This window comes from Gymnoscopelus microlampas (genome assembly GCF_963454915.1).
Source record: "Gymnoscopelus microlampas genome assembly, chromosome: 22".
NCBI lineage: Eukaryota > Metazoa > Chordata > Actinopteri > Myctophiformes > Myctophidae > Gymnoscopelus > Gymnoscopelus microlampas.
The window spans coordinates 11,496,984-11,569,072 of record NC_139959.1 but is presented as its reverse complement, the minus strand read 5'-3'; the positions used below and the strand labels follow the sequence as shown (position 1 = coordinate 11,569,072).

At 40.7% G+C, this 72,089-nt stretch overlaps 2 protein-coding genes across 2 annotated transcripts; one reads left to right on the top strand and one right to left on the bottom strand.

The window, feature by feature from the left end:
- Positions 1 to 29,314: 29,314 nt before the first annotated feature.
- On the bottom strand, positions 29,315 to 31,752 carry zic1 (zic family member 1 (odd-paired homolog, Drosophila); the record flags this gene model as incomplete). Its single annotated transcript, XM_084048488.1, has 3 exons — positions 29,315 to 29,515; positions 30,131 to 30,294; positions 30,783 to 31,752. 3 exons carry the CDS (start codon positions 31,750 to 31,752, stop codon positions 29,315 to 29,317), a joined length of 1,335 nt encoding a protein of 444 aa, XP_083904614.1.
- Positions 31,753 to 35,772: 4,020 nt separating this feature from the next.
- zic4 (zic family member 4) lies at positions 35,773 to 40,214 on the top strand (the record flags this gene model as incomplete). Its single annotated transcript, XM_084048906.1, has 2 exons — positions 35,773 to 37,251; positions 39,751 to 40,214. The coding sequence occupies exons 1-2, from the start codon at positions 36,084 to 36,086 to the stop codon at positions 40,212 to 40,214; spliced, it is 1,632 nt and encodes a 543-aa protein (XP_083905032.1). The 5' UTR covers positions 35,773 to 36,083.
- Between the last annotated feature and the right edge of the window lie 31,875 nt (positions 40,215 to 72,089).

Below are 72,089 nucleotides of genomic sequence, written 5' to 3'. Positions count from 1 at the left end.
CGTGAAATTAATTGCAATAGCAAACTCCAGTACAACAGTTAAATGAGAGAGTTCAGAAAAGTTGGTGAGTTGGTGAAAACCTGGGAGTTCTGCACCAATAGTATATAATCATCATAATTTGGCAACCAGAAACACTGAATAAGAGCATGTCAGGTTAAGGCCATCCGATCAGGACATGCATTAGGTGTCACTTCAGAGCTTGGAAAGTTAAAGCCACGCTCCTCCTCTCTTAAGCAAGATGAAAGGATGTGAACATATCCCACTGCAGCTTTCTAACCACGGCTTCATGATGGATGTGATCGAACAACCCCCCCCATTTAAGACGTGCGGTGACAACAGATGATGTACTCAGGTAAAGCATCGTCTTGCTTTTCAAGGTGCTTTGCATCACAACTCTTCGTTAAGAGGTTGATTTCAAAGTCACTAGTCTGGAGTTAGACAGATTTCCTGCCCATGTGGATATGCGGCGAAGTCACGGATGTCTCAGAGGCACAGGTGATAATGGAGCCTTAATCACTCTACTGGTTCTGCTTGTCCCTCTCAATGTCACATATCCGGATGAACGCGGTAAATATCAGCCTATTTATTGGTTGCAGCTTTATCTGGTGTTGTCAGACCAAGGTCTTGGTCAAATAAGAGTGGGTTAAAGATGAAAGGTGCACGAAACATTAGTGATTTTCAAAGCCAGTGTATAATCACTGCGTTAATACTATTTGGATGGTGCAAGTTTGAAAGAAACTCTTGGATTAAAAAATAAATCCAAGATGAGAAATGCATATTTTTTTCTCCTGCACGTAAGGTGTTAAGACTGTCTAACGAGTGGCGTTTGCATTGAAGATAATCATTTTATACACACATACTTGGGCCATGGTCAGTGGGGGATGGGCTGACAGACATATTGTACCTCGACATCCCTGTATCATTCACTGGTAGTGTAACCTCCTGGATTCAAACCCAGGTCATGGGAAATTAAACATCTATACCGCACATACACAGGGAATCATTCCTTGGCCATGCAAGCTTGTGGGCTTCAGGGCTACTTTACTAAACTCAAACTCCTGTTGACCCCCCTCCCACTACCAGGAAACCAGATCCCGCACAAGCACCCAATGTAACCACCTGAATTCAAACCAAGCATCTACCGCCCCCTTTGACCCCCCCCCCCCCCCCCCCCCCCCCCCCGCTTTTAAAGTATATAATATTGTTACTATCTCTGGTCTGAACCTGTTTCGTTTAATGACTATAGAGATACTGTGTACCGATTTGCGTGATGTTTGGACAAAAATCTGTAGTAGTACTGTCAAAAACTGCAAAAATCGGCCTCCTGGTGGCGCTATAACAGGCCCATGTGAAAGATTTGGGGCAGAGGTCTGCTCTGGCATCCACACGTGTGCACAGTTTCGCTGTGATCAAGCCAACGGTGCCGGAGATTAGCTGTTCATAGACCAGAAGCATAAAGGCATATTCGAGTGAGACAAGGGGATCTCATTCTCCGGGTAAACAGAGGACTAAATTTAACAGTTTTGCATTAGGGCCCAGAAGCATTCCTTTACTTTCTGTAAATCTCAGGATTACTTTCTCCGGGAATAATCTTTTATGACACCATATAACACAGTGTAGTGGCTTGATGAGATAGACCTTGGCAGAGACGTTGAGCCCTCTTCCATCATCTTAACCTCTTCTGTGGCCACCATAGCACTTCCACCCCTCTGTCTCTCCATACACCCTGCTGTTTAACGTCGTCTCATTTGTCATGTATCAAATGCAAACTTCTAAGCATTGGACTCACATTGGAACTGCTGTGGAAAAGGGCCTCAGCTACAGCCATTCTCTTGGCTGCTGTCCAGTCCTCAGCTGAATAAACACAAGGGGCCGTTTGCATGGGCAGGTTGGCAGACACTGAGATGTTTGTCTTTGAAGGCAACCCACTCCCTCCCGTCACTCCAGTTCACCCTTCCCTCGCAACCCTTCACTGCAAGACCACGGGCGAAGATGCGTTAGCTTTTAGCAACTACAGGAGTCAGTCACATTAGCCCCCATTTAAGGACAGCTAGCACTGACCCAGCCTTGTGGAAACATGTTGAATGCAACAGGAGTGCACGGCAACAACAGGTGTTTAGGTGACAGAGCAGAATTTATAACAGAAAAATAAATGAAAAAAAAGTTTCAGATTCGGTCAGAAAAAAACAACAGCCTTTTAGAGGACATAATATTTACGAGCAAATTCTGACGGCATATATTGGATCGTATATGGGGTAATAAATAACACACTGTATTACATCTCAACATTCAGATACAGAACTGGTGAGAAAATGCACATTGGTAGTCAAGTAATCAAGCTTTGTCATAAATTATCATCAGAGTCAATTACGTAAGCCCTCTCACACGTCTATGCACACAAAGTGTGAGTGTTATTTCCTTTTCTGTAAGCTCTGGCACATTTCAAACCACTCAGGGTAAGCCTATGAAAAATATGAGCATGGTAGATGCAGCTCAGCCAAAGCTCCTGTAAAAACAGCTATGAAAAGAAAACAACAACACAAAGTAACACAAAGCCTAAATGCTATCCTGAACAGAGCTCTCCTCAGAATGACTGGGGTGGTGTCTGGACTCTGGAGACCGACTTTCACGGATACAAAGACGAGCACAAACTGCTGTTTCCATCGGTTTAAATAAACAACAATGACGCAACAGTAGTGCTTCCAGGGAATCTAAAACCCCTCAGTTGAATCCTCAATGGAGTTCAACAATAGTTTACTACGCATCACAACAGCCATAGAAAAACAGGACCGGGCTCAATATTAACATTTCCTTTTGACAACTGGCGAGAGGTTTTCCTTTACCATAGAGGCTGAATGAGAATCGAGTGGATAATAAGAAATTAAGAGGTACAAGGGGACACAGGGGAAGGAACGAGATAGAAAGCCAAATCCTGGCCCCAGGGCTTAATGTTAAAACACAATGGCTGCCAAGGCAGTAAAGGAGTGGACGTTTCTTTTTCAAGCCTAACCCTCCCCTAGTGCCACCTGCATTACAATTAACCTCATGGCAACCTTAAGGTTTCTGATTAGTGATGGCCTATTGTCTACATCCCTTAATGCTTGGCCCCCACTCGACCCTCAACGCTTGCAACAACAAATCAAACCCAGTTTCCGGCAGGCTCTTTTGCACCAGGGTAGATGGGATGGTGTCGCAAATGGTCTTTTAGAGAGCCACAGTGTGTCTCTACCTGTGAACCGGGACCAGAAAGAGAACCCACTCACTGTTGCTGCAAACAGTCTACATCATACATGGGCAACTGGCAGCCCGGGGGCCACATGCGGCCCCCACCTTAACTTAATGCAACCCGCAGGTTAATATCGGAATACTGACATTGATTTCAGCTGTTACAATTCCAAACATGACCCGCTTTAATTACTTCAGTCTACTCTATAGTAGCTTAATGACTAGTTTTACAATTCTATTATCTTTTTTATGTCCAATGTATTTGTATTTAAATTCATAAAGTTAACAAGTATAACTAAATGCATTTGAAATTAAATAGAAATGTTACTTTTCAAGATTCCAATTAAAAGGTAGCACAAAAAAAAACAGGATACCAATTCAAAAATAGCAGCTCTACAAGATCTACGAGCTTGTAGATCGGCTATTTTTGCTACTTTTGTGTGACATAGAATGGCGAAGTACAGCATTAATTTACGAAAAAAGTTAAAATGCGGAGATAAGAGGTGTCTGCCCGACAGTATATGCAATGTGGCCCTCTGGAGTGAGTGTGGAAATATAGTGGCCCTCTCCATCATCAAAGTTGCCCACCCCTGGTCTACATAGTAAAATCCTGAGCGTTAAATTTAACCACGATGAGACGGTTTTGGGCAAAGGCTGGCATATTTGATTCAAGTTACAGGAGGATAAAGATGACAAAAACATGAATAGGAAGAGCGCTTGAAATGGTGTACCTTTTCCTATCCAACCGACGGTGAGGGTTCCAACAGCTTGAGTTTTGCAAAAATATAGATCATATAAAAATGTCACATGTGGTATTAGCTAAAGGGAATAGACACTCGGGAGAAGTGAGAGACAGTGAAGTGGGAGAATGAGAAGAATTAAAGGCCTGCTGCCAGATGTGAGGGATCTCTCGTGGGACAAACCCACGCATTAAACATAACATCACCTCTCACCTGCTATTCTCACAGGAGCTGTTGCACTATACGTTCCTGTCACAGTTTGAGTCTCAGGAACTAGAAGCTGAAGTGACACAGAGAGGACGAGCCAGAGCTAAAAGGTCATCTGGGGCTCCCAGTGGGAGCACCAGTAAGGGTGTGTGTGTGTATGTGGTGGGGGGGGACTCATATTTATACTGATATTAAATTGATGTTTGAGGTACATGTAGATGGTATAACTGGAAAAATAATATAGGCCTACTTATATGCTTTATGATTTCAGCTTTATGCCTTTAAATCGGTAAATATTAGAGACTTCTGATACACCAGAAGTCTGAGGTTGTTGCTCGATATGCCACACCCTTGCATTCAATAAAATGTAGTTATTTGGTTATTTTGGGTCCAGCATCCATGGATGTACATATCTTTTTTATATTTATGTTCTTAATGAAGTCAGTAAAGACCTTCAAAGTGACTATCTTCCCATGTATGTGACTACTAATTAGGTAAGTCAGAGTTGCATACCAATAGTCCAACTTTGATCAGAGGCTGACAGTATAAATAACATGTCCAATCCATATCCATTTTCAATGCATGACGACACAACTTTTGCATTCTTTAAACACACCCACATGGTTAACTGTGGGGCTTGCAAGCATTGATACTGTATACAATACATTCACATGACATTTGAGAAATCTTTGCAAAACATACAGATGACAACTGCACAGCAGCAGGGTTTACACAGGACATAGACATACAAAGCTTAACTAAGGTTCCACTTCCACAAAGGCCATTTTGGCTCGTGTATTTAGGCTATCAGTCTTTAATGTTGATGATTATATAAAATGATAAACAAAGCCAGCCTGCTGCCTCTAGAACAATGTCACAATCACAACATCACCGCCACAGCATGCTGCGTGCACACACCACTGACAGCCACCATGTCACGAGCATGAGCAATGTCTCTTGTTGTAATATAAAAGCTATAACAATTGGCACAGCAGCCTGTTAGTTCTGTTCATGAAGGCTAGGATACTCACCACATGTTTGGACAATAGGTTGCGCTCTGTGAAGTCATCCATTCCTCCAACTGCATCATCTTCATCATCATTTTCAGTTGATAAACATGGTCAGTCGACAGTGTCCTGTTTATCCATTGTCCCGAGTTTTGAATGAGTTGTAATTTGGAGAATGAAAGCTCTGTCTGGCAACAGTGATGGGAACTCATACTATAGTAAAGCAGGGCTTCTATTCTATAATATACTTTCTTGGGCAGTTCAGATATGCCTTCATGTTTAAGTTATTGTCTTTCTGTGACTGTTTTTGAGCTCCACTGTTGATTATTATTACTGTTAGGCTGACCCAATTAACGGCTGGAATTAGCGCTAGTACAGTGCAACCAAAACATGTTTATTCACTATGACGTAGTAGTAGTAAATACGGAAACAGGACAAAGGGGGAGGAGCTCCAAACCAGGTGGCACGACGCAGTGCCATCTCTAATAGAGGCTCTGGCACGGCGGCAGTGTCAAGCTCTTTCACCATGACCTACCACAAGCCCAGTCAAATGTTTATTGACTACATTTTGTTCTCAGCTGGATGTAATTAGTCTTCAAGTGGGGACTCCACCATGTCAAGGGGTATATTAAAAACATACAAATACACAACAACACCTTTAACCTATGTAATATTAGCCTAAACATATCCATGGACTACACACAGGTAAGTAGATATGTGTTCTTCACAATAGTGCAACATAAACCATATAACCACATCCAGCAGCTTTGATGCACATCACAACCCCCCTCTGGCAATCTATACTAATGGTTCAGCCCAATCACACTGGAAGACAGAACAGGTAATAATGTTAAGCATTCAATCAATCAAACACATTATATTGCACTTTCACGTATTACACTCAGTATTGCACTTGCCCTTAAATAGATTGCACTCAGATGTATTGCACTTGCCCATCATAATTTCACCAAACATTTAGTTTGTATCTCTCCACAGGTGGTGGAACTCATTAGGACTGATTAGTTACTGATTTACTGTATAATCTATTTGAAAACAGTACTTGGATATTGATATGGTATGTATTTCTGGTTCAGAAATGTCAACATTCAATGTATAGCTTACCGTAGTTTAGCTTATGCTTGACAAGACCACCCAATGCGAAAGGTGTCAGATCTTCCTTGCCCCATCATGGCCAAACTTTCCACGACATTTCATGCAAATCTTATCATTAGGCTACATTTAGAGATATGCTAACAGACAGACAGAGAAAAACAGACAGACAAAATGGCAACAAAAAAAACAGTCCAAGTCTGTTGGCGCTGGTAACAAATCATTACAAACACTTTTATGGTGGAAAGTAAGAGAAGGCCAGCAAATGGAATATATGGGTCTAAACTGCCAAACTAAAAATACAAAATGATATAAATTCATTTTTTCAAGAAAAAATGAATTGACAGTAAATAATCTATACCTTTTTAAGTATCTCTTTTCTCCTTTTCATGTGGTTAAATTTTAACCACATGAAAAGGAGAAAAGAGATACTTAAAAAATATCTCCTTCACAGACATCCCCATCAGTCAGAAAACCATAACCCAAAAGAATGCTAACTGAACCATCTTTATTTATAGTTGACTTTTACTTTTCAGTCAAGGGAATTCACACCATAAAAGAAAATTCAAGATTGTTTCAAGATATTTGCAATATATCTTAGCAATGTTGGAAGCCAATGGGGAATGACACTATTAGGAAGAGCCGGGTATGGAGTTCAAACAACAACTTCTAAACCATTATAAAAAGATAAAAATAAAAAGATTAAAGGGGTTCTCTTCCATGGACTTGAGTAAATAAGCAAAATAACTGCTAAGGGTAGATTTATGGTCCACCCAGTTTGATGCATGTGAGAATCCTTAGGCTCTGTTCCCCCACTGGTTCAAAGGACTCGTGAGGCCTGGACATATGGCAAATGGACATTAGAGAATCACTTCTTTTTTTTTCTCTTTTAAAAGAAGACAGACCCATTAAACATTTAATTCAAACAAGTCCAGGTGTGCCTGCTCGTCCAGTGGTGCATATACAGTCCAGTTATACACCATTTATGGAATGTCCAGTGGTGTGCAGGTGGGAGACAAACTTCTGGGACACACCTGCCAGGTGACGCTGCCATTAGACTACAAAATACACCGTCTACAGCCCCCCAATCCCCAAAGGAAGGCAATTCACCCCACAGGTGTAGAGATGGCAAGGCACATAATGGATTACTCTAGATTTAGTTGTAGCTTCCAGGGAAACCTCTTTTATTGTCCGTGCAAATGATGAATATTTGCTGCCTACGATTGTGTGCATTTGTCTGCACCTTCCTGTGAATGGTTCTAAGCAGTGGTGGATGTAGTACTCTTTCTTTTTTTTCCCCCTTTTTACTTGAGTAAAAGCAATACCACGTAAAAGTATTGTATTCAAAACTTTACTTGAGTACAAAAGTATTGGCATCAAAATATACAATAGTACCAAAGTAAAATTATTCATATTTTTCAAAGATTTTTTAACTTTTTCAAAAAATAGGAGATCCACAAGCTCACAATTGCATTGCATCACGATACTTTGTGAGCTTGTAGATCAGTTATTTTTGATTAGCCAAAGTATGATATTATAGGGCTTATGCAGTTAATTTTGTAATAATAAGCCAAATCAGCAAAGTTACTTACTCATTTTCAAATAGGAAAGGAGTTGTGGAGCAAAAAGTACAATATTTGTCTCTGAGATGTAGTGGAGCAGAAGAAGCATCGAAAAATGTACCTCAACATTATACATATGTTTACAGTACTTGAGTAAATGTACTTAGTTACTTTCCACTTCTGGTTCCAATTATACAGTACCTGCACAGAATGCTGAATAATGCAGGTAAGATTCACTTCACTCGATACTCGATAACTGGTGAAGCAACGCACCGTTTTGAAGGATTTGAAGGGTTTTATGTCATTGAAGATACCATTAGCAAGGATAACACTCATTTAGAGGATTAGTCCTACAGTATAACACAGACTCTATGGAACAAATCACTTCTAATTCGGAGACTTGCTGACAAGCCGTCACTAGCTGCGAGGGAAAATACTGAAGCAGAGTAGGCTATTCCACCTTGCATTTCAGATTCACGCTTGTTTAAAAATTCTTCCATTTTACAAAACCCTACTAACATGTTTTCAAAAAGTTCAAGATTTGTCACACTGAACTATTACTGGACACAATAGTTATATTGTGTTTATTGGGAGATTATTGGGCTATGGAGAATCCACACTGCATAGCATAAAAATATAACTGGCTACTTTAGTACTCCTTATTCTGTTGGATGCACCAATACACATGAGAGTAATCATTAATAAGAAATCACCCGTCAAAAATCACAGTTCTCCAAAGAAAATACATTTCTCTCGCGCACGCACGCACACACGCAGGCACACACACACACACACACACACACACACACACACACACACACACACACACACACGAAGGCGAAGCAAACAACAAAAAAAACATCAAAAACATCTAAATGTCAAATAAACAAGAGGCAGACACAGGGGCAGTTCATCATACACCAAAGACCATGTGCTCTAATTCTGATCCTGCTGTGGGCCAAAGCGCCACAGTCAAACTCTCTCTGAAAACATGGCCTCCATGCAGGGGCCATGAGGCTACCACAACGTTCATGCATGGTCGCATACTAACCGGTTCTACTCCGACCACGTCTCTTTAGCACACTGCCAAATCCCCAAACCCAACCCAAAATAACACTCCCATCATGACTGGTCATGGAAACAAAGCCTAAATGACGCAGCACCAGGCCATTCATCAGCCTTATGATTATTGAGCGGAGTATTTCTTTCAAACAACACAAAAACAACCTCAATTGTCGCAAACACATATAAACTTCAATTAACAACTATGGAACTTCTAACAGCATATGAGATATGCAAACTGTAATGTGGCCAGACTGCGAGGTAAAACATGATTCATGATGGGGGTTTAAGTGTATTTGGACGACTTAGCAAAATGGGTACCGTAATCTTTTTCCCGATGTAACTATATACATTTCTCATGTCGGAAAATGATTACCATAGACTTCATATGGAGCGGGAATATGCAGAAGAATATAAATAGTGGAGAGGAATAGTGTATGTTCAGGCCTTTTGCTATCTTCCCTGAGATTCATCAGTGTTAGTAGATATTGTCCAGACCCCCCACGGTTCCAATTCTTTATCCTTGTCATCTTGGTAAACTGTGTTATTTAGTTAGGGAGACATAATTCTATTCCCCTCACAGAATCAATGAGACGCCAGACCAGTCTAAAGCAAGCCCATCCTCTATCAAAGTGATTTTGTGCACATGATGGCTTAGCATGTTTAAATTGTAGATTAATAAAACACCAGCGAAATCTCTCCCTTGATCTTATATAAGAGGAGATTAAAATACGGTTTCACTTTGGAATTGAATTCCTACTATTGATGTTAGGTTTCCCAATTATTGCATGTTTATGCTTCAGATGATTGGGTATTTATGTAAATCCTTTGTGTAATGTTAATCTCTATAGTGAACTACCAAGATAATATAGATGATGTGCATTGTTTCAGTCAGTGGTCAATTTATCTGCACTAGACAAATGAGGGTGCATTTAATGTTCTTGAAATGCTGGCTTTTCTGAATGCTTTGAAACTGCGAATGGCAATGACAAGACAAAACACAATATAATGCAAATAAAAACACTATACAGAGAACACTACATTAATGGATTTACTTCTTTATCACAATCCAAATGACATATTAAGCACTTTGAAAAAGCTATTGCACACAGCTTGCATTGTGCATTTGTGCTAGTGTGATTTCATCAGCCTCATTGTACGCAAATCAAAGTATTTATCCAAGTCTGTAAACATCATAATCATTAGACTAACAACAACGCAAGGAAAGCATTTTCTCTTGGTAAAAATATGACACCAGGTGAGGGCTGTGTGTCTTTCTTGACTGGTCGCCATATTCGGGCACGCTAATTTGGTCTGCTTGTGGCAGTAGCAAGTCCCAGCACAGCAGCAGGACAATTATATCCAGGTGCAAGGATTTGATTCGACAAATTCTAGGTGGATCATTCCAGCTTGCTGTAGGCCCCCCCTTAGCCTCTCTGTCTCTCTTCTGGGCCGCCTTGGAACAGATGCCCTTGAAAGATCTATACCCCCCCCCCCCCCCCCCAACCCCACACACACACACGTGACAGAGGACCTTGACTAAAAGCTGAAGCACTTCCAGAAACTTGAAAGTCATGAACCATGTTGTCTATTACAATAATTGGAATGGCAGCAACTGGAAACATTTCCCCTGAATATTCCAGCTTGCAAAATAATGGGAAATGCTAATGAGCATGGAATCCCGCCAATCAAAAAATATGAGGGATCGGAGGGAGAGAGTTGGAAAGGAACAGGAAAATGCCGCAAAAGAAAATAGAAACTGGAGTTGAGCATGTTTGTGGGATGTAGACATGTGTGATGTCTGTTTGTCTACTTGTAAGAGCAGTAGGCCTATATTCTTGAGTGTGGGATAGTACCATACAGTTCTCCTGTCACTGCTGTTCAAGCACATTTGGGGTTAGAATGATTTGGGAGCTAGCATCTGGCACAGGCAAAGATTTCATGCTACTCTGCTGTGCCAAAGCACTCCAGCTATGCTAATGCTATACTAAGAGCGTATTCCTCTGGTGGGCCCTGCGGAGAATATGATTTAAAAAAACACCTTTTTTTTTTTTTTTTTAATCACATCATTCATGATCTTGCTTTATGAAATGGGTTCTAATAAGGCTTCACTCACATTTTTTAAAATTGTATTTTTATCTGGTTATGATGACAAAGGGCTGCACTTGCAGTGTAGAACAGGTAGGCTAAGGCAGTGATTCTTAAAGTAGGGAGGGGGGGGGGGGGGGTTACATAGGTTCAATCAGCTTAACCACTTTAAACCTATACAGTACATTAGCTATTTGAAAATAGCTGATCTACAAGCTCACAACGTGTCGTGTTGTGAGCTTGTATATTAGCTATTTTCAAAAAACCTTGAGAAAAATGTGAAATATGTGGAATATTTGTGTAAACCCTTTATCAAAACAAATCTTGTATGGGGTTCCCTGGCACAAACTCGGATAAGGTGTGGCAGCCATGACAAGTGTAGATTGGTCAAAGGTTTTGACTGCTTGCTTCCATTTGTGGGTTGTCAGAGGGCAAGGCTATGCAGAGCAGGTCAAAGCCTACTACAGCTATGTGCATTTCAGATCTATCTAGATGAGCAAAAAACATTTAAAAGAGAATGCTGATCAACATAGAAGAGCTATCTACTTAAAAATGGGCATTAATTCCACAGGCCTAATTAACTCTTAACTTGTCTTTAGCAAGACCTTAAAGTGCAATGTATTCATTTAAAATTCTGGAATGCATCTTAGCTGTAGAGCAAATTCATTCATTGTCATCATCAGTGACATACTACATACATCTCAATCCTGCAGACAGCTGATTGGATTTACTCAAAACTTGGGCCAGAGAAGGTATCATGCTGAGAGTAAAATTGACTTAGGCCCGTATTGATAGAGAAAGATGAAGGGCGTCCAGTCATATCAGCCTCCATCCCATGTCTCCCTGCAGCAACAATACTTTCCATGTGTTGTTCCAGCGTGTGTCCAGGAATTTTATACATGCGATGTCAACACCCAGCCTGGATCTGAGTCAAGGGACGTACTAAGGGCTGAATCAAAAGTGCTGCCAACAGTTTATGCTTTTGAAATCCATTTTCAGATTTAATGTAGGATAGACTGCTGCTATAAAAAAATAAAAATATACTCTCCACAAAACCAACACCAGTAGGCCAATAAAGGGGCGAGGAGCTTGCTGTTTGTATGATTAACTACAAGGGATTCGTGAGAGCACTTTGATCAAAATCTGCCCAAGACATGAGTTCTAACTCAAAATAAGTGTTTCGTACGGCTTGCTTGGGTCACTGACAAATATGGACAACAGGAAAATGTGACATCAAGTCATTTATCATTTAGTAATCTTTGTGACTTTTATACTCAATAAAGTACTTGTTGTCTCTACTGCAGTGCCAATTTAGTGCACGCCAAACTTGGTGTGAATGCTCAAACCTACAGCAACAGTAATTCATAACAACACTTGCAACTCAAGAAGCTGAGTGTTCGGATTCCATACAGCATAGAGATTAACTTTTTATATTTTCTGACATGCAACTGACTGAGTAAATCCAACCATCAGTCAATGGGCTTATATAATTGCACTGTATAAAAATGCAGACAGTGTAACTGGGGAGCTCTGTATAATTTCATTCCCACCACCTCCTCACCGGGGTGCTGGTTCACAGACTTCAGCCAGAACACAAGCCTTTATTTGATTTAGGGAACTCCCCCTCTCGTGTGCCTCCTCTGCACATGAACTGTCCCAGTATGGAATGTCTGCATTATTACACTACTGACAGAGATTGATGCTCCACAAGCCATCTGCACATGCAGAAATCCTCAACTCAAATGAACTTGATCGAAGACAAAAACAACAACAACAAAAAACATCAGTTAGAAAATGCATTGTATGGTAAGATTGCAGTTTGTTCCGTGTTATAGAATCTTAAATCAAACACAATATGGTAAAAACAACAAAAGCTTTCACCATGATGCCGAGGAAGTTAAGGCAAATATCATCAGAAGGATGTGTCATGAATGCCGTTTGAGTGATTAACGGGAACCCTACACGCAGACTTCAGGCCATCCGGCTTGTGGTTTAAGAAGCTTAAAAGCCACCATGTGATGGGACTTTCAAATTATTTATGAGTTAATGACATGTCATTAATCAGGCTTGCAATTCTGATACTAGTCGCCTGCCCTCACTTCCCCACAACATAGGCATGCCAATAATCTTCCTTTCTGCCATTCAAACATCTTATTCCCTGACATTGATGTCTACATTCTCTTTAATTAACTATTTAGATTTGGAGTGGCTAATGTATAAGGTCTAGTTTATTTAGTTTAGCAGCAGTGGTGTTGCAAAGTTGAACTTGCTGATTAACATTTCTTTTTGGTAATAATAACACACCTAAAGCCCTGTATTTTTCAGTGTATTGCACATTTTAGTATTACCTAGAACTATATACAGTATATACTCTAAACATTAAGATGAAGTTCACTAGCTGACACCAGCCCCAAAAGCAGGTGTAGCCTACAATATGGTCAGTACAGTGCTGTCATGCAAAGGCTCAGAGAACAAAGGCTCAGGCATAAATGTAGCTAGCATCGACCTATAACCCAGTGGGATATACTGTTCAAACCTTACACCACAGCTCTGTTTAAAACAAGGCAAGGGATCAAAACACAAATCCCACTCACACCCATTGGTTATATTTATCCTGCAGTCCTTGAAGCTGACACTATTTTAAGGTGGGGCAACAAATAAAGGACAACTTCAGATATTATACATACTAGTCCATATCTAGACAACAATATCAGTTGCTTTCTAAAATTGTGACTATTTGGAAATTACTTAAAATGAGGTTCTGGGGTGACCAGATAGCCGAGTGGTTTGGGTGCATACATACCACACAGGCTCTAATGCCTGACAGCAACTCCCCAATTGTGCGTTTACCAGGGTGAACTCCTGACATTACAAATGTATGTGGATACATAGGTGTATAGGTGTTCAAAAACACTGATTACCAAAATGTATATAACATACTTATAGTTTATGAAAAGTAGTTACGGTAAGTACTATTAGTATAGAGTTTAAGATTACAGATTCTTTACACATTATTTCCAGCATTTAAAATAAATGTAAAAACTCTGTTGCCCTTTCTTTAAAGCCTTTCTTTTAGACACAGTCATTGAATACAAACGGGTGTCCTAACTTCATTTTTTGGGACCCGTTTTCCAATAACCTATACTTTAATCTAACACCATCATAACTGCAGTATGATCATAGTAACGTCCTCCTGGGGATTGTTATTTTAAAGGACTGAAACAAATGCGATAGCCCTCGAGGACATGTACAACATAGTGATGTATGAACGTTAAAAGACACATACCGTAAGAACAACAAAGAACTAAACTGGCCTTGAAAGATGGTTAACCAGCATTGTATCCACTGCAGGAACCACCAACGATGGACCAATTCATAAACCACACGCATAATTTATACATTCATAAAGCTGAGTTGGAATGGCTACTCAATAAAATCCTGAGAGTTAATTTAACTCTGGAAGTGAAAGGAATTGACCCATGTGGGTCCATTTTTAGACTTTCAGAGTTACATTTTACTGTGCATATATACAGCCAATGAGACCGCATGCCTGAAACCACTACTCAAATATTCTTGGAAATCCTAGGCCCGGGTGTGGTTACTGGTTACTCTGCCACACCCCTTGTTTTGTGACCTGCAGTCATATAGAACATTGCATTGAGATTTTCACGAGCACATCTATAAGGACTTACCTGCTTTAGAGTGATGTTATTCTGGGATTTGTGTCCTGCTATGCAGCTTGTTGAGGTTAAAGGTCTTTATAACCTTCACACAGTCATGGACCACACACATAACATAACACCTCACAAAACCATGTTGTGGTACTGTGTAGTAAACAGCAAACAGGCCAAACTCAACCACTTCAGCAGTTGTTTTAAATGCTCCAAATGATGGCAATACAAGTACAGTTCAGCTTTATTTCCACCTTCACAGAGCTTGAAAATGTGTACAGACTTTATAAATGTTATACATAGACAAACAAGCCATAACATACATTTGAAGCTTTTTTCTTTTTATAATTATTATTTATTTATTTATTCATTTCAATATGTAAACATGATCATCGCTTGGATCATCCACAATCATGCCTCAGATCGTCAGTTCAGCCAGGCATGTTAAATTGAAATATGGTCCTAAATCAAATAAATCACAACTTTGGAAGCCACCCAGGTAGAGAGAACTTCAGCTGGCTGCACTTTCTGACAACACTTGACTCATAGACATAAACTACTGCTGCACATGCTGTTATTATGCTCAGTTGAATGTAGGATTTGGTCAAAACTGTAATTGTCAACAACAGAAAAAGTGGTAACAGAAGTTATAGGTTGCATGCTTATGTCTAAAACTCCTATGCTGATTTGTCTACTCACTGACTGATTACTGTGTGTGTGTGTGTGTGTGTGTGTGTGTGTGTGTGTGTGTGTGTGTGTGTGTGTGTGTGTGTGTGTGTGTGTGTGTGTGTGTGTGTGTGTGTGTGTGTGTGTGTGTGTGTGTGTGTGTGTGTGTGTGTGTGTGTGGGTATTACATTCCGTTCACTTCCTCTCTTCCACTGTCACTGTACACATGCAAGATGTTGTGTACCATGAACACAAATACACACATTTTGATTCATCCCGAGTCCGGGACCCTTACTACACCCTTTGACTTGGATCCAGATTTGGTGTTGACATTGCGTGTCAGCATGGTAATTTTTCAGTGCATAGATATGGATTGCAAAATTGCTTCTGCTATCCATATGATCCCATTCATATTGAAAATTCATATGAAATATTGCCCCATAAAATACCCATCCCTACAAACATCATTAATAGTGTTAAACCATACACGGTAATTGTATGTTTGCTTGCTATGTTAAAAGGAATCATGTTGTTTTGACATGAGTAGGCATTTGTTTGCTATGGTGCTTAATTATAGCTTACTTTGGTCTATGGGCCACAAGTTCCCTCTTTACCAATGACAGTGAGTGCTTGCTGAGAACTAGAACTTTCACTGGGGAAATTGCCCAAAAAATAAGAAATGTCTTGCTTCCTGTACAGTATTTTTTTCTTCCCTAGGAGTTTGGCTGGAATAAGCTGCTCACCTTTCCATTTTTCATATCCTTGTTTTCTGGGCAGACTAACTTTGACTGGAGTTCTAACATTCCATTTGTCTTTTCAGAAACAACTGTTTTTTTCCGAGCTCCAGTGGGTAAAGCAGGGCTCTTGGACCACTAACATTAATTATTGGGTTAGAGAAAGGAACCATTTAATGTTGACTTCAACTCGAACATTGCTTTCAAGTTTGAGCACATATGGAAACTATCTAAAGTGCTTTCTAACAAAATGACACAATGTAATAAAAATGATATAAGTATAAGCTGTATAAAACAAAGTTTTTCGATATTGATATATACACTCCGCGATTCATTAATCTGCAATTTCAACCCTCTGGAATGAAATAAATGGAAATAAAAATACAACACTTCCTGCTTGCATACATCATCACATCAGTCATAATCCCATTCCATAATAACGTTTTACCTCTGCCAAATGGACATGTGGATAGAAATATTCTTTGATTTGACCCTTTAACCACTTAAACCCCAGCATCCGTATTGTGGGGAAAGCTTTCGCAGAAAATAGCAGATCACATAGTCGGCTATTTTCTGCAAAAGCTTTCCCCACAATAACAGAAAACAGAGAATACACTACAGCCCTGAGGGACTCTGCTCAACCATATGGGGTTTAAGAGGTTAATGTTGTCAAGGAACTCATAACCTTGAACATGTACCATCTCACACTGTGTGCAAGGAACACTGATTTAGATACTGGCAAAAACTTGAACAATTTACATAACGTCCTGAGATCTGGGGAAAGCAGGTCCTCTTTTAAAATCAGACTTAAAATCTTTCTCTTCTCCTACAGAGGCTACTCCTTTGATGGCTAAGTTTATGTATGTGTGTGTGCTTGTGTGTGCGTGTGTTTGCGTGTGTGCGTCTGACACACTATGTGGGCATATTTGTTAGCTGTGTGTGCAAATGTAGATGAGTGCTTTTTAACCTCTGTACTCATTGTATGTCAAATAGCAAAAATAGAAAATCTACATGCTCATGTGTCGCAATGCGACATTTCGAGAGCTTGTATATCTTCTATTTTTGCGGAATGTTTGTCTTTTGTCGCTGAATGTTCTCCTAATATGACATGCCCAGAAAAGGGACGCTAAGGTTCATGTTGTTAAAAGCTTTCTGTATGTATTTGGGTGGGAGGTTAGGGCATCACTGTATATTTCTGCTGGTGTACATGACGCACATAAGAGTTTGCAAGAAATGTGCTATACAAATAAAATTGACTTGACTTGACAACAATGCCAACAGGTGTAGCCTGGATGTCCATGCAATTATTGAAAAACTGCATAGTCTGATTTTGGTTAAATTGGTATTTCCATCATAACACACTTTCACTGTCTTCATTTTAAGCATAAACATTTTGGCTACATTTTTGCAAATAAGCCCAATAATATGGATGCAGGAGGAGGTTTTGGCCACAGTTTTGGTCTAATTTCCATTGCAGGTGGAAACACCAATTAGTGATTAATTGATGGGGGAGGAAATATAATACTCTGGAAACACCTGGACCAAGCAAATTTGGGCTAATCATTATCAATCAAACTATGAGTGGACAATGGAAATTAATGGGACCATCTATTCTTATAAAGCCTGAGGCACATGGAGCATAATTCTAAAAGTGATTTCTAGTAAACAAATTTCATTGGTACAACTGTAAGAAGTGAAATGATATAATGAAATTCTGTTAACTCGCTGTAGTGTGTGACTGACTCGCTTATCGCAGCAGTTCTAGATCAGTGGTTCTCAAACATTTTCATGTCAAGGACCCCCAAATTGATGTAGTTGGCCTATTTGAAAATATTTTGTGCGAGGGACCCCCATAAGAGAAGATTTTAGTTTTTAACCATTCAAAAAAATAAATAGATGTGTTTTAGCCCCCAACCAGAATAGAAATCTTCTAATATAGCCGATCTACAAGCTCAAAAACGCATCAAATCGCAAGATATTGTGAGCAATCTATAGCAATTTTAGAAAAGCCAAAGTATAAAAATAGGGTTAAAGTGGTTCAATTGTTTCTCTTTTCGCTGGAGACCCCCTGCATGGAGACCCACCCCCCTCAAGGATCCCTGGGGGTGCTCTTGTTACAAATTTTAAAGAAAATGTTATCTTTAAACCTTTAACTAAAAAAATAACAGTTGTGCACAGGGAGATGTGATCAAACAACAGCTCTTCCGACAGGAATAATGGCTCACTATTGGTTGCTGGTTACAGTAACATGACTAAATATGTTGATTCTGATTGATCCCCTGATCCCAACTTTGGCCAAAAGCTGCAGCTTGGGAGTTAATGCAAGCTTTTTTATATTCACAATACCAATCAGGAACAGACTCCGGAGACCCATGGGGTGCATCCTGTCCCCAATTTAACATTAAGACCTGAGGCCGGTACAAATGTCTTCTAAATCCTATAACCTCTTTATGAAATGTATATATCAATGGTTCTCAAACGTCTTCATGCCAAGGCGGACCCCCAAAATTATATGTATTTGGCCGCCGACCCCCCATCTCAAAATATTTTGTTCCAGGGACCCCCAGAAGCAAAGATTAGAGTTAAAGATCTTAGCTTTCAAAAACATATATATCTAAAGATTTGCACACATTTTCAGGATTTTTCAAAAATAGCAGATCTTCAAGCTCACACTTCGTGCCGGGCTGCGAAGTTGTAGATCTGCTATTTTTGAATAGCCCAAGTATAAACTAATGGTTAAAGTGGTTAAAATCTAAAATGACACAGATGCTTTCCCGGTTTAATGGTTAATACAGAGACCAAATGATTGTGTTGTTATTGATGTTGTCAGTTGTCCAGTAACACTTCAGTGTCCAAATTCATCTGGAGATATTCATGAACCTCCAGCATACATATTGTACATGCAGGGATACTTGGAATGATTAAACCTTTTTCACTTAGCTTTACTTACAGGATCCAGCTGCTTAAGAGCCTGTTTTGTTGCCTTCAGGTGGAAATCTTCTCTATGTCCAGAACTGTTACTTTTCAGGTGTTTCCAATGGATCTAATGTAGTCATTATTTAGTCACACACGCTCTAGTTAATAGTACTATTCATTGTTTAAATATTTATAAAACAAACAGACCAACTTGACCGCTTTCCAACATGACATCTTTTGGCCTTGTGAATATAGGTGAACATTTTCAAATATATTTAAAAATGTATACAAAATAAATTCAGAAACAGAATTAATTGTAGATCATAATAGTAGATATTCAAGCATGTAGACCTGCTATTTTCACTACTTTTACAAAAATAAATAAATGAAAAAGACAAAATATGGAGATACAAGGTTTCTGCCTGACAGCGACAATGTACTGTACAGTAGGAGTCCAATAGTCCAATATTGCATTCAAATGTTTGTTCCATTGAAAACTATGAAGATCATCAAGTACTGTTCCATTTGGCCTATTTTCAAGCTTTCATCAGTCATCTATCATTGGAGTATTTGTTCACTGAACATTATCCAATATCTGCTAGATAGTGGATATTTGAGCCACAAAACTACAGTGCTTCAATCCTTCATCCTCAAATCTTGCAACCTGAAGTTTTAGAAGGAAATTCTCTAACGGCTGGTGTGAACAGTTGTTTTAATCTGTTTAAAGCATGGTTTTCAGTAATAAGTGAGCGGTACATATAAGCAGTTATCTCCATCATCAATCATAGTCCATGTGACAGAGAATGTTGTGAAGCGCCTAAATTGACCCAATGGCATCATTAGGTAGCTAATATCTGTTAACTACTACAGCTTAACACTTATTGTACATCCCCTGTACAGTCACACACACACAAACGCACATGCACGCGTGCACGCATGCGCGCGCACACACACACACACACACACACACACACACACACACACACACACACACACACACACACACACACACACACACACACACACACACAATGTATACACTTCCAAACATATATACATAATAGTACATACAAATACATGAACATATATACTCACAAAGGCATATATAGTATGTGTACATACTGTATATACACATACAACGATGGCCGCACACACATGCGCGCGTACACACACACACACACACACACACACACACACACACACACACACACACACACACACACACACACACACACACACACACACACACACACACACACACACACACACACACACACACACACACACACACAGCTTCCAGGTCAGTTTTTTGGCTTCAATCTCAACTCAAGTTGGCTCTCCACCTGTGCCATGCTGATGCAGCTGGTCAGAAATATTCAGTGCCAAACACAATGGTATGATAATACATTACATACAAAAATGCTCAAAATATCTGCGCCATTTTACTTTACAATGGAACAGTAAAGAGGTAAAACAATCAAAGGCTTTCTCACAGCAATCAGAAAATCACATAATATTTGTTTTTTAACCACTAAAACCCAATTGACCGACCGGGGTCCCACAGGGCTCTATGCCAAATCTCTTTGCCAAAAACAGCCAATCCACAAACTCACAAAGCATGGCGTTGTAAGCTTGTAGATCTGCTATTTTTGCCGAATGTTCACCCCAGGGACGCTAGGGTTGATGTGGTTAAGGTCCTACTCTAAATTGGTGTTTTTTTTCAAAGGTCCCCTGATGCTATTTAACCACATGCATTCAACCTGGCTTCCCTATTTAGGGCATGTCATTATAGGCAAAAAATGTCCACACAAAAAAAGGGGAAAAAAACAAGCGTACAACCATATGTGACGTGTTGTGAACTTGTAGATCAGATTTGTTTTCTATCTTTGATATAGGGCTTTAAGGGTAAGTGATTTTCCTTTGTTAAAATAAGTGTCAAATAGCTCTATATTCAAATAGTAGGCTACTCATTGCTTTAGAGTGTTTGTTCAGTAACAGGATTCTCTGTGTCTCTCCAGCTCTTCAGCAAACAGAAAATGCATTTTCAGGTCGGCATAACAATATTATCCAATCAGGAGAGAAAACTCACACAGGATAAAGTATAAACAAGTGAATTTGGACGTGATGACACAAAGAAACGAGCAGAAACAATTGGAATTGGAACACTATCAAATTGAAGCTGATAAATGGGTACTCTCTCCTGATTGGCTGCAATTTAGCAACCCATCTGAAAATGCTTTTTTCCTGTTTATTAAAGAGCTGGAGAAACAAGGGACCTCCGTTACTGAACAAACACTGAGTCTGTAGCAATGATTACTATCAGAATATAGTGTTTTAACCTTTTAAAGAAAAACCTTTTGTTTTAACCAAAAGATATCACTTACCCTGTAATAAGTATCTGCAAGTTCCCTTTGAATCCTGGTATTCTTCTCTCCAGATACAGTATACAGTACTGTTCATGACAAATGTCTGGGCACAATGGAAAATTTGCCACAGTTCTCATGCACTCTGAAATGGTTTAATGTCAGAAAATACTTTAATAAAGAGTTTACATCTATACTAGACGTGCACGCACACACGCACGCACGCACGCACGCACGCACGCACGCACGCACACACGCACACACACACACACACACACACACACACACACACACACACACACACACATTGAGCCACGGTCAGTGATAGTACAAAAAAGGAAAACATTACAACATTGACAAATGAATTCACGTTAAAACAGACACAAAAACAGCTGAATAACTGAATATTAATCTGCAAGAGTATGCTAACAGATGGAAGTTGAGAATCCAATCGGTTCACAATACATTATACATTTTGTCAACATTGAACGCTTCACTAGAGCAGAGGACATAAGAAATAGAATTCTGTTTCTTTTGAAAAAAAAATATGAAAAAAGATCTACTCTCTGTCAAAACCACAGGCAAGCAAACAACCTGTATTTATTGCCCCTGTCTCTGAGAAATATTTGAGAATTCTGAGAAAACAGCCCAAGAGGAAAACAGCCACTGGTAAGTAAGCAAAGCCCACAAGATAAAATGTTGGTGCACCGTTTGGTATTTGATTTGTCGGTTTTAATATGTGATGCTGTTGCATAGGAATTGGAAGTTTAAACACGCAGTAAATTAGAAGAAGAACCGCTGCAGCAGAATTCGCAAGAGTTTAATATATTTGTATGTCACTCTCACTTTGGACTTCATTTAGCATCGCCAGTGTCTCTAGGATCTCACTAACATGTATTCCAGACATCCATGAAGCCATGCGTGACACATTCATCTGGGCCACCTTTCCATCCAATACTCTCAGGTCTAAAAGCAAGCTGATAGGAAAACATTTTACCCTTTAACCACTTAAACCCCATATGGTTGAACGGAGTCCCACAGGGCTCTGTGCTAGTGTCTTGTCTGTTTTCTGTTATTGTGGGGAAAGCGTTCGCTGAAAATAGCCGATTGACAAGCTCACAACACGTCGGGTTGTGAGCTTGTTGAGCTGCTATTTTCAGCGAAAGCTTTCCCCACAATACGCATGCTGGGGTTTAAAGGGATAGTGCACCCCTAAAATGACTTTTTTTCTATTGACACAGTGGATGACACGATGGCAGCGGTTCCGGTAGGAGACACAAAGGAGACTCTTTCTGTCTCCTACCGGAACTATAGCCTGGCATGGCCAGACTAATATCACTGCGTAGAGATATTAGTCTGGAATCTCTGTGTGGAACCTGCATTTCCGAGTGGCAAATTCAACCCCCACACACACATTTGCATACTGGGCCCTGATTGGTCCCTCACAACTTCGGAGGGAGAGAAATCCAATCTCTATTGAGAGGGGCCAGACCTAATCTGCCAAAGGCAATTTTTTTTTGCAATGGCATATTCGTCTGGAACCAGGCTATACCGGAACCGCTGCTGGTCGTCAAATTATTGGCTTAGGAATGTGACAAAAACTAAAAATTTACATGAATTCAAGACTCCATGGGGTGAGTAATCGATAGAAAATAAGTATTTTTTGGGGTGAACTATCCCTTTAAGTGGTTACGGTAAGTAACCCACTCAAAGCCTCTAGTAAACGGACGTGAGTTGCCCCTGTACTTGTTTCGCTCTGTGTTTCCTCTCTGCACCAAACCTCTTCGCCAAACATTGCCTGATCTACAAGCTCACAATGCATCGCAACGCGACACAGCTTGTAGATCTGCTATTTTCAGCGAACGCCCCCCCCCCAATATAGGGATACTATAGGGCTCAAGGGGTTAAGTGATAGTGATAGCAGGGTTGATTCCAAGCAGTATAGCCTATAGCTGCAACCAAAGGATGAAATGTTTTTTTTTTTCATGTATATGTATTTGTGATGATGAGAGGCAAATAAAACAAGACATAGGTCAACTAATGCTATAGCCATGGGTGCAGACTGTTCATATAATCCACTGTACAGTAAAACATTGCACAATAGCCATATTTATGCAACTTCAATCGAGAAACAATAGGCTTATTATCAAAGGGACATAAACAATAAAAGTCTATTTGCTAGTGATCAAGGCACAAGCTGAAATGATCACATAGTATATCAATAGGTGTCACGTGACTTTTGAGACAGCCCATGCAACCCTGCACACAGTGCATTACACTGCAATTAACAAAGTATATTAACAACTAATAGTACATGCAATAGGCAATAATTATTTTTTTTGTCAAAGTCATACAAGATGATGAACTCAATATCCAAAATATATTTGCATGATGTGTATCACAAAAAAAATCATATTGCATTGTAAAATGTTTATCGACTTAAGGTATAAAAGCATAGCCTTTTATATGTTTTATATGTTTTCTGTCAGTGGACATCAACAACCTAGGCCTACAGTCTGGCAGTCTCAACAGTGAACAGATTTCAACAAACTCTTCTCCAAACGAGCACTCTTCTCAACTGAACATTATGACTACAACCATATGCATAGGTATAAACAATAAATAAAGGGGTTTCATTTCTGTTGTTCATTTCACCTCATAGCCATATGTTGCACTCCAAAGCCGGATCTCAAATGATCGACATAAGGGCGACAGCTTTTAATAACACGTCGTCGAGTAGCAGCTATGCCTGTAGGTTATCGGATGCACCTCCTCGGATAAAACGGGTTGAAAAGGCGGGTTGCAGAGGTGCGAGGAGCATCCCAGCGCCAAGCCTAACCCTGTCTCAGAGAGCTAATTGGCATGGCCTCATTTAGCAGCACGTCAAGGGGACGCGACAACACAATGTCAACGCCTCCACAAATCTTTCTGGTCCAAACTTAATTGCATGTCAGGGACCATAGTGATGCGACGGGGGTCAGTGTGTGAACCAATGGATCACTATAACGAACCTGCAGTGGTGGAACTCGTATGTTTTTACTTAAGTAAAAGTATCGATACCGCAATGTAGAAATACTCTGTTACAAGTAAGTGTTCATGTATTCAAAATGTACTTAGAGTAAAAGTACACAAGTATTGGCGTAAGTGCGAAAAGTAAAAGTACTCATTATGCAGAAGGTCCCATTTCACAAGTTTTCAAATGTATAAAAATCCTTTGAAAACCGCAGCTACTCAATGCGCAAGGCATTGTGAGCTTGCAGATCGGCTATTTTCAAATGGCCGAAATGTATACAGGGCTGAAGTGGGTAATGTATGTTTTGGAATAATAATTCAAATCTACAAAGTAGCTAGTATAGGCTAACTAAAGTTTTCAAATAATTGTAGTGGAGTAAAAAGTAGGCTACAATATCTGCCTCTTAGATGTATTGGAGTAGAAGTAAAAGCATAAACATTTTAAAATACTCCTAAAGTAAAAGTACCTCAAAACTGTATTTGAGTAGCCTACAGTACTTGAGTAAATGTGATTAGTTACTTTCAATCACTGCGAACCTGCATGCTTTGGTGGTGCAGTGACCAGGAGAAGAGTTTGCTGGCAAAACCAGACTTTTTTAATTTATTAGGCTTTTGCATAGTCTATGCTAGTGGATTCGTTTCCTTGAGGTAGAAAATGTCTAGGCTACAATTTAGCATTTCCCCCCTTATGTTTGAAAATGATAGGCCTACACACGTAAACAAACGTCTCACTGTTTAAAAGTGCACTATAAATCACGCCTAATTGTCTCCTATGTGTCATTTATTTTATAGCAAGTCTGCCCAGAAAATGTACAGTTCTGCAGGGTTTTTGATGTTTGGATTATTGTAGGTCGTGCAGCTTAGTGGAATGGAATTTTAACATAAAATACTTTCACTCATATCCTGACCGAGACACCTGTCTCTCACATTGCATTTCGTGCACACTAGACACTTGCCTCTGCATATTTAATACGGCCCAATATATAATTAACTAATAGCCTATTAATCCTGAGCAATGTAATTATTGGAAAAAGGACTGTCAGATTGCCCTTCTTAAGTCGCCCTAATGCCAAGCCTGTATTGATTGAATACTTTCTTAACAGTTTGCAAATGGTATACGATTATACAATGGTGCTAAAAGGATAACATCACAAACAGACCTATAAGGGCTTGTTTCCATTGTGGTCCTGTATGTATTTTTTTAGTTTTTTTTCAGGGGGAAAAGAGAAGTAGAAAGTAGTCTAATCAATGTCAAGAATAGTTATAGTCTGTATCGTAATGGTATCTCCTGAACAAGGTGTAGCCTATATGAGTAAATGAGGGAGGTGGATGTCTCCATTGCCCGAAGGTGAACAATTTTTACCCCAATATATTTTCTAGCAATTAGAGGCTATAGTCTCTCTCCCTCTGTGTGTGTGTGTGTGTGTGTGTGTGTGTGTGTGTGTGTGTGTGTGTGTGTGTGTGTGTGTGTGTGTGTGTGTGTGTGTGTGTGTGTGTGTGTGTGTGTGTGTGTGTGTGTGTGTGTGTGTGTGTGTGTGTGTCTCATATATATATATATATATATTCGCTTATGTCTTAGGTCTAATTAAGTTATTCCAGGATCTGCAATATTTTGTCATCTTTGTAATAAGACATTATGTAATAGGATATCGATATATCCTGCTGTCGGAGCAAGATTTTAACGCAAACATTTCCCCATAGCCTATCCTATGTGTAGTGAACGTCAACAAGTAGGAGGAGGAGGAGGTGCATAACAGCATATACCTCATCCATCAACTGGAACACCTTATAGCTTTATTGGGTTAAGCATGCTTGGATTAGAGGGGTCAATAGCCATGTTCTGGCTTTCAGTGAAAACATGCTACAAAAATTGAATTAATCCTATACCTATTGTTTATGAATAGCCCGTGGTGCTATGCTCTCCACAGCAGTGGACGGATAGAGCCCACGGATATAATACAAATACAGTTATTGCAGATATACCTTACAAGATTAGAAAAAACTCAGAAAAAACCTTTACTGAGGGGTCCCCAGTTCAAATACCCCTGGCATAGGCTACAAACTAACGGCAGGCTAAGTTTACATGCATGGCTACAAGTGCTTGTGATAAATATTCATAGAGTTGGCGCCTGCGCGCTATGGAATATTTGCTTTCAGCTTGTAACGTGAAAAGAAATACAGCTTTATGAGGCTGCAATTTTTCATTTATCTTGTTTAACTCTTTTAATGCAAGCAATTAATTTTTCAATCTTGAACAGGTAAAAGCTAAACTTTTGGTAGGTCCGCGCGCGTGTGTGTGTGTGTGTGTGTGTGTGTGTGTGTGTGTGTGTGTGTGTGTGTGTGTGTGTGTGTGTGTGTGTGTGTGTGTGTGTGTGTGTGTGTGTTTCGAATATATGCAGCAGAAATTCATGACTCGAACTATCTTTAGGTGATTTGTGTCGAAATGCATTGAAATGTATTCGTGTTTTCTTTTCATGGACTATTAGGTTTGCAGATAAATGAAGGATGATAATAAAACGACTTTTTTTCAACTCTATTTAACACTATCTATCTAAGGTTCCAACGCTGATTGATGCTTCGTTGATGCGTTGCTTGCAAAAAAAAAAGCTGTAGCTGAAAAATATTCTTTGCAATGTAATGAATTATTTCTGGAAACTCACTCCATGTATATAGGCTATATATATTTGCATTGAATGAAAACGTGTGCTCTTGTTGTGTAACGTTTAGCAGTTCTGTTTTGTTTAATACGCTCAGATAATTGATTTCAGACAACAATTTTCCATCATAGTTTTGAAGCGAGATTGAGTCGTGTTGTTTAAAAACGAAAAGAAGAAAAAAAGAGGGCGGGGGGGGGGGTGCTTTCCTAAAAAACTGTTGCATCGCCACCTTGACACTCGGGTGGGTTGCAACAATGCAATGCACCTTATAGCTTTAATATTATCCTGTCTGTCACATAGATGTCTATAGGACTAGTCGTGCATAGTTAAGTTTGCGTGCACATTGAGCTTTTGTTTAGAAATTGTTATTTGTTTGCTTTTTTGGACGTGTCAGTTTTTGACAGCTGCAATCTTGACAGATCGTGAATTCAATTCTCTCGCCGCCTCATGCATGCGCAGTGCATGTGGCAGACAGTGTTAAACACGCTCCCGATCAGTGCTGATGTGATCTGTGCCTAATGGACCGGTCAAGCAAGCTGCAAACCGCGAACAATGAGGGGACGCTGACTTCTCGGCTGTCTCCTACATCTTATGAAATCCGACACAGCAAAAATAAATTAGATTTGGAAATAAATTGGATCCGCGAACAATTAGGTAACACAAACTATTCCTAGTTTGCGACGAGGAGGAACAACCGCCGTGATTAATCGCTTTAATTTGCACATTTACTCCGAGGGCAAAGTGTTGGATGTTAATTTTGGGATAAACAGAAAGACGAGAAGAAAATTAAATTACTTGTCATTAACTGTCAGGAAGGTTGTCATTTAATTTAATCCAAAAAAGTTTGGATGCTGCTCAAAAAAACGTTTTATACAGGCCTAATGTGCGTGCAAGCACAATCACACAAACAACCTCACTTCAATGGCTGCACAACACCATGCATCAATGCTTGCAACTATACAACTATGGTAGAATTTTACTGATGTATGCCTCTATATTGTCCATAAGATAAACCATATGGGCCAGTTTAAATCTACAGGAAATGAGTCAAAAGACTTTCAATAGAATAGAATTATATAACCCAGGCATGGACACAGCAGTCATTTTGAAAAATAACCAAAAAAAATAAAGAAGAAGCTTAAATGGCTCTGAAGTCAATAATATTGAAGCCAATGGACTATTGTATTTTTAATCCTTTAATATAGTACGAAATGTAACCAAACATTTTTTGTAAACTAAATTTTACATAACGAGCGCATTTCTCCATAAATACCGATCATTTCTAACATGTGTTACCGGTCCTTTACATGCGGATAAATATGGAAAATTGAGCTACTTACATGTAATACTTCCCTTGACAGACAAGGCAATTGACAGTTTTTTTTTTATTTTTTTATATTTATATCACGTACATAAACAGATTGACACGGAATTTCAGGCTTTCACTACACGATTTATCGACATGACATTAAATAACAACAATGATACTTGGGCTACTCAAACTGGACCTTGGACGAAATGTTGCACTGAATACAAAAGCACATTAATACTAAGAGTCGGTTAAGGTCGACGTGTAGACTGTAGTAATACTGAATAATTCACATTTGGTACACAACTATAACATTCTCTTCAAATCAAGTCTATCATCATCGCAAATATTAAACCATCTCATTTTTCCATATATCTAGGGACCAACATTTTTCACAAATTTCCCTTAAAACTGTGTGATATAACTATTTACAAAATAAAATATTACATTTTTCAACTTGAGTGAATCTCTATGTACAAAAAAAATCAGGCCACTACCCGCAGATAGCATGCTTTTTTGTGAGATCTCTTTTTTTGTGCAGTCTCTCAGTAAAAATAAAGACTCGAAGAAATATTAGGGGAAAAGGGTTCAAAAACCCCGGGTTGGCTGTCCGTGCCCATGTCCATGCATTCTCGCTCTCTCTCCCCCCCCCTCTCTCTCTCTCTTTCTCTCTCTCTCTCTCTCTCTCTCTCTCTGCTTTAGACAGCCGTAAATCGATCATTTTGGCCTCCAACGTTTTCTCGGGTCCATGCGGTTTACTGGCTGACTTTTTGTTGTTGTTGAAAATAGCCAATCTACAAGCTCACAAGGTGTCACGATGGGACGCATTGTGAGCTTGTAGATCGGCTATTTTCAACAACAATAAAGTCAATTCAGCCATGAGTCTTTGAGTCTTTGAGTTCCAAGCGGCAGTTTTTAATTCTGCAGTCTCTTTTCCATTGTTTTTTTTTCTTTCTGTCTTTCTTTTGTTGTCAAAAATATTTTTTTACACGTACCATTCATTGAAATTTGACGACAGCGTGCTGTGACTGGTCGTGTGGTGTACTGTGGAGACTGCCGGCGATATGGAGTTGCTGCTCTGGTTCTCTGTCGACGGAGATACGATGGTAGGAGGCGTGGACGACTCGTACCCTGAACTGGCCGCTGGTGACGGTTGGGGTTGGGGTTGGTTGGTGGCCTCATGGACCTTATGCAGTGACAAAAAAAGAAGAAAGTGTTAAACAATAAAACTGATGAAACTATCAAGGCTGTGTAAATGCCTCAAATTGCGTAATTCTACTTTTTTACCACTTAAACCCTCTAGACGTATAATCCTTTTAGACCAATAAGTGTATGACTGTACTCGTGCTGTTTGCATTTTCAATCAATCAATAAATCAATCAGGCTAAAACTGAAGCTGTGTTGGCTCTGTAGGCTACTTGGACCGACTTTTCCCCCCACCAAATCCCTTTGCCAAAAATAGCCAGCTAATGTGTCAGTTAAAAGAAGGGAGCACAAAACAAAAGAAAACAAAAGAAAACAAAAATACATATATATATATATATACGTTTAGATAATAATGAATGTGTTAAAAATGTTATTTAAACGTGTAATGTTTGCTATAAATGCCCTCTGTGATCAAGTATAACGTGAATGTATATATCCTGGTGTCCAATTATCTTTTTTTTTTTTTTTACATAAACAGCAAAAACCTTAAAACAGCAAAAAAATAAATGCGTTGCTTATCAGAAGCCATTGCATGTAATTGAATAAACAGAATTGCACATCAAAATAAGATACAAAACAGCACCATCATATTTACCTTCATGTGTTTTCGGAGTGAGCTGGGGTGTGTGTATGACTTGTCACACATTTTGCAGAGATACGGTTTGTCCGACGTATGCACGTGCATGTGTTTCTTGCGATCACTGCTGTTTGCAAACCGCCTGTCGCAGCCCTCAAACTCACATTTAAATGGCTTCTCACCTAAATGAAAAATACAGTAAAACAATTGTTTTAGTGTTTAACTCTGGGTATTTCTTTTAAGTTCTAGTACATCATTAATGCTCACTATTTATCCTCCCAAAATATGCATATGAAAATATGGCTATCAATAGGCATAATAAATTGTAAATCATTTTTCAAATACAAAGCATTTTGTATATAGTATCCCACGTTTGCACCCCTGGTCTGGTTAATGTAAAACGCCAAGGCCAAATTAAATAACCATATTTAATAAATACTAAATAGCTAATTAATTACATTAAAATATATATTTATTGCTAACACCCTTTATTGGAAATGGTGTAAGAAACAAGTAGCCTATATCAAAGATGAAAGTTCACGTGAACAGTCCCACTTAGGCTACAGTTGTTGGATAAAAATGCATAACCCGAATCACATGCATATTTTAGGCAGCATATTGTTGACGTGGGTGCTAAATGAAAGGGAGGGTGGAAATCAATTCATCTTACCCGTGTGAGTCCTTTTGTGAATTTTTAGATTTTCCGATCGGGCAAATACTTTGCCACAGCCGGGGAAGGGACACGGAAAGGGCTTTTCTCCAGTGTGTACTCGGATATGATTCACAAGTTTGTATTTGGCTTTGAACGGTTTCCCTTCTCGAGCACATTCTTCCCAGAAGCAAATGTGGTTGGACTGCTCCGGCCCCCCCACATGCTCCACCGTCAGATGGGTGACCAGCTCGTGCATCGTGCTGAAAGTTTTGTTGCACGCCTTCTTGGGATTCGATAGTTGCTCCGGCTCGATCCACTTGCAGATGAGCTCTTGTTTGATCGGCTGCCTCATGTACCGAAAGAAGGCCCCGGCTCCGTGGTGCGCGGCCATATTCATGTTCATAGGGCCGTAGCCGTGCAACTGGGTCGAGGCATAGTGGTCGGACCTCGGGCTCGTTACGTGGCCATACTGGTCGGCCCGTCCGTACATGTCCCCCGAAAAGCCCAGTCGCATCTGCCCGTTGACGACGTTAGAGGACGCGTGGCTCGCGGCTTGTTCGTGCAGCCCGGGGAAGAGCAGGTGCCCCGCGGCATCCGAGTGTCCATGTGGCCCCGCGAAACTTCCCGCGGCGGAGGCGAACAAACTGTGCTGGGCGCTGGTGGCGTCTCCGAAGCCCCGATTTCTGAACAGAAAGTCCCTGGTGGAGTTGAACGCGGCCGTGGAGTACGAGCTGACGTGGGTCGGGTGGTGGTGGTGTCCCAGGGCGGCCGCTGCGTAGCCGCCGGGCGCCTGGGAGGAGAACGCTGTCTGCCCGGAGCCGATGTCGTGGGAGCCGTGGTTTATTTTGAAGGCGCCCATCCCGTCCGCGAACGGGTTTATCCCCAGCGCCACCTCTCTTTCTGTGACTTCGCCTGTTGAGTGATGCCGCGAGGAGCCGAAAGTAGTGACTCCTATGGTTGGGTACTGAGGTCCTGCGTCCAGGAGCATCTTCAGTCTGGACTCGCTGCTGAGGCGACTGTGAGCAGAAATCAAAAACCACGCACAGATATTCTCCTGCCTGCAAAAAATTCTGGGACCCTCACTGCAACTGAGCAAACTCCAATCCACCGATTCTCTTGTTTACTTTTTAAGACGAGAGGAATTCCCTATACCTCTCATTCGATGCACACACGCAAATCATGTATACAATATTGTCTTTTGCGGTTTATCTTCCTGTGGCGAAACTTTCACCTCCTCAGTCAGGCGGTGAGCTCTAGACTGATAGTCGCAATCATTCCTGCAGATAAATGAATTGAAAAGACAACACAGTCCACCCCTGATGAATGGGAGAGGAGGGGGGCGTCACGTGACCTCCCAGACGGCGAGCCATTGGCTTGGGCGCCTTTACCCCAAGTAGCATCCACTCACCAAATACCAATCCACGGCGCTGGGCCTACACTTCCATTGGTCCGTTTACATCATCAATCCCAGGTATTGTGAGATTGCTGACTGTGGATTTGGTTAAAAGGCTGAATAACAGCACAACAAAGTTGAGAAACATAAAGCGACAATGGGCCTTGTAGAAATGCGAAGCACGTTTCACCGTCACTACACGGACACCATAAAGCCACATTATGTCACAATGTAATGTAAGGATTTTTTTTTTGCGGGAATGTTTTTTTTCTCTCTCTCCATCTTTGGAACAGTGAACAATAAACAGACTAAATATTTAATGCAAACCTCTCTGTCTCTCTGCCTCTGTGTATGTGCTCTATCAACAAGGCACATTTTCTTAAGATATTACGGGGCAGCAGTCATGACCTCTCAACGCTAATATTCAGGTTTCTAAACAAAAAAAGCCTAATATGAATATATGCATTGGTCGGGCCGAGGGCACCGTTTACAAGTTAAAGGTCGTAGCCTTCGTCACCAGTCAGGTGCAAGGTGTCACCGCATGCTCCTTGTTTGTTTCTCAGGCCATGCATGCGTGGATTTGAAAAGAGGACTTAACGACGTCACTCTTGAGGAAAAATGTATGTGTTGGCTGGGTGCAAACACTTTTATACAGGTTGCACATGCCATTTGCTAGGTTTACAACTTACAAGCCACCTTTACGTTAATCTGTGCATTTATTTTAAATGCCTCCACTTTGAGTGTTGGTGTCTGGGCCTTTCACCATGCAAGCATGCTCCCATTGAGGTCCGTCTCTGTAGCATAATGGTAGTCCACAGGAATCCACAACAAGGGGAACAGCTGTACTTTTCACATCATTTAAAAACCCACGCTGATGAAGGTTGTATTTTATACGCAGGCCCTATTTGGGTTTACTATTGTTCTTAACCATTACGCATAGGCTTGTTGTTACTAATGTTTGCAGGCGAATGGTGCATCATATCCTCCTGTGTGTAAAGTGTTGTGAGTTGTAGAAGTTATCAAGTGGGATTTGCGGCGCGCTCTGCAGGAACCTCCGGCAGCTGGAGTTCAAAGCCACATGCACAGACGCGCCATGCGAACCATTAAAATATCTTCTGGACTACTAGTTTCTGCTAGACATTCTCAAAGCCACTCTTGGGGAGACCAAGGGGACGAGAGGAAGCGGGTTGCTCTTGAGTTATAAGAAATAGTTCTAGAACTCTATATGCCACTATAGCTACTAGCCTAGGCGCACAAAACACGCGGAAGGATCTTTCAACAGGTGGAAAACGGTAAGAATGGCATGTCATTGGAAGGGGAGGGGTAGGTGGGGGGGGGGGGGGGTACATTGGTTTGCTCTCAGACTTGTAACAAGTGAGAGTGAGACTATGGTGAGTTTTGTGCCAAGGCAAGAGCTGCATGAAATTCTGCATGATATCTTTTGAAAATATATCTCTCTGCTACTCACTTGGCTCAAAGCTAATTCTAATATAGCCAATTGATTCAAGTGTGTAAACAGTTGTCCCACTTATATGGCAAAAGGCCACTCGATCTCTTCAAATCAGCTCGATGTATCAAATTCATACTGAAGAATGCAATATGGCTACCCGATCTGTTTACGATTTGCCAGTGAACGGTACCGCGCTCTCCCGACAACTGAACTAATTTCACGTGAGAGACCATGGCGCGGTGTAATATTCAGTTCTTGTCTGAATCCCCACCAACTGCCCAGCTTCTAGTTTCCAAGAGTGCAGGCTAAACTTTGCACAGAAATAGCACTTCAAAGTCTTGCATTACGCCGTGTTCCAGAGATATGTCTCCAAAGAGTACAGCTGCGACCCCCGTGCACTCCACGAGCAAAGGCCATTTCATAAACATCTCCAGGATCCGTCATGTTTCACAATATTTACTCATTTATAGCGTGCTGAACACGGCGCTGTCACCAAAGATTCTGACAAGTCAATTCAGATAATCAGATCATCAAAGGCAAGATGTGAGCTAAAAGAAGCTATGGCTGCACTACAGCCACCAGCTGAGGAAAATACTGGGTATTAATATCCTTCCTAAAACTCTCTTTAAGTATAGTTTTCAGCATTATATAGGCCTAGAGCTATTTAAAAATTGCATGCGAGGAGATCATGTCTATAGTCCGGTCCAGTCATACGAAACAAAATTAAAAGATGAGTAACCTTTTCAGTTTGTACTCAAAATAGCCTATACAGAAATGTGTAAAATAGCTTCAGGCTTGTTGTGAGCGTGACTGAAGAAATGTACGTTTTCGACTCTTTCCTCATGAATATGTCCAATAGTTTAACTGATTTTCGATGTGATATTTGACACGAATCTAATGATAACTGTCTGACCCCTTTTTTGGGTCAGTTCACACAGCCGCTTCCATTTGTCTCCAACTGCTATGATTAATACACACATGCATGATCCATATACATTTAAAATAGAAACATGATTTGTTAAAAAACTTAACAATTGTTAAGCTCTTAGAACTGGAAATTATGCTTTAACTATTTTGAATATACATTTCACTGTAGTCTACCAAGTGTGCTTAAATTGAACACATAATTAAGTCCATAGGCTATATGCCTATAGGCGTGCGGTGACATGTTCAGACGTCAATGAAATCTGACAGAAGACAACTTTTCTAATTATTAATAGCCAGCCATTAGTGGACCAATGTTACAATCTAAAATTTTAAAAGAAAAATACAAAGTTTACTGATGAATGCTGAGTTCGACTAGGTGTTGTTATGAACAATCGTTACCTTTTTTTGTGGTCACAAGAACAAGAAGTCAGTCGAAAATTGACAATTGGGTTTTGCACTTATAGACTATATATATATCCGATACTTAAGCCTACACATTTTAATACATTTTATTTTAAGCTTGGACGCTACCGCGCACTGTTTAAATGACACCACCTCCAGTGACCCCGATCTGCTCCGGGTCTGGGTCTAAATCCGACAGGGCTAGTAGTGAGCGAAATTGCCTCGGATCATAACAACAGGTCCCGTCCATTACTACCCCCCCCCCCCCCCCCCCCCTTCGGGACAATGGACAGAAACAGAAACATTGATTTGGCCAAAGCGAGTACAGAATGAGTCAGGGGAGGGGGGGGTGGGGGGTCTGTTAAATAGTGTTGTGTATCAAATCTTATATTTATGGTTTCTGCCTTTCGTTGTTTAAAATCACACGCCAAGCTTGTCTTTTATTGAGTTATTTTCGCACATTAGCAGCCACACAATTGACGCTGTTTTAACGTGTGCAAAGTCGCGCGTAATTTGCGCGTAAAGTTGTCCATGCGGGCGGCGGGGTAAAATGAAGATATCATTGAATTATTTATGATCCATATAACTTTAATAGTGACATTATGCATAGGCCAACTCTTGCCAGCTTATTTGTTTTAATCGCATAACACTGAGGCAAATGCTATTTCATAGCTCCACAGCTTTTGTTCACTGCGAAAGAAAAGAAAAGAAAAAGACGACCGGATCAACTTTTGAAGAAGTTTTATGTACAATAACCTTTGCATAACAACTATTTTTTCCCCCCGACTGTTGCCTTGCCTCAGGCACTGCGCATGCGCACTGGCGATTTGCTGTCACTAAAACATTTTTCTTCACATTGGAAACTGTCACAAGTGACGTCAATCACCGAGCTCTGACCAATTAGAACGCGGGGTGATTGTTTGGCTCCACGGGCTGCAGCTCCTACCATGAATCTCTATTCAGTATCAAAGCGTCCTGCTGCTGCCTCTCAACCGAATGGGATTCCATGTAGTCTGCAGATAGAATCTTAACTTCAGAAAGTTGTTGTTTTTTTTCTCTTTATTTTTTTTTCTACTACGATTAAAATATATTTGTCATCATCATTATTATTTTGCCTGCTGTCAAGTTATTCTTAAAATTAGGAGTAATGAGCGTGGAGGCTTTGGGAAGCGCTGTGATGGACCCTACGTTTTCCAAACGGAACACGGCGCTGAGATTAGTTGACTTGGCAGGGGCTCACCACCATCACCATCATCACCACCATACCCCTCAGAGCGTGACAGGCTTCCCGGGGTTCAGCAGCCATCCACACTCAATGGCTCACTCGCACCCTGGGGAGATTACTGCGGAACCCCGCCTGGGGCCGAGTCCATTCGGGCCAGAACACATGGGGCACTCCGCGGCCCTCAAAATCAGCCCAGCCCATCATTATCCCCACCACCATCACCACCACAATCATCATATGGCAGGCCACAGTGAAGTGGTCTCCAGTCAAACGGGAGCTTTTGGCCCGGTGCAGGCGACGACGGTCCCCTATTCTATGTCCCACACGGCCCAGGCTTTATCCGCAGGTAGGGATTTCCTCATCCGAAGAGATCTGACAGCTCAAGCCATGCCAGTTCTGACCGACCCGACTCCCGGTTCAGCTTCTCACCACGGAATGTTTGTCTCAACAACAGGTAGCTATCCGGGACACTATGGTCATCACCACCCCGACGCTGGGAACCATACCCTCTTCTCTGGACTCCACCACCACGAGCAGCCAACCAGCGGATCACCGGGTGGCCAAGCCTTGAATGGACAAATAAGGTTAGGATTACCTGGAGAAATGTACGTTAGATCCGAGCACTTGAGTCAAGTGGCAAGCTCCAGGTCTGATCCCTTCTCCGCCTCGCCGTTGCATGGCTATGGTGGTCTGAATCTGAACATGAATCTCACCGCTCACCACCACCACCACCACGGAGCCGGTGCCTTTTTCCGTTACATGAGGCAGCCGATAAAGCAAGAGCTTATTTGCAAATGGCTGGAGCCGTTCGAGCACTCGCCGAAAAAACTTTGCTCCAAAACTTACAGCACTATGCACGAACTGGTGACACACGTAACGGTCGAGCACGTCGGAGGACCAGAGCAGGCGAATCATATATGTTTTTGGGAAGAGTGTCCGAGGGAAGGGAAACCATTTAAGGCGAAGTACAAACTTGTAAATCACATTCGAGTGCACACCGGGGAGAAACCCTTCCCATGTCCGTTCCCTGGCTGTGGGAAAGTGTTTGCAAGATCCGAGAATCTTAAGATTCATAAAAGGACGCACACAGGTCAGTAACTATTACAGTCTGATTTCTATTTATTTATGTATTGCTTGTTACATTTATTTATAGCCTAGCTATTACATATTAGCCTATCTGCTACACAAACTATGTTTGAAATTCAAGTTAGATTATTTTACAAAGACACTGCATGCAATATGGAAATGTTGGCTGTGTTGTTTGCCATTATTCAAATAGCCTAAACTAAAAAAGTTTTGAAGGCCATTTATCGTGGAATAGATATTTTGACATGTAAAAGCTGAGTCATGCACGTAATAATATAGTCTCCTCCTGACAAAGCACTCTGGATGCAACAGTTAAGGAACTAACTGTAACTGCACGTTGTTTGTTATGAATGGCACCAGTGCTCACAAGTTTTACAACGGCTGACTTTAGTGATACAGCTCACTCAGGCGTTTGATGGGCTCACTCACTCTCTGTTTACACCAAAACAAACCGAAGACTGATGTCACCGTCAACTTACTGCATGCCAGACAGTAGTAGAAGCTATATAGATCCATCTTCATATTCATTGCAACTGTTATGATGATACTGCTCTTTTTGTTGCAGACTGGTTGCTTGTTTTGTTTTTTTCTTCTCATTATTATGCTTGATCCAGTCTGAATATTACTGGTGCATAACAATAGGCTATTATATGTGTTGTACAATGTGCATTATTGTTATTATTATTATTATTATTATTATTATTATTATTATTATTATTATTATTATTATTATTATTATTATTATTATTGTTGTTGTTGTTGTTATTTGTAGCGATAATACTATTCGATTGACTCATTTACATTAGAATTGCATTTGAATTTAGTTGCCATATTGGACAATCAATTTGAACTAACATTTGGAAACATAAGTTACTTTAAAACTCTCTTCCTGTAGAATGGTAGTAGACTATATGCATTATTTTTTAGATTTTTGGTCAGTTCATACCCTATTTATAGCCCATGCAACAAGTCCATAAGAACTGCCATGCTTAAAGGGGGTCGCCAACAGGTTGGCAACACTGATTGCCTCTGTGTATACATTAGCATGACGGACACGTTCACGTGTAGTTAGAATTTGATATTAAAAAAGAGAAAATGGCTCTGCTTGGTGCATGGTTCCAGAGAGCACAATATGGCTGCTTGCCTCTGTGACCCAGTGACGTTTGGGGGAAAGAAAGGCTGGGGGGGAGAAGGGAAAAAAACAAAAAAAAACGAGGACTGTCGAGTCAGACATGTAAATGAATACGTCCCTTTTCAGTGGCTTGCATTGCATGGCACTTCCCCAGCTCCATTTATGTATACCAGTGGTTTTCAACCCTTTTCATATAAACAAGGTCCATTATTTATTCGGCATTTGAGCCATGGACCACCATTTGATGAGATTTAGACTCTCAGACCCAAGACTTACAAATATTTTGTTACCGTTGGATAGGTCTAAGATGTTGTCCACAATTCCATGCTGTATTGATTTTGGTACCAATAGGAGAGATAGCAGGCAAACTGCAGGCAAAAAATAACAATTCTTCAATTAAGCAATGCAGATGTTTAACAATAATATAACTCTTGAGAGCATAAAATGAAATGGACCCATAAGGTCCATTTGGTTACTCACAAGGGTTAAAGATCTATAAGGGTCCATTTGGTTACGAACTCTCCATCATTTAGCTGGGGACCACCTGGGGACCCCCTCAAGGAGCACTGGTGGTCCCCGGACCACTGGTTGAGAACCACTGCTATATCATAACCCATGTATTATTCATATCATTTGCTCACATTACCTAAGTACAAATCTGTTAAATTATTTCGGCGTGTTGACTCCCAAGGGGTATAGCAGGGTCTTTGGATATCATGTTTAAAACCTACCCGAAACTGTGGTTATGATGACGGGGCCTTTCCCCTGGGGTCTGTTCCTTCGTCGCGTTCTTGTACTACACTAATATCCCTGATTGGCTTCTCTCAGCCCAACAGCTGAAGGTCAAATTGATATTCAAACCCACAAGTGTAATTAGACAGAAGCAATTACATATCCTCACAGCACTAATAGTCGGAGGAAAAATCAGCATTTGGGCAATTTCCGTGTAATTTATTCAGATTGTCTTTTTGCCTTGTCATACATAGTCAAATGGAATGTATTATTAAGATGCGCAATTAGGTATACCCTTTAACCATTCAGACATTCGAATAGCAATAGATACATATGTATTACAATATTCTGTATTGAGCAGTGCATGTTGGCGTTACGTTTTTTTTTTAAATGCAACCGGTTTTAGGCCTAGCCTATAGGCCTACAGTATAGGTTAGATGTGTTGCAGGCAGACTTATAGCCTTACAAAAGATACCCCCCCCCCTGGCCGGGTCCCCGACCCACAGGTTGAGAACCACTCCAAGTCTTTAATAGATCAAGCCCATTGACTGATTCACGAATTGTATTGTATGCCCTATAGGCTAGACTCTTTTTTTTTCAAAACGAGTTTTCAAACGTCTCTTTTCTGTCCCAATGCAGGTGAGAAGCCGTTCAAGTGCGAGTTCGACGGCTGCGACCGGCGCTTCGCCAACAGCAGCGACCGAAAGAAGCACTCGCACGTCCACACCAGCGACAAGCCCTACAACTGCAAAGTGCGAGGCTGCGACAAGTCCTACACGCACCCGAGCTCGCTGAGGAAACACATGAAGGTGCACTGCAAGTCGCCGCCGCCGCCCAGCTCGGGCTACGAGTCGTCGACCCCGTCGCTGGTGTCCCCTTCGTCAGACTTGGGCCGAGAGCCATCGGGGGGAGGAGGGGGCTCGTCGGCGTCGGAACCGCCGATGGCGTCGTCTCAGCAGCAGCCCGCGAATCTAAGCGAGTGGTACGTCTGCCATAGTTCGGGCGCCAGTGGCACACACACACCACCCACCAGTGGCTCGTCCACACCTGATCCCGCAGACGAGCCGCCTTACAGAGACCCCGAGCCGAGAGACACGTTTTAACCAAAATTTGGGCAAAAAAAAAAAAGTGCAACAAAAACAAAACAAATCTATGTGCTATAAATAACGCGGTGGTTCTCAACCTGTGGGCCGGGACCCCCGGTGGGGTCCCCACATCATTTTTGGGGGGTCCCCAGATGACAATTTAAGGAATTTGAAGACCTTTTAATACCTAAAAAAAAGGAAGAAAAAAAGAAAAAATGTAATCAACAAACTAGCATATGTAAAAACTGGTCAAACATGCCATGTTGTCAAATAATATAAGAGGCAACAATTGTGAAAATAGCCGATCTACAATTGTGAAAATAGCAGATCTACAAGCTCACGTTGTGAGCTTGTAGATCTGCTATTTTCACAATATTTATCTGTGGAACAGAGTCAAACTAAATGTAATGCCTCAACTCTTTCTTTCCAAGTGTTTATCAGGGTGGGGCCGTGGTGGGGGTCCCCAGTTCAAATATGATTATTTTGGGGGGTCGCCGCCTGAAAAGTTTGAGAAACACTGTGCTAACGTCCATATATAAGCACAATGAGAGAATATATTTTCAAAAAGCTTAACTATTCAAAATGGTTTGGCATAGTGCCTATATATGCTCCACTGGTCCCCATGTGGAGAAATGAAATGTTAAATAATAATCGATGGGCTCATCTGGTAAGGCTTATCTGGTCTTTATTGTAGGCATATTATTACTGTACACTTATTTTGTAAATTGAGTTTTGACTTCGATATCTTTTTATTTATTTTTCGATCAGATGTGAACAATTTTGTATTATCGAACCAAAGTGTTTCAACTGGGGGTAATTGTACATTTGTAAATTTCTAAGTTCGATGTGTTGATGTTGAGATTTGTAAGCATCTGTCTTAAAAGCAGTTTCTAATTGTTTACAACAATTATTTGTACAAACATTTTATGTTTCAAACAGACATATTTTTTCCATTTGTGCAGAGGGTAAAAAAACTGAAATGTTTTCATATAAACCTGCATTATTTGATATACGGCCGTGGAATACTAAATGTTTTATCAAAAGTGGGCATTTTGTGATTTTGTATTATTGTCGTCAATACTTATTTTTTACTTGAAAATGTGAAATCGAGTATAGCACTCGAAATGTGTACCAAACTGCCTTGTAATTTGTGAGTATTTTGAATAAAACTTGTATGACAAAAGGGCAATATGTGCTGCACATGTTTTTATATTATTTTATTTTGTATTTACTTGTGTTGAAGAAATGTTCTTCAGCAAAGTATTCATCATTTGTGGTAATATTTGTCATTACTTTACTTTTTGCCTTTGGCAAATCCTAAATGTTTCAGCACCATGACTGCATGTTGCTTCAAGTCTATTGACATGGTATTGTGCTCTTTGGCGTTTCTTTAAAATATATATAATTTCGATCAAACTTGTCAAAGAAATCTAAGCAAATGTAGGCCTAATTATTGCTTTAAAAAAATAATAATAACCGATTTGATTGATTTTCGATGGTGTTACCCGAAAAGACTTCCCTACACACATGTGCGAGGTCTTTTCTTTTACGACCTGGTTTTATGCCGACGTGGGCAGTTTGATAAAAGGCTACAATCATCCAGACTTCAAAGAACATCTTGTACAAAGAGCCATTTTTTTCACAACGGTGAATCCTCATGGTGAATTAAGATTTCTATAGCAATAGCCAAGTCAAACTCAAATGATATGGGGCCAAGTCCGAGGAGCTCAAAGCCCCTTTTAAAGAATGTAATATTTGCTTCCCATGGGGTAGGAAACGGTAATCTATGTCCTTTATATTGTAGACTAGGCTTGCATAAAGGAAAAAAATATATACATATTTTTTAAAAGACTATTTCACTCAAATAAAAGAGACAGCAATAGAACATCGCAGTGCTTTCACACAAAAATAGTTAAGGAGGCTGAGTTCTGAATGAAATCATGTGCAAATATATTTTAGGTTCTAGTCAAGGATGTGTAAAATAATATATATACACACACACACACACACACACACACACACACACACACACACACACACACACACACACACACACACACACACACACACACACGTTGGTGGACACCCAAAAAGTTACCCAAAAATAAGGCTATATGACGCACGTTAAGATTAACTCGTTAAAGTTTCCATTTCCAACATGAGCCTATACCTTTGGTCTATATTCTATTCTGTCAAAACTAATAAAGCACTGGGTTATCACTAGCCTGGAACAGGCGGTGTTTGTTTCTGTTAGCCATATGATCCGCTGAACTCCATGTTTTGAGTGAATTTTCAGTAGCTGATCCCAGCCTTTCAGTTGATCACATGAGCTGCTGCAGAAGTGGGTGGATACGCCATCTAACTATCTGATACGTTTAGAAGAGAGTTCACCCTTGGGTAAGTGCATGACAGTTTACTCTGTGGAAGTGCCCCCACTGAAAGAAGAGAATAATAAACACTACAAAACACTCCGAATAGATGATGATGCCTCTTTGGCACCAGCTCTTGTGCGTGAAAAAAAAAGATAGTTTGGTCTCAATTGAAAACGAGGACCCTTTGAAGAGGGAGTTAATATCAGAGGGATTCTTCCACGTCGTCTGAACGACGTTGATGACACGGAAAGCCTTTTGTCACCGATTTGTTCGACTTCACTCCATTGCGTCCGTCTAAGGCTTTTAGTTCCACATGTCAAAGTGGACAAGGGCCGGACTGAATCGTGTAAAAACAATTTCCATTCAACTCTGAAACTGATAGATAAGCAACATTTAAAGGGGCATTTCGTAAAAAAGGGGGATGTCCACTCTCTCACTCTGTGTGTGTGTGTGTGTGTGTGTGTGTGTGTGTGTGTGTGTGTGTGTGTGTGTGTGTGTGTGTGTGTGTGTGTGTGTGAGAGAGAGAGAAAAACACTTACATTTTAATGTGTACATTTGGCCAATTATATGTGCAGCCTATATGCTACAAGTAGAAAGTAAATTACTTCTCGAGGGACCTCCTTCTTTGCAGGCTCACTGTTGCTTCACACCATCAACTGTCTCACACAACCTCTGATCTGATATCAGCTGAGAACAGGTGTGTGCGTGTGTGTGTGCGTGTGCGTGTGTGTGTGCGTGTGCGTGTGTGTGTGCATATTTCAGGAGGAGAGAGGGGAAAGAGAGAAAGAGAGACTCCACTTGAGGAATATTATATACCTTTCGGAAACAGAAAATATATGTCCACATTAATTGCATATATTATGAAAATCAAATCAATCCAAAAAAAAATCAAGATTATTTACGGCCAAATATTAAAAGAAAATTAATCGATTTTTGTATGTCTTGTGCTGGGAGGACCTTTCACCATTAGGCCATATAGCGTCCATCAAGACTCATTGGAGTGTGAATAAATAATTTATTTGTAAAATAATGGAGGCGGTAATCCCACTTCCGAAAACTGCATTATTGAACAAAGCCCTTTTAATAGGGGGATTAGCAGTCTGCTATAGCAAAAAGCGTTACTGCCCCCCCCCCCCCCCCCCCCCAACCCTCCACGCCCACCCAACACTCCACCATCACCACCAGCACCAGTCCAACACAGTGTCATAATTAAATGAAGTGGGCGAAATTTGTATATAGAGGGAAAAAAAGACAGGTGCAACATCTTGTACATGCAGGCCTTATAGCGCAGAATCAGAAAGGGAGAGTTGTCATTAAAGGTGGCATTAGCACTGGTTTGTTTCCACTTCTAAATATTGTGAAAATAGCAGATCTGCAAGCTCACAATGCCTCGAGCTTGTAGATTGGCTATTTTCACAATATTTCTTCCACAATATTTTCTTATATTATTTGACAATTTGGCCAATGTTTGACCAGTTTTCAAAGTATAGTTTGTTGATTACTTTGGATGCAGTGATGGTCTTTTTATTTTTTTAGGTATCAAAAGAGTCTTAAAAGTCCACCCCCCCCCCCCCCCCCCACACACACACACACACACACACACACACACACACACACACACACACACACACACACACACACACACACACACACACACACACACACACACACACACACACACACACACACACACACACACACACATAAATCATGTGGGGACCCTGGGGGTCCCGATCCCCAAGTTGGGAACCACTGCATGGCATAGCAACAATTCCGAGGTCACATTTTAAAGATCTTTAGGCTTATAGCAAAGAAACAAAAGGAGTACTTTTGTATATTTTTGTAGCTATAAGCCCATAAGGACAAAGCGGTTGAATCCGGATGATGATGATGATGATGATGATGCCATGTTTGTTTCAACCAAGGTCAAGGAAACCACGAATGGAAAAGAAAAAGAAAGCCAAAGTGAACTTTATGTATACAATAATGTCAGGAGATCCAAATTAATGAACCGTTTCACACATATACCATCCAAAATGTTGTGTTTAAAACGAACTTCACACCACGTGTGAGATGTTTGAGATCGGAGAACCAGAGTCAAAGCCAAGGGTGGAGCTTGCAACGTGTGTCGGCTCCATCAAACCCATAGAGCAGGGGTCCTCAAAGTTTTTCGGGACAATGACCCCTTAGCAGAGAGAGAGATGAAGCAGGGGCCCCCACTACATATTGTATAACATTGTGTTTCATATTAAACTTGTTCATAGATTTCATAGACTTGTTTGACAGCAATTAGCATCAGTGTATTGGATTGATGTTAATTTCACTCCGTACTTGGTCTTCTCTTTTTTTTTCCCCTCTACACCAAACCTCTTTTTGCCGAAAATAGCCGATCAACAACCTTAGCAGGCATTGTGAGCTTGTAGATCTGCTATTTTCAGCCAACGTTTCCCTCAGAAAAGGAATTCTAGGGTTCAAGTGGTTAATGTAAAACGAAAAAAAAAGTTCCTATCACACAAACATTTGCCAGCCCCCCCTTGTATTAACTCTGAGGACCCCCTAAGGGGTCCCGGACCCCCCTGTTGAAGACCCCCTGCCCTAGAGAGCTCGTGGATTACCACCACCATCTACAGATTTCGGGGGAACTAAGTTATTTTACTTTCATGGATGAGTGGGCTCCCTCCAATGCGAATCAGCCCCTATAGTCAGTGCGCCGTGATGAACACGGGTCTCTAACCACCTCCAACATAATGTCCTCTAGAATGTTCGCACCTGCACTTTGAATAGCACGCTCCTTTTCAATGCATGATACGCCTGTTGGCCTCTTGGAGTCTCTCAATGCAGCTGCATGAATGAATCGAGCGACCCGTGCATGTTGTCTCTTTTGATCTCAGCTGCTTCCACTTCTTATTTGATCTGGAGCAAAGTAAGAACTATGGAGTAGGCTAGGGCAGGCTGTTATAACTTTCTTTCTTTCCATATTAGCAGTGCGGTTCTCAAACTTTTTTCATGTCATGGATGGACCCCTAAAGTAATGTGTGTTTGGCCGCGGACCCCCGTCTGAAAATGTTTTGTGCCAGGGAGACCCTCAGTCCTCAGTCAGAAGAGAAGTTTTGTGTTAAAAACAAATTCAAAATTATTCAAAATGTCCCAAACATTTTTTTTTAGATTTTTCCAAATTTGTTTAAAAAAGAAAAGAAATAGCAGATGCACTGTCTGTGATCTTGTAGATCTGCTATTTTTGAATAGCCACTATATGAATGGATGAAGTGGTTAAAATGATTGTGACGCTATATTAACTAATTTGGCTGGGGACCCCTGGTAAGCCCCCCTTCCCCCCAAGGACCCCTGGGGGTCCCCGCCTCCCCGGGCCCCACTTTGATAACCACCAGCCATATAGGGCGGCACGAATAAAGGCACGTATCGTGCAGAGAACTTGTTGCTGCAACTCAGTTGCATTTAGACGTTATACTTGGGCCTCCTTTTACTAGAAATAGCCTACTACCACTAAAGTGCGTGTACGTGCATCATGTGGATGTGCCTGTTTGTGTGCACGCCTATGACAGACACGGAACAAACAGTGTAGGATCGATTGAGAAATTGAAGTTGAGCGAAAGAGAGTGTTTGATACAGGATATAAATAGGGCAAGAGAGTAATTTGGGAGATTTACTTTTAAACATCCACTGACATCTTGGTCTTTGGGGTAAAATAAATGGCATCTGATGAGGAATCTGCACTGTAGGCCTACTGTCAAGTATTTGCAAGCATGTCTTTTGGATTTGAACCAAATATTGCTGCAGCTCACAGCTGCGCTCCAACGAAAGAGGCAAGCTGGATGAATTCAATCAATGTGATTTTTTTCTTCCATAACAAGAGACATAATGGTGGGGACTCACGTGGTTTCCTTACATTTATTATGAAATATTTCATATTATGATTTCAGCACAGGCTACCTTATCTATCATCTGCCATGTATTACAATGCAAATATGACCGTAATACACCGTAAAACAACACTAATGCAACACTAATGAAAAGTATAGCACATAGCTCCTCATTCTAAAGTTATCAGATCCATAACAGTGGGCCATACATCATGCAGAATAAATGATTATGAATTTGAGGACTTGCCCTCTGGCGATTAAGAAGATCTGCACGATATAATTCATCATCACTTGACTCGTCTTCTGTTGACCCCCCTCCCCCCTCTCCTATATGATTTAATCTCATCGCGTGAAAATATGCGCTTGAAACAAAACTATAAAACAACATAAATATATTTTACAAAACGAATACTGCGAGGATAAATGATAAACGTTGCAAATAGTCTACTTAAAATGTCAGGTTCATTCCTGACTCAGTTGTTTGACATTTTGCAGAAATATTCCCTGTCTTGCAGATGCTGTATTATGTCATTTTACCTTTAAAAGTAGGCTAAAATTATTAAGAGGCCAGCATTGTCCTACAATACAGGCCTATACAGCATATGGCACTTGATAAACTACAAGAAAATAGGAAAATAAAATACACGTGTGAATTTGATTTACTGTACTGGAAGTGGTTCAGAAACAAGCAAATGAACCGTTTTAGGAGAAACACCTCCTACTGGTTTAGACTAGACGATAATGGTGGAAGTGAGCTCAATAAAGAGTCACTATGTCGCCATAGATCATAGATGAGTATTAGGAGATGCAAATGCTGCCAGCATTATGAATCATTGGTTTATCTGCACTATTTCACACGTCAGACTCAGATGGGGGAATATGTTCGTTCCGAAGACGAGGCATAGCAAAAGCACAGTTTGAGAAGAAGACATAATGCATGCGATCACTCTACCAGTATCAAAAGACTTTGGGTCATTTCGCCCGTCTCCCGCAGGAAAGACATTATGCCTCCTCATATTTACATACTCTTTAATATTTGTCAAACATTTCATAAATTGCGAATTAATGAAATGTTCGGTGGGCCTTGAGAGATCAAGCTAATGAAGACATAGACTTTTTTCCTTGCCTTTGACACATCTCGGCTTGCACACTTAATACCATTCTCTCTATCACGCTCTATTAACCATTATTACACTTGTGTCAGCCCCACCGCTGACACGACACAACACGACAAAGGGATAACCTGATATAAGGTGGGCACACAATGGGACATAAATGTATACCCATCTATAAAATGACAGTATATTATGAAGAGTCAAAACTGCTATAAGCTGCTGAAGTGATGAGCAAAGGCTTTGATTTGCATGCAAGCAATGTCAGACTTGTACCTAAATATGTGGGGAGTGGGGAGGGCACCAAAGAAGAGTAAAGTGTCATTTATCCATAGCTCCGGTTCTCAACCTTTTCAGGCCACGACCCCCCCCCCCCCCCCCCCCCAAAAAAATAATAATAATAATAATCATATTTGAAAATGGGGACCCCCCCAAAATAATCATATTTGAAACTGGGGACCCCGCAAAATAATCATATGTGAACTGGGGACCCCCCATCCTGACAAGCACTTGGAATTGTAGGAGTTTAGGCATTACATTTAGTTTGACTGGTTCCACATTATATTGTGAAAATAGCAGATCTACAAGCTCACAACGCCTCGCATTGTGAGGCGTTGTGAGCTTGTGGATCTGCTATTTTCACAATCTTTGCCTCTTTCTTATATTGTTTGACAATTTGGCCAATGGTTGACCAGTTGTTATACTAATTTATAGTATAGTTTGTTGATTATTTTGGATGCAGTAATGGTCTTTTTTCTTTTCTTTCTTTTTGAGGTATTAAAAAGGTCTTAAAAGTCCTTAAATTGTCACTTCACTGTCATCTGGGGACTCCCGCAAAACCACGTGGGGACCCCCCTGGGGGTCCCAACCAAAATGCATTTTTGATCAAATGGATGCACAAACTTCGAATAATAATTTGAATTTCAATGCACGGAGGGGCTATATTGTCGTTGGCAACAATGGAATGCTTAAGAGACGTGTTTATTTGACAGAGCAAATCCCCAGCGTGTCAAGGTTGTCATATTTCGCCTCGATGTCCAATGCAAATGCTGCACCATAATAAGATACAAAGCCAGCATGACGCGTTTATTACTTTGTCAATCATTTTGATATGACAGTATTGAGACAAAGCAATCCACGTCTGGTAATAGAATAAAACAAACGCCTTTCGGTGGCAGGTCCCTCTCAATTTGATGCATTATTAAACCATTATGTAATTTCCACTCAGTGAAGTCACTATGGGTCTTTATTTCCCTCTTTGGCCATCAAAAAAACACTTTATTGTCCTATCTGTTCTTGTTAATAGGCTATATATATATATATATATAACAACAACGAAGAAAATAATAATAATAATAATGATAACAATAATAATAATAATAGGCTAATAAGAATCATCATCATCTTATTATTATTATTAGCTATTATTATTAGTATCATTATATTATTATTATTATTATTATTATTATTATTATTATTATTGTTATTATTATTATTATTATTATTATCAGTAGGCCATTAAACAACAGACTAAGACTATGTGTAGGCTACTGTAAAATGATGCAAAATCCCCAAATACCTCAATTTTCTAGTATCTTCAGGGTGCAATCAATAAAATAGAATTGTAGACACTTGATTCTAGCTCTTTTATATTATTGGTAGGCTACACCATCACAAAATACGCTTATATGCAAGGCTTATCCTTCTTGCCCATGAGTTAATTCATCAAAAGAACTTTTTGTGTGTGTGTGTGTGTGTGTGTGTGTGTGTGAAGAGAGGTTTCAATAATAAGTCTACCACTGTGACATTCTTTGGGCTTAGGGCTATGTTCATAATACATAAAAACTCATTGGTGTAGCCTAGGAAACTGACTCAGACAAGGCAAGCTCAATGATTTACTTCCTTTCATTTTATGTGTCCAAATTTAGTCAGTCGACACACGCACGCGCACAAGGTGTGTGTGTAATAAGGAGGAGGAGGAGGAGGAAGGATTAGACCTGCCCTATATATATATATATATATATATATATATATATATATATATATATATATATATATATATATATATATATATATATATATATATACATATATATATACACATACATACATACATACATACATACATACATACACACATACATACATACATACATACACACATACATACACACACACACACACACACACACACACACACACACACACACACACACACACACGCACGCGCACACACACACACACACACACACACACACACACACACACACACACACACACACACACACACACACACACACACACACACACACACACACACACACACACACACACACACACACACACACACCCTATAGGCGAGGGGATGATATGTGAGAGGGCTGTCAAATCCTGATCCGGCGTAAGGACTGTGTAATTCTAAGCATAATTAACTTTATGCTCAAAAAATCAATTGTTTCCTGCACCCAGCCAGGGTCGAAGACTGCAAGCAGCGCCAGGGCTATTTTAGCACGTGAGAAAGCAGGATGCTGCCCTATACCTGCCACTCATTAAATCCACCACAACTCAATAGAGAGGAGGAGGAGGAAGGATTAGACCTGCCTGACGCTACAGCCTACCTGCCGTGCAATTAACACGTGTTTCCTTTCTTTCTTCTCCCAAATCCTTTGCTTCTTAAAATGATTTAACTGACACACTATTCTACAGGGTGTCAGTGTCTCTATACTGACAGTTTCCTATAGGGAAATGCACATTGTCCAAATTGCAGCAAATTCGTAAGAATTTTCCATGAATTAATAAGGCATAATGTGAGTGTCTGTATTACTCTCCCATCAAAATATTAAATCACCATTAGGCCTACTGCATCAAAAGTAATCAACAAACTATTCTATAAAAACTGTCCAAACATTGGCCAAATTGTCCAAAAATAGAGGAAAGAGGCTAAAATTGTGAAATATATACAAGGCAAGCTCAAATTGCCTGGCAGCAGAGGCATTGTGGGCTTGTAGATCGGCTATTTTCACAATATTTATCTGTGGAACCGAGGTGCAATGGATGCATTAGTTGCACCCAATAGTTCGTAAAAGGTGATTCCAGTGGTGTGTTCTAGTTTTTTTATCGAGGGCATACGATAATCATTCACTGCACGACATGCGCGTGGTCAATGGATGAAATGGTTAGCAGTAGTGGTAAAAGTACTCGCATTTTTTGCTTAAGTAAAAGTATCACTATACTGCAATGTAGAAATACTCTGTTACAAGTAACAAAGTATTACTATAAAAGTACAAAAGTATTGGTATCAAAATGTACTTATAGTACCCAAAGTAAAAGTACTCCTTGTGCAGATTCTGCAGAATGTCATTTTTTTTTGCAAAAAAATCTGCACGTCATACTACGTATATAGCATATAGCATGAGCACTTAAACTAAGAGAGAGAACTTGACCTTTGCCTTTCTGTTTCCCCCCAATGTTTGTCTAAATCACAATTGTCTTTTGTTAGAGGACATGCGCTGGCGTGACACTTCCTATTCATCAGACGGATGTTTGCAGTAAGGCAGGGTGCTGCTGGGATCTTCAATAGCTTGTAGGTGTTGTAAAAATGTTGCATAAAAAACATCCTATAACTCAGTGGTTCTCAAACTTTTTCATGTCAAGGACCCCCAAATGATATGTATTTGGTGCCCCCCCCCCCCACATCTCAAGAATGTTTTGTGCCAGGGATTTTTCAAAAATAGCAGATCTACAAGCTCATAGCTTGTAGCCTATATATCTGCTATTTCTGAATAAAATGATTTTTGACACTATGTTGACACATTTTTGCTGGGGACCCTCTGGTAAAATAACTAGTAACTAAAGTTTTCAAATAATTGGAGTAAAAGTACAATATTTGCCTCTGAGATCGTGGATAGTGGTATAGTAAAAGTACTGAACATTGGAAATACTCCAGTAAAGTTAAAATCAAAATTGTACAGTACTTGAGTAAATGTACTTAGTTACTTTACACTGACCATTTATTCAGTCAGTGTGTTATACTGGTTGGGTTGAAAATGTGTTATAGGCATATTATATCCAGTTTTTTTTATGGCAGAGTATGGAAAATGTCATGGATTCAAGGTGATTCATTTCTTTCTAATGTGAGCTGTTATATGTACCAGAGCTGGAACTTGTTTTAACTGGGAAACCCATAAACCTCTCAGACACATGCATAATGTATTTCCTACTGTATAGGAAAGAGAAACTTCTCCTTCATGTCAGACTTTACATCTCTGTTGGCTGAACTTTTAGAGCTCCGGAATTCTCACCTTCTTTCACACCTGAACCATTTTTCCCGCCAACAGAAATATTACAGCAAAACAAATCCACCCAAGTACAACAGTACCATGGTTCTCACACGTTTTCATGTCAAGTACCCCCAAATTGATATGTATTTGGCCGCAGACCCCAATCAGAAAAGATTTTGTCCCAGGGAGACCTCCAGAAGAGAAGATTTATGTTAGAAACATTGAGAGTGTAAAATGAAACATTTTACACTCTCAAGAAATTATTGTTAAAGATCTGCGTTACTTATACAAGAAGTCTACACAATTAGAGAATGTAGAAGAATTGTAATTTTGATCAACGTTTGCCTGCTATCTCTACATCAATATAGCATAGAATTGTGGACAAAATCGTATCCAACGATAACAAAATATTCTGGGTCTGAGAGTCTAAATCTCATCAAACGATGGTCCATGGCTCAAATGCCGAATAAACAATGGGCCTTCCTTGATATGAAAAGGGTTGAGAACCACTGGTATAGACGAATCCACAGAGTGCTGCGGTGTCAGACTCCTGCTGCGGAGTGCATTCTGACACCGCAGTTATGATTGCGCCAGGGGAGCACTCTGTGGATTCGTCTATATACACCTATATTTCTTATAGTTTTTCAAGCCTTTAGCCTACATCAGATTTTGTATATAACCTAAATATGATAAGATCACAATTTAGACATTAGCACATTATGCAGTTATTCTATATTAAGGCGTGCATGGAGCCTGGAGGGCTCTTTTGGCATTCCCGATAGCCTTTCTATCAATGGTCACAAATTGTGATATGCCCAGCATGCCATTTGTCATAGGTTCTCTCAGCACTGGACAAATTAGCTGCCTAAAAGTTACAGTATATATAGGGATGTGTCCAGTGTCCAGCAGGAGTGATATGACTGGGACTGGAGCACGTATATATATATATATATATATATATATATATATATATATATATATATATATATATATATATATATATATATATATATATATATATATATATATATATATATATATTTATAGGTTGTTGATGCAGTAATGGTCTTTTTCTTTTCTTATTGCTTATTATTTTTCTTAGGTATTACAAAGGTCTTAAAAGTCCTTCACTGTCATCTGAGGACCCTCCCAAAATCATGTGGGGACCCCCTGGGTGTCCCGAACCACAGGTTGAGAACCACTGATCTATTCAACCAATGATCGCAGTGTGCAATATGGCACAAAAAGGAAAATCAAATCAATATAAAAGCGCCTTCCTCATGCTATATGATGGGGATTTGTTAGCTTAATCTTATATGATTAATATTTTTGTGAAATCGCAATAACCAATGTGTTTGTATAGCAGTCAGCGTTTATTTGTTTAGACTGTTATGCTACACAATTGTTGTACACAACTAGAAACGTGTACAACATTAACTGTGAATAATCATAAGAAAAAACATGTTTGCAAAATAAACAGCCAGGCCTTATTCACTGTCATGAAAGTTTCAGGCTTTCACTTTATATGTTGTATATATTTTTACATATATTTTTTAAAGTATATTTTGATACCGATACTACTACTTTTGTAATTTACTCAAGTCAATTTTGATTACCGGACTTTTATTTGTTGGCTAACAGAGTGTTTCATTGCAGTATTGATACTTTTACTTATAAGTAAAATATTTTAGTTATTTTTCCACCACTGCTATTTTGTGTGTGTCCTCTTGAGGAAATATAATTGTTTAAAATGTTATATAAAGGTTCGTGTGGGAATGTGAGAGTAAAGTTACAATTGTTCAATCATCATATAGCGTTGTATTAATCATCAATTTTCTGGCCTTCTACATTGTTATCATGCCTTGGGAGGAGGAGGAAGTTCAAAATGTATCAAGACATTTTGAAATTAGCAGATCTACAAGCTCACAAGGCTTTGTGAGCTTGTAGATCTGCTATTTTCAAATAGACGAAATGTATAGAGAGCTTATAGTGTTTAATGTATATCTTTGTGGGAATGTCAGAGTATTAGTTACAAGTGTTCATTATATAGCGTTGTATTATTAATCATCAATTTTCTGGCTTTCTACATTGTTAACATGCCTTGGGAGGAGGAGGGGGGATGAGGAGGGGGAGGAGGGCAACACCCCCCCCCCCCCCCCCCCCCCCCCCCCCAACAGTCGCCTTCTCTCCATAACTTTGTTCCTTTCAGTCTGCAGATCAAAGACCCTCTAAAATTGGTGTCCCAGAAGATGTACATTGTTGCTGATGACAGGATGACAATGGCAGGGAGAAAGCGTGGTCTATCAGACATGTCAGCACTGCCAAAGCATGGAGGCTGCAAGACATGCAGCCCAGGCCTGGGTGTCGATTTAATACCCTAGAGAATAGAGCAGTGGTTCTCAACCTGTGGGTCGAGATCCCCGGCCAGGGGGGTCCCCACACGATTTGGGGATGTCCCCCTATACTGCATCAAACGATACTAATTTATAAAAAACTACATTGGCCAAATTGTCAAAAAATATATAAAGGAGGCAACATTTTTGAAAATAGCCGATCTATAAGTTCACAATGCCTCGAGGCGTCTTGCGTGCGCGTGTGTGTGAGAGGGGGCTGTGTGTGTGTGTGTGTGTGTGTGTGTGTGTGTGTGTGTGTGTGTGTGTGTGTGTGTGTGTGTGTGTGTGTGTGTGTGTGTGTGTGTGTGTGTGTGTGTGTGTGTGTGTGTGTGTGTGTGTGTGTGTGTGAGAGAGCGAGAGCGAGAGCGAGAGAGAGAGCGAGAGAGAGAGAGAGAGATGTGCAGAGAGAGTGAATGCAAAACATCGAAATACTATATATGGATGTAGGCTATAACTATTTCTGAGAGAAAATGCACAATTACTTTCAATATTTATTTGTAGCCTACATACTTTTTTTTGTTTTGAATGTTTTGTTCCACTTTTGCTTAAACTACACTACATTGAATTGACTGAGAGTAAGTGTGTGTGTGTGTGTGTGTGTGTGTGTGTGTGTGTGTGTGTGTGTGTGTGTGTGTGTGTGTGTGTGTGTGTGTGTGTGTGTGTGTGTGTGTGTGTGTGTGTGTGTGTGTGTGTGTGTGTGTGTGTGTGTGTGTGTGTGCGCGTGTATGTGTGTGTGTGTGTGTGTGTGTGTGTGTGTGTGTGTGTGTGTGTGTGTGTGTGTCTGTGTGTGTGTGTGTGTGTGTGTCTGCGAGAGAGAGAGAGAGAGAGAGAGAGAGAGAGAGAGAGAGAGAGAGAGAGAGAGAGAGCGAGAGCTCAACCTTTGTATTGTTTTTGGTCTAGCTGCAGCACACACTACAGTAATGCGTCTCTGGACGCGGTGCGACGACCTGCTGCTTGAACAAAGAGTGGGATCTTTGAAAAGCGGACATCCATCCACAGAATAAATATTGGTATTCATTTGAGAAATGAGGATTTGAACAACGAGACAAAAACCAAACAAAGACCAAAAAACAACCATGAATACAAGCATTGTCCACCATTTGTCCGTGGCTTTTATAGATGTGATTCACCATATCATAACCCCTGGGAGGAAGAAAACATCAATATCCCCAAAGGGAAAAGACACGTTTCTATGGAAAACCGAAGAATTTTAGTGCATAATAACAGATCTGGCGAGGGGAAAATCAAAGGGATCAAAGGCGCGGCTCAAGGACAGTTTTGCGTATGTGAAGAAAAGATAGACGATGTTGACTTTAAGTATATAGGCTGCTTGGCTTGGTAGAGTAACTTTCTACAATGTCATTAAAGTTCTACGTCCTCTCCCGATGGAGAGGTATAGCGCAAATTGTAACACGGGTCTCCCGTAGGCCTATACCACTGGATACAGGATAGGTGGGCACTAGGGACATCTGGGCACCTCGATATAAAATTGGCTGTTTTGTTCAAAATGTAAAAAAGAAAATATATTTGAAAAATGATCTTAAGTAAAGTAGTATACATGATGAGCATACTTAAACATTCAACAATTAAGGTCTAATATTTCATTTTGTGGCATAAACAAGAAGTTGAAGGGTAAAATTAAGTCTGGTGATGATGTACCATGCATGTTCACATTATGTATACTTTACATTACTTGAGACCATTTTTTAAATATTACATGTTTTAACATTTTGGACAGAATAGCCAATTTTGCATTGAGGTGCCCAGATGTCCGTATAGTGCCCACCTATCCTGTATCCATAAGGGATAGCCCACATAAACTACTAGAGTCAGTGATTGATATTGTATGATGAAGAAATCTTGGCTTCATAGGCCTGATGGCTGGCACTGATGAAATCAGGTGCATTTATTTGGGCTACACTCGCCATCCTTCTTATTCCGTCACATATCTCGCATGTGACAGAAAAACCAACACGCTATAAAAAGAGGATGCGTAAATGTCTCAATTATAACACAGGCCTAACAGTGTAGAATACATTTCCATCTATGCACCCTTTCGAGTTTGACACGCAGACAGCATAGAAACAACACTAAGTAAACAGGACTAACAGAGAAAGCCTACACTCCTTTTGTTGTGTCAAAGGCAGCTGCCCGGCCCTCCATTCTATTTGAGTAGACTGACCGCATCCTCCCCACTGCCCCCTCGACCAGCCCAGTGCACAAAAAGAGAGGGATGTTCTGCTTGCGTGGCTAACACTGTCGTTCCAGCCCTTACCAGTCTCCTAACTCCCCCATTGAAAGGAGTGGGAGTAGTGGACACAGCGAGATCTGTCAAACACAAAGGCTCAGCAAAGGGTTCCTTGTGGTGAAAGGAATGATGGGGATGAAAACTCTTCAAGAATGTGACCAGGTCGGAAGACTTATAGAAAGAGCGGAAGTTTGATTTCTGTGCTCCACTTCCCTTCCTCCCAGTGCAATATAAACAGAATTACTTTTAATTTTATTATGACCACGCCGTTGTTGCCTAATTATGTTTGCTTAGTTATTCCACATGTTACAATTGTGGGTATAATCATTCATTTGTTTTTAGTAGCTGAGCTGCGGTTTGCCAGATTGTGGCCTGAAAACAGTTGCCTATATAGGCTTATGCTTATGCATAATACCTTGTACCAGACCTTCTATTTCTACGTACCGGTATATCTAACTGTCTCCATAGAAGCACGTTACTGTCCACAAACCAGGCCTCAAAACATGGGCAAAAATATTTAGTTATTTTTACCAGTCAATTCATTTTAATTCAGGCATAAAGGACCAAGTATACAACTTACTAAGAGGGATCAGATTTAAACCTGTGGTCTGGCTGAGATGGGAATGAGCCCACAGTTACCCCAGGGAGTCCCATGTTGGCAGCCAGGGTGTATATATGTGAACACACACACATTCAACATGGGCTGAATATGACCCTGTTGTTTCAAAATGGCCTCCTGATTTATGCCCATCAAGGTTTAAAGGGCCCTTCACGTCAGCTGACACGGAGGTGTTGACAGATACGTTTGACAGCTTCTCTCCGCCATACTGTTAGCCTATACTATTGTGGCAGTGTCTGTGTTTGGACACTGCTGTCTCTTTGTACTGTATTTGCCATATCCAGCCTTTTCAGGGTGAACGAGTGTGGTTTTGTGAGTTGCTCATGTTTCTGTGGGTTCTCCCTCTTCCATGTGCACTCTGACTGAGACAACAGTGTGAGCATCAACTGCACGTGAATTGAACGCATTAAGGATCTTTCAGACTTTGGTTGTACCGTATGAATAGTTCTCAGATTGACAGCGGCAAACAGAGTGGATGTTGTGCTATTGGTCTCACTGAAAGCCTCGAGGAGTTCTTGTGGTCAGTATTGTATAATCAACAGAGTGATTGAGTGCATGCATCTGTTTTGTGTAAAATAAGATGATGCCCAACAACGCTAATTGGGTGCAACTATTTTGTGTTTCATCAGCCCCTACCGCAGCTAAAACCAGACTTCGGGGTGCTACATTTGATTAAATGTGCCCTGAGGGTTTGATTTGACATGGCACCATGGGACTGAAATCTCATGAGAAATGCACCCACGGCCCGAGAAGCCTCTGATGGAGCATTCCATAGGTCACAGTGCAGACACCATGCAGTCAGGGCTGCTTCGTCCCCACCAACATTTGTATGGCCCGCACAGTCACCCTGAGCCCACACAAGAGATGCGCTCGGGATTTCTGTAGTTAGCCATGAAGACCAGCACCTCTGGCTCCCCTCTAAAAAAAACTCCTAAACACTGAGTGGGGACAGGTTTGACATCTGCACAGCGAGCTATCTAATCATTTCACGCAATGATATTTTTTTGCTGACAGATTGTGCTTCAAATGAGTTCTGGTATACAGTATGATTCATTTCGTCCTTGGCGTGCACGTGCCACATGATCACCACAACAGAACGCAAATTCCATCCATATTGTGTGTATCAAGGCGGGTCGGGGCACTGGTTTTCGCTACCGAGGTTATTCCAAACTCAAGTGTGTATAGGCCGATTCTATTTTGACGTCTTGTGCACGTTGCAACCGTGCATGTGCACGTAAATCCCAGCTCGTTTAATTACTTCATCCTGAGTCTTGTCATTCAGACACTAGCATGTGAGGCATGTAAACCCCATGGCCGGCAATATATCAGCCTACTTTGTTTGACGTTTATACAGAGCCATAGTAAGTACATGACAGGGATTGGTCTGGTGTAATTATGAGCTTACTGTTCTGTCAAATATTTAATGCCTTGTAAAACAGCTAGCTATTTACAGTGAGCAATGCTATCCGTAAGGGGGTGGGGGGTGTAGAGAGGGTAGTATAATTCCAAACATACTATATATTAAATAGAATTTCACAGCAAATGTTGTGTAAGTCAGCAGCAAGTGCAAGTGTCTTATCACTATGTGTTTTGGCTTATAAAACAATGCAAACAAATCAGGGTCTTGAATAGAATATACCAGCTGGACATAAAGTCTGCTGTTGGTGTTACAGACACTGAAACGATTCCCTCTTCTTCTACACAGAGCGAATATGGCGTGGTATGAGAAACGGGAACAAGAAGAGAAGGTGTTTTCAGTTAAACACCAGTGGATTCTTGAACACATGGCAGGCCTGTAGGAGATGTCAGCTTAAAAGCAATGTCCGGTCCTACTCCTTGTGTGTCTCTTTTCCACCAAAGGAAACTTCACTTGTGGGAATAGTGGTTCTATGCATGGCTGCCATACACAGGCCCTTACGTTTCGCACATGTAGGTAAACAATCCCGTCTTGTCTGCCGAGAGGCCTGCGTTTATACATGGGCGCAAAACATGTGTTGCGTCCAAAGTCGCATCAAAGGTCAGTCAGCAATGCTTTGAACACTTCAAAGCTGGGGGATGAGACTGTAGCTTTTAAGTTTTATGGCAGGTGTAAGACGGGGTTGCTGACCAGCCCAGGGTGGTCTGCTCCCTGGTCGGCTACAGGCTGCTGGTGGTTAGTATGGCTACTAGTGGTGGCGGTGGTAGGTGGTGGGGGGTTGGGGAGATGCCCCACTGACCAGGCTGTGTCCAAAAAGTCTTCATGCAGCAGGCCACATTTGGAGACCTGGGGACTGAAGGGGCTTCTGGGAGCAGACTGGACACAGGCAGACGTCCACTTCAAGGATCTCTGGTTTCAGAGGACCCCAGCAGGGTACGAGCTAAGGCCTGTGTCAGTCCCATTTGGAAACAGATACATTGGCAGAGAGAAGAGGAGAGGGCAAGGCCTGCTGACCATACCACAGAGTGACCATAACACTGCACCCTCCCCACACAGACCAGAAACAGACTCCAGCAAGTTCAAAGGGTCCAGAGGGGTCTCGTGAAAGTTCATTTGCAGGAATTCATTCATCTCAACACCTGATGTGGTTCGGCGCCTCTTGTTTCATCAGTCTTTTTAGTTTAAAGCCTGAGACTTCAAAGGCAGTGGCATTGTTATGAGTTCTTAATGAAAATGAGTCAGTTAATTGCAATGATGCTAAATGACGTTTGAACCATTATGCCATCTCTGTAAAGTTTACACCCAGTAAGAACTGTATATATTTTTTTGCTCTTCTCATAAACACCTCTTATGCTTGACTTTAAACGGTTTGACTTATCCCTCTGTTTCTCATTACACTAAACCAGCTATTTAGGGATTATTTGAAAGATTGTTTTCTTGGGGACCTGAATATGCAACACATGATTATGTAAACCCCCCAAAATGTATCTTGCTAATAAGGAGACTTCTGTGTGTCCTGGTTCTTATTCTGCAGTGTAATAGAGCTCCAAATACACACAGTCGGGTGTTCTTTATAACACACCACATTACGAACATGGAAATGAACACAAAGTGACTTAATAACTCCTCATGGTGACAGCGCCTGCTAAATTGATCATTTTAAACATCTTACAATATCCATAATTATGCGAATATAATCCAAGGTGCTGTGCGGCTGTTTGATGATCCCAGAATGACAGGTCTATAACAGCCCTCTCTCCTTGAGCTAGTCAGAGACCCCATGCACATTGAGAAAAGCCATTACAAGCCCAGGGAGAAGCAGGTGTGTTTGCCGCACTTCACAGATGGCGGGGATCGTTGTTAATGAGGGAATGGTAAACACCAGAAAACTTTTATCTTTGATGGGAGATCAAGGATGCACATGCCCAACTTGTCAAAGTAATGCTAAATGTTGGAATGGGAGATCAATATGTGCATATTATTTAATTGACTTTTAACTAGTTGAAAATGGGGTGCCACCCAGATGTTTAAAACCCAGGATTTATAGACTCACTGACAGCCTACTTTGCATAGGGCTATATCTGACCAACTTGTCACATATTAAGCTCTTTACTTGCATGACTATTTGCACATAAGCCACAAGAGTAGTGATGGCTGAGAATGGCAGACCTCTTACTGGCTGCCTATTAATTGTGCCCTATTAAAGTGAAGCATTTTGCAACACCCACAGCAGCATTATCCACCCAGAGTGTGAGAGTTCTTTTTATTTCACTGTTGTGCTGTGAGAAGCTGAAGTGAGATGATTAAAAGTACATTACCTGGGCCTAGCGATTCCCTGAATGAGCTGTGCTAAATTGGTTGTTTTCTATGTCGTGATTAATTGAACTTCCACAGCCACATTTCAACACGCTTTGTTTTTCTGTCCCCAGTCATCACCTATTATTAAAGACAAATTCCCAATATCTCTCTTGGAGTCCAATTAAGGATTTACATTGTAACAGTATTTTTCACTTTAATTACTGTACATAGAGCAAGATTTGGCATATGTCCTTATTTATCAAACAACATGGTGGAGGAAGAATTCATCAAGCAAACAGATAGTTATATCCTATAATTGCAGCTTCTTTTCAGCTATACAACGGTAATACAGACATCCAAATTTCATAATGGAGAATTTAATGAACAACTAAATGATATCACCATTTGAAAATGACTATCACATTCCTCTGAGGATATTGTAAATGATGTTGCAGTTGAAAAGAAATATAACACGTAATTACAGTATGCTTTTGTTGTTAAATATTGCAGATAGCATGTAGATGCATGAAAAATCTACAATGGCTCTTAAACTCATTAAACCCATCCAGACAGCAACTCCTTCTTTCCCATCGGTTAATATTACGCCATAGAATTTTTAAATGCTATTGCTCATGGGACTTTTCGCCAAATGGTCAGGTTATTAATTCCATTATAACTCATATCGTGAGAACAGTTGGAGTCCCTTCATAACTGGCAAAGTTGTAAAATACCAATGGACGCCAGTATTTGCAGTTAAAATGTGTCTCATATAATGCTGCCTTGTGCTCTCTGCAGTGAAGTGCAGCACAATGATTGACACTGGCATTCTGGAACACTCTGCCTCAAAGCTTCATCGTTAAGGCTAATTTAGTCACGTCAACACTTTTTTTCACTCGAAACTACATCATTTTCATCGAGCGACACGGTCGCGTGACAAAGTGTAAATTAAAGCCTTAGACCGAGGAGCACTGAGATGCTGTCGAAGTTAAATGGCTGGAAATTATAACTGTTTCCACTGAAGTTGTTTACATTTCACCCATCTCTGCTTTTGGAGCCCATCTTCTAAGACCCATGGCCTTGAACGAGCGGTATTTTTTCTTTTCTGTGGGTCTGCAGGCTAAGAAAAATGACGACAGTTTCTCCACAAAAATGTGAATAACCATCTAATTTCGGGCCTATTTCAGTGATGGTTCCCTGGGAGCGGGGCCTGCAGTACTATGAAGCTACCCATGGCATCCTACTTAATGCCCAATTTTCACTCCACGTCTATACCACCTCCTTAGTGTGACCCTGCAAATATCCTCTGGGCCTCTTCATTAGTCTATGGGGCCTGTGTGCATAGACTCTCCAGTTAATTTGGCCCGGCAGGATTTTTCTCCCCCTACTAGGGCTCAAACGGGAAGAAAAGTGCCTGTCTCACTCACTTTAAAGATGCAGAGATACACGCTGGACGCAAATGCATTAACGGCGCATGTCTCTCTATACCATCTTTTTTTCCTTTATCCAGGAGCTTCAAGCAAAGCCGTCTGGTATGATCTTGCCATGTGCATGATGATGTATCATGGCTCGGACCATTTTTTCCCCCTCCACATTATTTGGCCGACCACTTGCTGGTGCAATTGACCCAAGAGTGGAGCTGATGACCAAGATGGCTGATCCCTGGGGAGAGCGAGTCATGGGGAATCATGCGAGAGAGATGGGGAGAGAAGTACAGAGAGAGGATCCAAGACAAACACGCACAGACACACACACACACACACACACACGCTAGCGCGCGCAAGCACGCATGCACGCACGCACACACACACACACACACACCTTTCTCTGTTCTGCACTCTCTCCTATACACTGCAAAATCCGGGCCCACTTTTACACTCTCTGAGTAAAATGAACACTCAGGATTCTGCAGTGTAAGCTCAGCATGTGTGAGTGGAATGTTTGTGGTAAAGGAGCGATGCCACACTATTGGTGCTGCTGTATGGGGCTATGATTTTCCTTCCTTGCTAGCTGGACTGGGAGCTCATAGTGAGACGCTGGCATGATGTGTCTGGCTCTGACAGGTGCTGCCATTCTGACAGCCACACTAGGCCACCACCAGACAAGAGGTGTCTGCTACGTACTATTGAAGACTCAGGCCCGTGCTGTGAGCGTGATCCCAACTTGGCACTGGCTAAGGAACCGTTCACTGGAGTTGATTTAATCATGTCACTTGTGTGTGTGTGTGTGTGTGTGTGTGTGTGTGTGTGTGTGTGTGTGTGTGTGTGTGTGTGTGTGTGTGTGTGTGTGTGTGTGTGTGTGTGTGTTTGGGGTGGGGTGGTGGTGGGAAGTGTACATGAGATGCATGGTCGCTCTAGCACCCACCCATCCTTTCCAATTGTGGTTGACTGTAATTTGTTGAGCCACAAACCAATCTTCTCCTGTTACCCTCTGCTGGTGACTCCCTGTTAAAACCCCCAGAAGGTTTTCTCAAAGTTAGTTGTTAGAATGATAAAAATAAATAAATAAAGAAATAATAGTGCACCAGGGGTATTGGAAGACATTATATGAGGTGGGTTTTCTGTCAGAAAAAGGATGATGCAAAGCAAGAAACACAAATACTCTGAAAGTGTGAAACATTTTTTTGTAAGCATGTCTTCCTCTGCTGCGGGGCTGTGAGGTTGCACGTGGAAACCATTAAGTTCTCCCAAGACAGAATAAGGATGGGACAATAAATGTCAGGAATTTCAAAAGCCAGACAAAAATCTAATGGGCTATAGGATGCCGTCACTTACCTTCGATCCAGCGTTGCATCCATTATGAAGGCAAATCATCCCTCTCCCCATCACCCACATGGCTGTCTTGTGTCTAGTCTGTAATTAGCCCAGACTAGCTATTGTTTCCTTGACGGCACAGGCAAGCCAGACAGACAGACAGACAGACAGACAGACAGACAGACAGACAGACAGACAGACAGAACATGAGGAAAACGTGAATAAAAAGCAGGTGGAGGTCTTAGACACATCTGTAAAACTGGACGATAATGAGACACTCACAGGTCCCATGTATCCTTTGTACTGTTCCCCTATGAACCAGTGCACTGAATGGGGACGTGGTTGGCGACTGGCGAGGTGCTGAATGTGTCATCTTTAATTGTGTGTGTGTGTGTGTGTGTGTGTGTGTGTGTGTGTGTGTGTGTGTGTGTGTGTGTGTGTGTGTGTGTGTGTGTGTGTGTGTGTGTGTGTGTGTGAGAGAGAGAGTGTAGTTGGGGGGGGGGGTCTTTTGCGTGGCTGGAGCTTCAGATTATATGGTCTATATTTCTGCTGGATGCCATCCAAACCTGTCTATCCCTTGGAAGAGTTACTGGGCCATGGGATTCTGTCCAGACACCCCAAGGAAGGCAATCTATACATCACTGTGCTTCAGAGGGGCTAAATTTGGTTCCCGTTGCGATGGGTGGGGGGAGATTATTTACAGCATTTATGATCAAACAATAACTATAATATAATCTGAACGGAACACGTCTGATTGTTATCCGGTTTGCTTTCCATTCATCATACCAGATAGAAGTTGTCCGGCTGGTATGTACATATGGATAACCTTGACCGCTGCTGACACAGATCTGCACAACTTTTGAAGTACTAATTTCATGAGTTGGTTTCAACTGGATCATGCATTGAGTGTAAAACTGTATAGAAGCAGAGTCTGGGTTTACTGGCACAACTTCACCTACTTCCAAGGTGCATGGAGAAGGGAAAGCAAAGTCTAAAGAGGTCAAAACTCCTACAACACTTGTAGTATATAGCACAAGTATATTGTTAGACCTTTGGTCCAACAATAAAGTAGTTGTTGGTAGTTGTTTTGGCCTCTTTAGAATCATTGTAAAAACAATATGCACAATACTTACAAATATTAGTTGTTTGAAATTGTTCATGTCAAAGACAATGGTGGATATTAGAAACATGGAGAATACGCATAGGCTCCAGTACGTATCCATGCAGATGAATGGAATGTATTTTACAGTGCTGATATTGGGCTTATATACTGTAAAATCCTGTTAATCCTCTCGTGAGATATGTCCAAAGACTTTTTCATACACATCAGCAAGAATACCCCAACTTCACTTCTCACATACAGTGTAAGTTTCAGCAATTTTGTCACAAAGTGACCATTTTTCTCTCCGTTCCTCTGCTCACAGACTTTCAGGGGGGGTGGAAGGCGTCTGAGTGAAATCATAGGTCTATACAGATGTTTTCAAGATGTTTTTTTTCTGTCAGTTGCAGATTATCCCCTGTAGCAAAATCTCATTAAAGTGCAATTTAGAGAGCTTGCACTGATGTTGCCATCAACCAAAATTAAAGGCATTAATTTTTCATGGAAGTTCACCAAAGTCCTCACAATAAATGATGTGGCACTTTGTAAGAATGATTTGCCACAAGTATATGGAGGGGGGAGTTGGGGGAGAAATTAACTGGCATTAACGGAGCGAGGGGATTGAGCATAGGCTTGCAAAAGAGATGTGCAAATGTGGCCATTTAGTCAGAGCGTGTCGGTACGAAGATGTGCATATTAAGGCTATACCATGCTGGGACAGATGAGGGGAGAGGGAAATATGACACCCTGATGGAGGTTATGACACAGACACACAGAGGGACGTGTGCACTGGAGGGCTATACAGGGCGCCCCGATCAGCATTCAGCAGGACCACTGCTGTTGTGCATTGCAGTCTCTGCAAGAAGAACCGTGACTTAACACACTGCACTGGCACACAAAAAAGAACACAACTTTGAGTGGAGTGAATAAAGATAGTGTGATGAACAAAAAAGCATATCACTGAAAATAATATACAGTCATCAGGCATTTTGTTATGGTGTTATATTGCTTTCTGTCAAAGCTATTTTGCAGTCTTTGTGATGAAAATGAATTGAAATGCGGGCCTGTTTATTTCTATGTTGTTTGTTATGTTTTTATGTAGGCTGCTGCATGAGCTAAATACAAATAGTTCCAATAAATAGACTATATGGATGTCCATGGGGGAGAACAATCTGTATGAATTTCTTCCATCATTCAACTGACAGCTTTCAGTTAATCCCTGACAATCTTGACGACAAAATGTTCCCTGAAAACAGAGTTAAGTGTGGCGATTGCGGTAGCCAACTGAACATTTTTGGCTATAGAATTATTTCCCATTACAGGCATACAGTAATAATCAGTTAATTGTGTCAAAGTGCAAAGTTGGAGACACAACACTCAGTTTAACCTATACTCGTTAAGTTTAACGACTTGATAACAAATGACTTGCAAACACTGATTCCGTTGCCTCTAAGTGTGAAGATTCTCTGTGAAATGTTGGCACCTTCCACACGTTATTACGCTACTTAAATATTTTGACTTGCCTACTTATCAAATATGGGCAAATTAAAAAAGCAATGCATAGCAGTAAAAAAAAAATATATAACACGTTTGAAATGTTATTAATTTATAATATAATACAGTTTTCAAAGATAAAATCCTAATTCGTCTTTTATTTTTATTGCTATTACAGTCATCACTGACTTCAAGGACCTATTAAAAAATGAAAGGACTTTTAAATTAAATGTAAAGAATGGCGTGCATTAATAGTCATGACCGATCAAGCAATTGAAACCCTGGAACTATATATTTCAGTCCATCTTTTAGGTACATTAAAATTAATATTATAATTAAACGGTGCTTTAAAAGCTGACTATGTGGAAACCAGTCCTTAGAACGGTGCAACGCGTTTATATAAATCATACATTTCGGCTTTGGATTTCGGATTTGAAAATAACAGATCTACAAGCTCACAATGCATTGTGCAAAAGATTTTTTATACATTTGAAAACTTGTGAAATGGGACATTTTGCATAATGAGTACTTTCTACTTTTGGTACTTTAAGTACATTTTGATGCCAATACTTTTGTACTTTTACTCAAGTAAATTTTGAATACACAGAGTATTTCTACGAACGAAGCTCCAGGGATATGATTTATTGTGCAGGGGAGGAACTAAAGCTATACTGCCGACCACGTATGGGACATAAAAGTACAGCATAATATTGTTATATAGTGCTGTGATTTATGTTCCTATTTATGATTCGGAAATGGCGCAATTAACATTCATAGACTCCAAGGTCTGAATATAAATGCACCCTGGCCTGCATGAAGCATAGACCTTACCCCCAGCAAATATAATGCGATCATAGCACATCTCTATGATGTGTGCTTGAATAATTTATTATTCAGAACGAGGGCCATAACATTATAATTATTATTACAAATATAATTATTATAATAATAATAATGATTATATTATATAGATAGATTATAGATTATATTATTACATATTATTTGTATTAATATTATATTACAACAACAAAATAATAATAATAAAATAAAATATTACAAAAATAATAATGATTTATTTGCATTACTATTATTATATTACAACAAAATAATAATAATAATAAAATGAAATATTATAAAAAAATAAAAAATAAAACATAATTTTAATTATAATCAGCTTTTCACTTTTATTCCCAAAATATAGCTAGATCTTGCCCCGAGAGAAAGGCTGTCGCAGGCAGAAAACATACATTTCACAAAACGTCTAGGAAAAACAATGAAAGGCGGATCTAGGCCGCATGTTTAATTAAGTTAACTCGTGAAAAAGAAAAAAAGTACCGTCACAGCATGAAGCAACCAGTCTGCCCGCTGCACATAATGCTGTCCGTCAGGCACGAACCTCGTATCTCCAAATGTCAACTTTAAAAAAAATGTTTTTACGTAAATTAATGTGCTTCTTCATCTTACAGAGTGTTGCACATTTTGTTGGGGGAAAATATCAGATCTAATAAGTCAAGATACAACGCATTGTGAGATTATAGATTGGCTGTTTTCACTATAATTTGTATTCTATTTTAATAATAATGAAAAAAGAGGGTAAAAAAATATTGTAAAAATTACAATAATGAAAACAATTAACAGTTTTGTTTTGGACATACAAGGTTTCCACTCGAGACTTGCGTTTCGTTGCTTTCGAGTGACTGGACAGCAACGAAATGCAAGTCTTTCATATAGCTGACGCTGTCTGAGGCCCGTTTTGTCCTCAGCTCATACAGTCATCATTGTGCCAAACCCAATCAACTAAATATCAAAGATGCAGAGAGTGTCGGATCTTTTCCACTCTGCATTTTTACCTTATTTCATCAATTCATCCTCCATCCCACCTGCTGGTCGCGGGTTAACTTATTTAGAATGCTGCTTCTGTTTGGCAGGGTTGCACACAGCACAGCACAGACCCAACCCACTCATGAGCCTCACGCTTTAAAACGCCAATTGTCTTGTTTTGTTTCATCCTCACAAAACGGAAATCATTTGCGAAGGAAATTATAGGCCTCGCGAGAGCAGGGTCTTTTGCATACTAATTTTGTTAGACTTACCTCCCATGGACAAGCACAAGACTCAAGAGTTTATTACATTCGATTGTGTGTTTTTTAGTTGTGGCGGAGAGAGCGTAGACACCTTTTATGCCAGCTGCTGCTTTACTGCAGAGCAGAGTAGAAAGACACCTAGAGAATGGACAGAGTGAGAGGAGGGGTGTGTGTGTGTGAGAGAGAGAGAGAGAGAGAGAGAGAGAGAGAGAGAGAGAGAGAGAAGCCTGTTATTCTGCTTGATGGAGGCTACAGCAGTGAGACAGTACTATCTGGTGCTGCCTGGAGCCAGGTGAGTGAGTGTGGCTCACACATTGGGCAAGGTGTTTGAATGGTGAGTCATAATCACGTACCCCCCCCCCCTTCAATTACAATTAGGCTACACTTTAGCAGACAAAACAAATACAGAATAAGTCTCTGTCCAGTCATGTAGAAAAAAATATTTTGTGCCAGGGATTGAAAACAAAATTAGCAGATCTACAAGCTCATGGCGCCACTTGGTGCCATGCTATGAGCTTGTAGATCTGCTATTTTTTAATATCCAAAGTATAAAATAGCCTATGGTTAAAGTGGTTAAAATGATTGTGACGCTATATTTACAAATGGACAAATAATCTAAATAATGTAAGCATAGCATAATGTGAACAATAAACCAACATAGCCTACTACTGGACACAAAATAACTAGCATACATGTATAAAGGCAACAAGTTTTAGGCTACTGTAGGATACTATTACAACAAAGCAATAAGGAGTGATATTTGCCTAATATTTAAACCACATCTACACCACGGACCATTGCTTAAATAAAGCAGACGTAATATTTCTGTTCAAATAACGTGGATGACAGACAAGTGTTTTGAAACGTGATTTTTCATGGGTTAAAAGAAGAAAAAAAAAATATTCTGGACTGGGATTTGTGTTTTTGGAGCAACGCTGAGGAGGCATACAGTGCAGTGTTGCCAGAGTTCGTGAGAGAAATAAGCAACTAGTCCTACGGAAACAAGCCCAAAAGAAGCGAACCCTTCATCCTTTAAACACATGGCCATGGGCCTACATTGGTTATTTGAAAATAGCTGACCTACAAGCCGGGGAGCCTTCATATCTGCAATTTTAAAAACAAATCGTGAAGAAAATTAGAAAAATGTGGAATATGTCCAATATGTCCCTGGGCCCTGGCATAAAATATTTTCAGATGGGGGTCCGCGGACAAGCCTACATATTAATCTGGCTTATCTGGGGGACCTTGATGAAAATGTTTGAGAAACAGTGGTTTAAACAACATTAGGAAACAAGCCCAAAATAAGCAACCAGCCAGCAATATTTACAAGCAACTTTACAGAAAAACAAGCCCAACGTCGCTTATAATAAGCGGACATGGCAACTCTGGTTGGTTGGTTAGTTTGAATGGCAGAACCGGGGAGGGGAATAAAGCTTATAAACTCTATGCTCCGTCGCACGACGGTGTCGCGCGCCAAAAATAGTAGACCTACAAGCTCACCGAGCGTGGCATCCGCGACGCACAGTGAGCTTGTACGTCTGCTGATACCTTCAACGCGCGGCACACCGTCGTGCGGCGAAATATGAATCGGGCTTTTAAAGCTTCAAAAAGCTGCTTACCAGCAGGTGGCAGCATTGTGTTTGAGCTGCCCCACCCCTTCTTCAGCTTCTGGTCTGTGGACTCTGTAACACTGTTTCCCAAACAGTGGATCGGGACCCATCTTTGGGTCGCGGACCAATTTTTAATGGGTCGGGAGTAAATATATATATATTTCTCCGTGTCCTACGTTTAAAAATAAATATATATATATATATTTCAAAGGATTTAAACAAGTTTAAACAAAAAAAATCTCAACTTTTCATCAATTAAAAACAATTCCAAAGTTTTTCAAAAGTATTTCATAAATAAAATGAAAATAATGATTTACCATAAATAAGTAAAGCTCAGCACCTAGGTATGTATAAACAAACAAACAAACAAACAAACACTGTCAACATGTATCAATGTTATTGATCATGAGTGTGTGGTGACATACAACACTGCTCTGCTCTTCCTCTATACCAGTGGTTCCCAAACTTTTTAGCTAAAGACCCAAAAGAGAAACTTGATGTCTCCCCAGAATCCAAACTAGTGAAAATATCAGATCTTGTGTAGTTCTTTTGAAAATTGTGATTTTGGATTTTTTTATTGACAATCTTTTGAAATACTAATTATTAAAAACAACATGTAGGAAACAAAAAAATAAAGGAGTATTTCCTCGCGACCCATAAAAATTGGTCCACGACCCACATATGGGTCCCGAGCCACTGTTTGGGAACCACTTGCTCTATACTCTTGGCTGAATCTCTATATCCAGCAATGACTTCTTGTTTTTTGCTTCAAAGACTAACACGACTCTTATTAGGAGGAAAAAATATCAGCCCATCTTTGAACTCCTAAGAGTAGGGATGCACAAGTTGATCATTCATATTTAACATGCCTAATATGATTATAACACATCTTTGCCTGCTGATCAAATTACAACATAATAAAGTCTCAACATTCACTGGCTGGCACTCTTTTATGATTGCCATCAAGGTCCTTTTGCGGTAGTTTATCCCCAGTGGTCAGGAGGCAGGAGCCCTTATGTGCTGGTAGTCGTTCAGAAGATAAATCACATGATGCATTTTTAATTTCCATGCCATGGCCCTGGTCCAGGACTCTGCGGGTCAGATGGAAATGAGTGCCGGACAGGCCAGCGACATCAGCGGATGAGGTGCTGCAGCACTTAAGACATGATGTACGAGGCTCATTACCAAAGCCAGGTCAGGAGGGAGCCCGGGTCACGCTTTTTCACCAAAGAGAAGCAGCAGCAAGAGGAGGCACACGGATTGTTTGGCCAGTTTCTACAAAAGAAACAAAACAAATACCGCGCCTCTCCTTTGACGATCTCCAGGAATCCACCAAGTTTCCCTGTTGGGGGGGGGGGGGGGAATTGGTCCTGCAGGACAGCAAGATATTACATCCCCTCCTCACCTTTCCTCTTTGTTCCTGAACACATGTACAACACAACACCAGTTGCCCCCAATGCTCTTCCTCTCTTGAGTTGCATCACAAATAATGATTTGAAATATGTGCAACTTCTTATCAACACGTCTGCAGCCGACTTGGCAAGTCACACTTCTATTTTAGTTTGGTTTGGGCTGATTAGAGCTGCAGATATAGAGATTGAGCATATGTGTGTCACTTGCGCTCTCCTTGTGTTGGCATGGTGCAACTGCGGCACAGTAGTTGCTCGAGTTAATTACCAAGCGTTTGACGGCCTTTTGTTTCAGCACCTTTGATTGAAAGCTTGACTTTCTGCCTCCTCTGAGCTGTTTCTGAATGACTTCGCTTGCAGGAGGAGCACGCTGCTGGGTGCATGGCGCATCGCAAACCGGGCTGCAATATGGGGGCCTCACCAGGGACGTGCACAGATAGACTCTAGGTGGTGCTAGAGCACCTACCCTTTGCCCTCTTGACCAGAAGTGCCCTTTTGAAAAAAGTTTTTTTTTTCCAGTTTACAGCAGGGGTCTTCAACAGGGGGTCCTCAGAGTTACTACAGGGGGTCCGCCAAATCTTTATGTGATATGATTTTTCTTTTTACCATAACCACTCGAAACCTAGCATCCCTTTTCTGAGGAGAACTTTAGCCAAAAATAGCAGATCTACAACGCCTCGCGCTGCGAGGCGTTGTGGGCTTGTAGATCGGCTATTTTTGGCAATTTTTGGGCAAACGCGCAAGGTGCCCTTTTTTTTTTACTTGAGCGCCTGCCCCTCAAAATGTCTGTGCACGCCACTGGGCCTCACTGCTGCATTTGATGTCAC